The sequence below is a fragment of the Oncorhynchus gorbuscha genome, linkage group LG18 (assembly GCF_021184085.1).
Source record: "Oncorhynchus gorbuscha isolate QuinsamMale2020 ecotype Even-year linkage group LG18, OgorEven_v1.0, whole genome shotgun sequence".
Lineage (NCBI taxonomy): Eukaryota > Metazoa > Chordata > Actinopteri > Salmoniformes > Salmonidae > Oncorhynchus > Oncorhynchus gorbuscha.
In genome coordinates, this window is record NC_060190.1 from 50,410,612 (window position 1) to 50,482,700 (window position 72,089).

Here is a 72,089-nt window from a genome sequence, read left to right on the forward strand (position 1 = left end):
GATGTCTATAGGGAACACTACTGACACCTGTCTAGATGTCTATAGGGAACACTACTGACACCTGTCTAGATGTCTATAGGGAACACTACTGACACCTGTATATAGGGAACACTACTGACACCTGTCTAGATGTCTATAGGGAACACTACTGGAACACTACTGTCTACACCTACTGACACTAGATGTCTATAGGGAACACACTACTGACACCTGTCTAGATGTCTATAGGGAACACTACTGACACCTGTCTAGATGTCTATAGGGAACACTACTGACACCTGTCTAGATGTCTATAGGGAACACTACTGACACCTGTCTAGATGTCTATAGGGAACACTACTGACACTACTACTGACACCTGTCTAGATGTCTATAGGGAACACTACTGACACCTGTATATAGGGAACCTACTGACACCTGTCTAGATGTCTATAGGGAACACTACTGACACCTGTCTAGATGTCTATAGGGAACACTACTGACACCTGTCTAGATGTCTATAGGGAACACTACTGACACCTGTCTAGATGTCTATAGGGAACACTACTGACACCTGTCTAGATGTCTATAGGGAACACTACTGACACCTGTCTAGATGTCTATAGGGAACACTACTGACACCTGTATATAGGGAACACTACTGACACCTGTCTGTCTATAGGGAACACTACTGACACCTGTCTAGATGTCTATAGGGAACACTACTGACACCTGTCTAGATGTCTATAGGGAACACTACTGACACCTGTCTAGATGTCTATAGGGAACACTACTGACACCTGTCTAGATGTCTATAGGGAACACTACTGACACCTGTCTAGATGTCTATAGGGAACACTACTGACACCTGTCTAGATGTCTATAGGGAACACTACTGACACCTGTCTAGATGTCTATAGGGAACACTACTGACACCTGTCTAGATGTCTATAGGGAACACTACTGACACCTGTCTAGATGTCTATAGGGAACACTACTGACACCTGTCTAGATGTCTATAGGGAACACTACTGACACCTGTCTAGATGTCTATAGGGAACACTACTGACACCTGTCTAGATGTCTATAGGGAACACTACTGACACCTGTCTAGATGTCTATAGGGAACACTACTGACACCTGTCTATAGGGAACACTGCTGACACCTGTCTATAGGGAACACTACTGACACCTGTATAGATGTCTATAGGGAACACTACTGACACCTGTCTAGATGTCTATAGGGAACACTACTGACACCTGTCTAGATGTCTATAGGGAACACTACTGACACCTGTCTATATGACACCTGGTATAGGGAACACTACTGACACCTGTCTAGATGTCTATAGGGAACACTACTGACACCTGTCTAGATGTCTATAGGGAACACTACTGACACCTGTCTAGATGTCTATAGGGAACACTACTGACACCTGTCTAGATGTCTATAGGGAACACTACTGACTGTACACTACTGACACCTGTCTAGATGTCTATAGGGAACACTACTGACACCTATATATAGGGAACACTACTGACACCTGTCTAGATGTCTATAGGGAACACTACTGACACCTGTCTATAGGGAACACTACTGACACGTGTCTAGATGTGTATAGGGAACACTACTGACACCTGTCTAGATGTCTATAGGGAACACTACTGACACCTGTCTAGATGTCTATAGGGAACACTACTGACACCTGTCTAGATGTCTATAGGGAACACTACTGACACCTAGATGTCTATAGGGAACACTACTGACACCTGTCTATAGGGAACACTACTGACACCTGTCTATAGGGAACACTACTGACACCTGTCTATAGATGTCTATAGGGAACACTACTGACACCTGTCTATAGATGTCTATAGGGAACACTGCTGACACCTGTCTATAGGGAACACTACTGACACCTGTATAGATGTCTATAGGGAACACTACTGACACCTGTCTAGATGTCTATAGGGAACACTACTGACACCTGTCTAGATGTCTATAGGGAACACTACTGACACCTGTCTAGATGTCTATAGGGAACACTACTGACACCTGTCTAGATGTCTATAGGGAACACTACTGACACCTGTCTAGATGTCTATAGGGAACACTACTGACACCTGTCTAGATGTCTATAGGGAACACTACTGACACCTGTCTATAGGGAATATAGGGAACACTACTGACACCTGTATAGATGTCTATAGGGAACACTACTGACACCTGTCTAGATGTCTATAGGGAACACTACTGACACCTGTCTATAGGGAACACTACTGACACCTGTCTAGATGTCTATAGGGAACACTACTGACACCTGTCTAGATGTCTATAGGGAACACTACTGACGCCTGTATATAGGGAACACTACTGACACCTGTCTAGATGTCTATAGGGAACACTACTGACACCTGTATATAGGGAACACTACTGACACCTGTCTAGATGTCTATAGGGAACACTACTGACACCTGTCTAGATGTCTATAGGGAACACTACTGACACCTGTCTAGATGTCTATAGGGAACACTACTGACACCTGTCTAGATGTCTATAGGGAACACTACTGACACCTGTATATAGGGAACACTACTGACACCTGTCTAGATGTCTATAGGGAACACTACTGACACCTGTCTAGATGTCTATAGGGAACACTACTGACACCTGTCTAGATGTCTATAGGGAACACTACTGACACCTGTCTATAGGAACACTACTGACACCTGTCTAGATGTCTATAGGGAACACTACTGACACCTGTCTAGATGTCTATAGGGAACACTACTGACACCTGTCTAGATGTCTATAGGGAACACTACTGACACCTGTATAGATGTCTATAGGGAACACTACTGACACCTGTCTAGATGTCTATAGGGAACACTAATGACGCCTGTATATAGGGAACACTACTGACACCTGTCTAGATGTCTATAGGGAACACTACTGACACCTGTATATAGGGAACACTACTGACACCTGTCAAGATGTCTATAGGGAACACTACTGACACGTGTCTAGATGTCTATAGGGAACACTACTGACAGCTGTCAAGATGTATATAGGGAGCACTACTGACACCTGTCTAGATGTCTATAGGGAACACTACTGACACCTGTCTGTCTATAGGGAACACTACTGACACCTGTCTAGATGTCTATAGGGAACACTACTGACACCTGTCTAGATGTCTATAGGGAACACTACTGACACCTGTCTAGATGTCTATAGGGAACACTACTGACACCTGTCTAGATGTCTATAGGGAACACTACTGACACCTGTCTAGATGTCTATAGGGAACACTACTGACACCTGTCTAGATGTCTATAGGGAACACTACTGACACCTGTCTATAGGGAACACTGACACCTGTCTAGATGTCTAGGGAACACTAATGACACCTGTCTAGATGTCTATAGGGAACACTACTGACACCTGTCTAGATGTCTATAGGGAACACTACTGACACCTGTCTATAGGGAACACTACTGACACCTGTCTATAGGGAACACTACTGACACCTGTCTAGATGTCTAGGGAACACTACTGACACCTGTCTAGATGTCTATAGGGAACACTACTGACACCTGTCTAGATGTCTATAGGGAACACTACTGACACCTGTATATAGGGAACACTACTGACACCTGTCTAGATGTCTATAGGGAACACTACTGACACCTGTCTAGATGTCTATAGGGAACACTACTGACACCTGTCTAGATGTCTATAGGGAACACTACTGACACCTGTCTAGATGTCTATAGGGAACACTACTGACACCTGTCACTACTGACACGTGTCTAGATGTCTATAGGGAACACTACTGACACTGTCTAGATGTCTATAGGGAACACTACTGACACCTGTCTAGATGTCTATAGGGAACACTACTGACACCTGTCTAGATGTCTATAGGGAACACTACTGACACCTGTCTAGATGTCTATAGGGAACACTACTGACACCTGTCTATAGGGAACACTACTGACACCTGTCTAGATGTCTATAGGGAACACTACTGACACCTGTATATAGGGAACACTACTGACACCTGTCAAGATGTCTATAGGGAACACTACTGACACGTGTCTAGATGTCTATAGGGAACACTACTGACAACTGTCAAGATGTATATAGGGAACACTACTGACACCTGTCTAGATGTCTATAGGGAACACTACTGACACCTGTCTAGATGTCTATAGGGAACACTACTGACACCTGTCTAGATGTCTATAGGGAACACTACTGACACTAACACTGTACACTACTGACACCTGTCAAGATGTCTATAGGGAACACTACTGACACCTGTCTAGATGTCTATAGGGAACACTACTGACACTGTCAAGATGTATATAGGGAACACTACTGACACCTGTCTAGATGTCTATAGGGAACACTACTGACACCTGTCTAGATGTCTGTCTATAGGGAACACTACTGACACCTGTCTAGATGTCTATAGGGAACACTACTGACACCTGTCTAGATGTCTATAGGGAACACTACTGACACCTGTCTAGATGTCTATAGGGAACACTACTGACACCTGTCTAGATGTCTATAGGGAACACTACTGACACCTGTCTAGATGTCTATAGGGAACACTACTGACACCTGTCTAGATGTCTATAGGGAACACTACTGACACCTGTCTAGATGTCTATAGGGAACACTACTGACACCTGTCTAGATGTCTATAGGGAACACTACTGACACCTGATGTCTATAGGGAACACTACTGACACCTGTCTATAGGGAACACTACTGACACCTGTCTATAGGGAACACTACTGACACCTGTCTAGATGTCTACAGGGAACACTAATGACACCTGTCTAGATGTCTATAGGGAACACTACTGACACATGTCTAGATGTCTATAGGGAACACTACTGACACCTGTATATAGGGAACACTACTGACACCTGTCTAGATGTCTATAGGGAACACTACTGACACCTGTCTAGATGTCTATAGGGAACACTACTGACACCTGTATATAGGGAACACTACTGACACCTGTCTAGATGTCTATAGGGAACACTACTGACACCTGTATATAGTGAACACTACTGACACGTGTCTAGATGTCTATAGGGAACACTACTGACAGCTGTCTAGATGTCTATAGGGAACACTACTGACACCTGTCTAGATGTCTATAGGGAACACTACTGACACCTGTCTAGATGTCTATAGGGAACACTACTGACACCTGTCTAGATGTCTATAGGGAACACTACTGACTGTCTATAGGGAACACTACTGACACCTGTCTAGATGTCTATAGGGAACACTACTGACACCTGTCTATAGGGAACACTACTGACACCTGTCTGTCTATAGGGAACACTACTGACACCTGTCTAGATGTCTATAGGGAACACTACTGACACTGTCAAGATGTATATAGGGAACACTACTGACACCTGTCTAGATGTCTATAGGGAACACTACTGACACCTGTCTAGATGTCTATAGGGAACACTACTGACACCTGTCTAGATGTCTATAGGGAACACTACTGACACCTGTCTAGATGTCTATAGGGAACACTACTGACACCTGTCTAGATGTCTATAGGGAACACTACTGACACCTGTCTAGATGTCTATAGGGAACACTACTGACACCTGTCTATAGGGAACACTACTGACACCTGTCTAGATGTCTAGGGAACACTACTGACACCTGTCTAGATGTCTATAGGGAACACTACTGACACCTGTCTAGATGTCTATAGGGAACACTACTGACACCTGTCTATAGGGAACACTACTGACACCTGTCTATATAGGGAACACTACTGACACCTGTCTAGATGTCTATAGGGAACACTACTGACACCTGTCTAGATGTCTATAGGGAACACTACTGACACCTGTCTAGATGTCTATAGGGAACACTACTGACACCTGTATATAGGGAACACTACTGACACCTGTCTAGATGTCTATAGGGAACACTACTGACACCTGTCTAGATGTCTATAGGGAACACTACTGACACCTGTCTAGATGTCTATAGGGAACACTACTGACACCTGTCTAGATGTCTATAGGGAACACTACTGACACCTGTCTAGATGTCTATAGGGAACACTACTGACACCTGTCTAGATGTCTATAGGGAACACTACTGACACCTGTCTAGATGTCTATAGGGAACACTACTGACACCTGTCTAGATGTCTATAGGGAACACTACTGACACCTGTCTAGATGTCTATAGGGAACACTACTGACACCTGTCTAGATGTCTATAGGGAACACTACTGACACCTAGATGTCTATAGGGAACACTACTGACACCTGTCTAGATGTCTATAGGGAACACTACTGACACCTGTCACTACTGACACCTGTCTATAGGGAACACTACTGACACCTGTCTAGATGTATAGGGAACACTACTGACACCTGTCTATAGGGAACACTACTGACACCTGTCTAGATGTCTATAGGGAACACTACTGACACCTCTAGATGTCTATAGGGAACACTACTGACACCTGTCTAGATGTCTATAGGGAACACTACTGACACCTGTCTAGATGTCTATAGGGAACACTACTGACACCTGTCTAGATGTCTATAGGGAACACTACTGACACCTGTCTAGATGTCTATAGGGAACACTACTGACACCTGTCTATATAGGGAACACTACTGACACCTGTCTAGATGTCTATAGGGAACACTACTGACACCTGTCTAGATGTCTATAGGGAACACTACTGACACCTGTCTAGATGTCTATAGGGAACACTACTGACACCTGTCTAGATGTCTATAGGGAACACTACTGACACCTGTCTAGATGTCTATAGGGAACACTACTGACACCTGTCTAGATGTCTATAGGGAACACTACTGACACCTGTCAGATGTCTATAGGGAACACTACTGACACCTGTCTAGATGTCTATAGGGAACACTACTGACACCTGTCTAGATGTCTATAGGGAACACTACTGACACCTGTCTAGATGTCTATAGGGAACACTACTGACATATAGGGAACACTACTGACACCTGTCTAGATGTCTATAGGGAACACTACTGACACCTGTGGGAACACTACTGACACCTGTCTAGATGTCTATAGGGAACACTACTGACACCTGTCTAGATGTCTATAGGGAACACTACTGACACCTGTCTAGATGTCTATAGGGAACACTACTGACACCTGTCTAGATGTCTATAGGGAACACTACTGACACCTGTATATAGGGAACACTACTGACACCTGTCTAGATGTCTATAGGGAACACTACTGACACCTGTCTAGATGTCTATAGGGAACACTACTGACACCTGTCTAGATGTCTATAGGGAACACTACTGACACCTGTCTAGATGTCTATAGGGAACACTACTGACACCTGTCTAGATGTCTATAGGGAACACTACTGACACCTGTCTAGATGTCTATAGGGAACACTACTGACACCTGTCTAGATGTCTATAGGGAACACTGACACCTGTCTAGATATAGGGAACACTACTGACACCTGAGATGTCTACACTACTGTCTAGATGTCTATAGGGAACACTACTGACACCTGTCTATAGGGAACACTACTGACACCTGTCTAGATGTCTATAGGGAACACTACTGACACCTGTCTAGATGTCTATAGGGAACACTACTGACACCTGTCTAGATGTCTATAGGGAACACTACTGACACCTGTCTATAGATGTCTATAGGGAACACTACTGACACCTGTCTAGATGTCTATAGGGAACACTACTGACACCTGTCTAGATGTCTATAGGGAACACTACTGACACCTGTCTAGATGTCTATAGGGAACACTACTGACACCTGTATATAGGGAACACTACTGACACCTGTCTAGATGTCTATAGGGAACACTACTGACACGTGTCTGATGTATATAGGGAACACTACTGACACCTGTCTAGATGTCTATAGGGAACACTACTGACACCTGTCTAGATGTCTATAGGGAACACTACTGACACCTGTCTATATAGGGAACACTACTGACACCTGTCTAGATGTCTATAGGGAACACTACTGACACCTGTCTAGATGTCTATAGGGAACACTACTGACACCTGTATATAGGGAACACTACTGACACCTGTCTAGATGTCTATAGGGAACACTACTGACACCTGTACACTACTGACACGTGTCTAGATGTCTATAGGGAACACTACTGACACCTGTCTAGATGTCTATAGGGAACACTACTGACACCTGTCTAGATGTCTATAGGGAACACTACTGACACCTGTCTAGATGTCTATAGGGAACACTACTGACACCTGTCTAGATGTCTATAGGGAACACTACTGATGCCTGTATATAGGGAACACTACTGACACCTGTCTAGATGTCTATAGGGAACACTACTGACACCTGTATATAGGGAACACTACTGACACCTGTCAAGATGTCTATAGGGAACACTACTGACACCTGTCTAGATGTCTATAGGGAACACTACTGACAGCTGTCAAGATGTATATAGGGAGCACTACTGACACCTGTCTAGATGTCTATAGGGAACACTACTGACACCTGTCTAGATGTCTATAGGGAACACTACTGACACCTGTCTAGATGTCTATAGGGAACACCTGTCTAGATGTCTATAGGGAACACTACTGACACCTGTCTAGATGTCTATAGGGAACACTACTGACACCTGTCTAGATGTCTATAGGGAACACTACTGACACCTGTCTAGATGTCTATAGGGAACACTACTGACACCTGTCTATAGGGAACACTACTGACACCTGTCTAGATGTCTACAGGGAACACTAATGACACCTGTCTAGATGTCTATAGGGAACACTACTGACACGTGTCTAGATGTCTATAGGGAACACTACTGACACCTGTCTAGATGTCACTACTGACACCTGTCTATAGGGAACACTACTGACACCTGTCTAGATGTCTATAGGGAACACTACTGACACCTGTCTAGATGTCTATAGGGAACACTACTGACACCTAGATGTCTATAGGGAACACTGACACCTGTATATAGGGAACACTACTGACACCTGTCTAGATGTCTATAGGGAACACTACTGACACCTGTCTAGGTAACACTACTGACACGTGTCTATGTCTATAGGGAACACTACTGACACCTGTCTAGATGTCTATAGGGAACACTACTGACACCTGTCTAGATGTCTATAGGGAACACTACTGACACCTGTATAGATGTCTATAGGGAACACTACTGACACCTGTCTAGATGTCTATAGGGAACACTACTGACACCTAGATGTCTATAGGGAACACTACTGACACCTGTCTAGATGTCTATAGGGAACACTACTGACACCTGTCTAGATGTCTATAGGGAACACTACTGACACCTGTCTAGATGTCTATAGGGAACACTACTGACACCTGTCTAGATGTCTATAGGGAACACTACTGACACCTGTCTAGATGTCTATAGGAACACTACTGACACCTGTCTAGATGTTTATAGGGAACACTACTGACACCTGTAGATATAGGGAACACTACTGACACCTGTCTAGATGTCTATAGGGAACACTACTGACACCTGTCTAGATGTCTATAGGGAACACTACTGACACCTGTCTAGATGTCTATAGGGAACACTACTGACACCTGTCTATAGGGAACACTACTGACACCTGTATATAGGGAACACTACTGACACCTGTCTAGATGTCTATAGGGAACACTACTGACACCTGATGTCTATAGGGAACACTACTGACACCTGTCTAGATGTCTATAGGGAACACTACTGACACCTGTCTAGATGTCTATAGGGAACACTACTGACACCTGTCTATAGGGAACACTACTGACACCTGTCTATAGGGAACACTACTGACACCTGTCTAGATGTCTATAGGGAACACTACTGACACCTGTCTAGATGTCTATAGGGAACACTACTGACACCTGTCTAGATGTCTATAGGGAACACTACTGACACCTGTCACTACTGACATGTCTAGATGTCTATAGGGAACACTACTGACACCTGTGTCTATAGGGAACACTACTGACACGTGTCTAGATGTCTATAGGGAACACTACTGACACCTGTCTAGATGTCTATAGGGAACACTACTGACACCTGTCTAGATGTCTATAGGGAACACTACTGACACCTGTCTAGATGTCTATAGGGAACACTACTGACACCTGTCTAGATGTCTATAGGGAACACTACTGACACCTGTCTAGATGTCTATAGGGAACACTACTGACACCTGTCTAGATGTCTATAGGGAACACTACTGACACCTGTCTAGATGTCTATAGGGAACACTACTGACACCTGTCTAGATGTCTATAGGGAACACTACTGACACCTGATCACTAGATGTCTATAGGGAACACTACTGACACCTGTCTATAGATGTCTAGATGGGAACACTACTGACACCTGTCTAGATGTCTATAGGGAACACTACTGACACCTGTCTAGATGTCTATAGGGAACACTACTGACACCTGTCTAGATGTCTATAGGGAACACTACTGACACCTGTCTAGATGTCTATAGGGAACACTACTGACACCTGTCTAGATGTCTATAGGGAACACTACTGACACACTACTGACACCTGTCTAGATGTCTATAGGGAACACTACTGACACCTGTATATAGGGAACACTACTGACACCTGTCTAGATGTCTATAGGGAACACTACTGACACGTGTCTAGATGTCTATAGGGAACACTACTGACACCTGTCTAGATGTCTATAGGGAACACTACTGACACCTGTCTAGATGTCTATAGGGAACACTACTGACACCTGTCTAGATGTCTATAGGGAACACTACTGACACCTGTCTAGATGTCTATAGGGAACACTACTGACACCTGTCTAGATGTCTATAGGGAACACTACTGACACCTGTCTAGATGTCTATAGGGAACACTACTGACACCTGTCTAGATGTCTATAGGGAACACTACTGACACCTGTCTATAGGGAACACTACTGATGTCTATAGGGAACACTACTGACACCTGTCTAGATGTCTATAGGGAACACTACTGACACCTGTCTATATAGGGAACACTACTGACACCTGTCTAGATGTCTATAGGGAACACTACTGACACCTGTCTAGATGTCTATAGGGAACACTACTGACACCTGTCTAGATGTCTATAGGGAACACTACTGACACCTGTCTAGATGTCTATAGGGAACACTACTGACACCTGTATATAGGGAACACTACTGACACCTGTCTAGATGTCTATAGGGAACACTACTGACACCTGTCTAGATGTCTATAGGGAACACTACTGACACCTGTCTAGATGTCTATAGGGAACACTACTGACACCTGTCTAGATGTCTATAGGGAACACTACTGACACCTGTCTAGATGTCTATAGGGAACACTACTGACACCTGTCTAGATGTCTATAGGGAACACTACTGACACCTGTCTAGATGTCTATAGGGAACACTACTGACACCTGTCTAGATGTCTATAGGGAACACTACTGACACCTGTATATAGGGAACACTACTGACACCTGTCTAGATGTCTATAGGGAACACTACTGACACCTGTCACTACTGACACCTGTCTAGATGTCTATAGGAACACTACTGACACCTGTCTAGATGTCTATAGGGAACACTACTGACACCTGTGTATATAGGGAACACTACTGACACCTGTCAAGATGTCTATAGGGAACACTACTGACACCTGTCTAGATGTCTATAGGGAACACTACTGACACTGTCTGATGTATATAGGGAACACTACTGACACCTGTCTAGATGTCTATAGGGAACACTACTGACACCTGTCTAGATGTCTATAGGGAACACTACTGACACCTGTCTAGATGTCTATAGGGAACACTACTGACACCTGTCTAGATGTCTATAGGGAACACTACTGACACCTGTCTAGATGTCTATAGGGAACACTACTGACACCTGTCTAGATGTCTATAGGGAACACTACTGACACCTGTCTATAGGGAACACTACTGACACCTGTCTATAGGGAACACTACTGACACCTGTCTAGATGTCTATAGGGAACACTACTGACACCTGTCTAGATGTCTATAGGGAACACTACTGACACCTGTCTATAGGGAACACTACTGACACCTGTCTATAGGGAACACTACTGACACCTGTCTAGATGTCTATAGGGAACACTAATGACACTGTCTAGATGTCTATAGGGAACACTACTGACACCTGTCTAGATGTCTATAGGGAACACTACTGACACCTGTATATAGGGAACACTACTGACATGTGTCTAGATGTCTATAGGGAACACTACTGACACCTGTATATAGGGAACACTACTGACACCTGTCTAGATGTCTATAGGGAACACTACTGACACCTGTCTAGATGTCTATAGGGAACACTACTGACACCTGTCTAGATGTCTATAGGGAACACTACTGACACCTGTCTAGATGTCTATAGGGAACACTACTGACACCTGTCTAGATGTCTATAGGGAACACTTACTGACACCTGTCTAGATGTCTATAGGGAACACTACTGACACCTGTCTAGATGTCTATAGGGAACACTACTGACACCTGTCTAGATGTCTATAGGGAACACTACTGACACCTGTCTAGATGTCTATAGGGAACACTACTGACACCTGTCTAGATGTCTATAGGGAACACTACTGACACCTGTCTATAGGGAACACTACTGACACCTGTCTAGATGTCTATAGGGAACACTACTGACACCTATATATAGGGAACACTACTGACACCTGTCTAGATGTCTATAGGGAACACTACTGACACCTGTCTATAGGGAACACTACTGACATGTCTAGATGTGTATAGGGAACACTACTGACACCTGTCTAGATGTCTATAGGGAACACTACTGACACCTGTCTAGATGTCTATAGGGAACACTACTGACACCTGTCTATAGGGAACACTACTGACACCTGTCTAGATGTCTATAGGGAACACTACTGACACCTGTCTAGATGTCTATAGGGAACACTACTGACACCTGTCTAGATGTCTATAGGGAACACTACTGACACCTGTCTAGATGTCTATAGGGAACACTACTGACACCTGTCTATAGGGAACACTACTGACACCTGTCTAGATGTCTATAGGGAACACTACTGACACCTGTCTAGATGTCTATAGGGAACACTACTGACACCTGTATATAGGGAACACTACTGACACCTGTCTAGATGTCTATAGGGAACACTACTGACACCTGTATATAGGGAACACTACTGACACCTGATGTCTATAGGGAACACTACTGACACCTGTCTAGATGTCTATAGGGAACACTACTGACACCTGTCTAGATGTCTATAGGGAACACTACTGACACCTGTCTAGATGTCTATAGGGAACACTACTGACACCTGTCTATAGGGAACACTACTGACACCTGTCTAGATGTCTATAGGGAACACTACTGACACCTGTCTAGATGTCTATAGGGAACACTACTGACACCTGTCTATAGGGAACACTACTGACACCTGTCTAGATGTCTATAGGGAACACTACTGACACCTGTATATAGGGAACACTACTGACATGTGTCTAGATGTCTATAGGGAACACTACTGACACCTGTATATAGGTAACACTACTGACACGTGTCTAGATGTCTATAGGGAACACTACTGACACCTGTCTAGATGTCTATAGGGAACACTACTGACACCTGTATAGATGTCTATAGGGAACACTACTGACACCTGTCTAGATGTCTATAGGGAACACTACTGACACCTGTCTAGATGTCTATAGGGAACACTACTGACACCTGTCTAGATGTCTATAGGGAACACTACTGACACCTGTCTAGATGTCTATAGGGAACACTACTGACACCTGTCTAGATGTCTATAGGGAACACTACTGACACCTGTCTAGATGTCTATAGGGAACACTACTGACACCTGTCTAGATGTCTATAGGGAACACTACTGACACCTGTCTATAGGGAACACTACTGACACCTGTCTAGATGTCTATAGGGAACACTACTGACACCTGTCTAGATGTCTATAGGGAACACTACTGACACCTGTATATAGGGAACACTACTGACACCTGTCTAGATGTCTATAGGGAACACTACTGACACCTGTCTATAGGGAACACTACTGACACATGTCTAGATGTCTATAGGGAACACTACTGACACCTGTCTAGATGTCTATAGGGAACACTACTGACACCTGTCTAGATGTCTATAGGGAACACTACTGACACCTGTCTATAGGGAACACTACTGACACCTGTCTATAGGAACACTACTGACACCTGTCTAGATGTCTATAGGGAACACTACTGACACCTGTCTAGATGTCTATAGGGACTGACACCTATAGGGAACACTACTGACACCTGTCTAGATGTCTATAGGGAACACTACTGACACCTGTCTAGATGTCTATAGGGAACACTACTGACACCTGTCTAGATGTCTATAGGGAACACTACTGACACCTGTCTAGATGTCTATAGGGAACACTACTGACACCTGTCTAGATGTCTATAGGGAACACTACTGACACCTGTCTAGATGTCTATAGGGAACACTACTGACAGCTGTCTAGATGTCTATAGGGAACACTACTGACACCTGTCTATAGGGAACACTACTGACACCTGTCTATAGGGAACACTACTGACACCTGTCTAGATGTCTATAGGGAACACTACTGACACCTGTCTAGATGTCTATAGGGAACACTACTGACACCTGTCTATAGAACACTATTGACACCTGTCTAGATGTCTATAGGGAACACTACTGACACCTGTCTAGATGTCTATAGGGAACACTACTGACACCTGTCTATATAGGGAACACTACTGACACCTGTCTAGATGTCTATAGGGAACACTACTGACACCTGTCTAGATGTCTATAGGGAACACTACTGACACCTGTCTAGATGTCTATAGGGAACACTACTGACACCTGTCTAGATGTCTATAGGGAACACTACTGACACCTGTCTAGATGTCTATAGGGAACACTACTGACACCTGTCTAGATGTCTATAGGGAACACTACTGACACCTGTCTAGATGTCTATAGGGAACACTACTGACGCCTGTATATAGGGAACACTACTGACACCTGTCTAGATGTCTATAGGGAACACTACTGACTGTCGTGTCTAGATGTATATAGGAACACTACTGACACCTGTCTAGATGTCTATAGGGAACACTACTGACACCTGTCTAGATGTCTATAGGGAACACTACTGACACCTGTATATAGGGAACACTACTGACACCTGTCTAGATGTCTATAGGGAACACTACTGACACCTGTCTAGATGTCTATAGGGAACACTACTGACACCTGTCTAGATGTCTATAGGGAACACTACTGACACCTGTCTAGATGTCTATAGGGAACACTACTGACACCTGTCTAGATGTCTATAGGGAACACTACTGACACCTGTCTAGATGTCTATAGGGAACACTACTGACACCTGTCTATAGGGAATACTACTGACACCTTTCTAGATGTCTATTGGGAACACTACTGACACCTGTTTAGATGTCTATAGGGAACACTACTGACGCCTGTATAGATGTCTATAGGGAACACTACTGACACCTGTATATAGGGAACACTACTGACACCTGTCTAGATGTCTATTGGGAACACTACTGACACCTGTCTAGATGTCTATAGGGAACACTACTGACACCTGTATATAGGGAACACTACTGACACCTGTCTAGATGTCTATAGGGAACACTACTGATACCTGTCTATAGGGAACACTACTGACACCTGTCTAGCTATCTATAAGGAACATTACTGACACCTGTCTAGCTATCTATAGGGAACACTACTGACACCTGTATATAGGGAACACTACTGACACCTGTCTAGATGTCTATAGGGAACACTACTGACACCTGTCTAGATGTCTATAGGGAACACTACTGACAGCTGTCAAGATGTATATAGGGAACACTACTGACACCTGTCTAGATGTCTATAGGGAACACTACTGACACCTGTCTAGATGTCTATAGGGAACACTACTGACACCTGTCTAGATGTCTATAGGGAACACTACTGACACCTGTCTAGATGTCTATAGGGAACACTACTGACACCTGTCTAGATGTCTATAGGGAACACTACTGATACCTGTCTATAGGGAACACTACTGACACCTGTCTAGCTATCTATAAGGAACATTACTGACACCTGTCTATAGGGAACACTGCTGACACCTGTATATAGGGAACACTACTGACACCTGTCAAGATGTCTATAGGGAACACTACTGACACGTGTCTAGATGTCTATAGGGAACACTACTGACAGCTGTCAAGATGTATATAGGGAGCACTACTGACACCTGTCTAGATGTCTATAGGGAACACTACTGACACCTGTCTAGATGTCTATAGGGAACACTACTGACACCTGTCTAGATGTCTATAGGGAACACTACTGACACCTGTCTAGATGTCTATAGGGAACACTACTGACACCTGTCTAGATGTCTATAGGGAACACTACTGACACCTGTCTAGCTATCTATAAGGAACATTACTGACACCTGTCTATAGGGAACACTGCTGACACCTGTCTATAGGGAACACTACTGACACCTGTATAGATGTCTATAGGGAACACTACTGACACCTGTCTAGATGTCTATAGGGAACACTACTGACACCTGTCTACACTACTGACACCTCTATAGGGAACACTACTGACACCTGTCTAGATGTCTACAGGGAACACTAATGACACCTGTCTAGATGTCTATAGGGAACACTACTGACACGTGTCTAGATGTCTATAGGGAACACTACTGACACCTGTCTATATAGGGAACACTACTGACACATGTCTAGATGTCTATAGGGAACACTACTGACACCTGTATATAGGTAACACTACTGACACGTGTCTAGATGTCTATAGGGAACACTACTGACACCTGTCTAGATGTCTATAGGGAACACTACTGACACCTGTCTAGATGTCTATAGGGAACACTACTGACACCTGTCTAGATGTCTATAGGGAACACTACTGACACCTGTCTAGATGTCTATAGGGAACATTACTGACATGTGTCTAGATGTCTATAGGGAACACTACTGACACCTGTCTAGATGTCTATAGGGAACACTACTGACACCTGTCTAGATGTCTATAGGGAACACTACTGACACCTGTCTAGATGTCTATAGGGAACACTACTGACACCTGTCTAGATGTCTATAGGGAACACTACTGACACCTGTCTAGACACCTGTCTAGATGTCTATAGGGAACACTACTGACACCTAGATGTCTATAGGGAACACTACTGACACCTGTCTAGATGTCTATAGGGAACACTACTGACACCTGTCTAGAGGGAACACTACTGACACCTGTCTAGATGTCTATAGGGAACACTACTGACACCTGTCTAGATGTCTATAGGGAACACTACTGACACCTGTCTAGATGTCTATAGGGAACACTACTGACACCTGTCTATAGGGAACACTACTGACACCTGTCTAGATGTCTATAGGGAACACTACTTACACGTGTCTAGATGTCTATAGGGAACACTACTGACAGCTGTCTAGATGTCTATAGGGAACACTACTGACACCTGTCTAGATGTCTATAGGGAACACTACTGACACCTGTATAGATGTCTATAGGGAACACTACTGACACCTGTATATAGGGAACACTACTGACACCTTTCTAGATGTCTATAGGGAACACTACTGACAGCTGTCAAGATGTATATAGGGAGCACTACTGACACCTGTCTAGATGTCTATAGGGAACACTACTGACACCTGTATAGCTGTCTATAGGGAACACTACTGACACCTGTCTAGATGTCTATAGGGAGCACTACTGACACCTGTCTAGATGTCTATAGGGAACACTACTGACACCTGTCTAGATGTCTATAGGGAACACTACTGACACCTGTCTAGATATCTATAGGGAACACTACTGACACCTGTCTATAGGGAACACTACTGACACCTGTCTAGATGTCTATAGGGAACACTACTGACACCTGTATATAGGGAACACTACTGACATGTGTCTAGATGTCTATAGGGAACACTACTGACACCTGTATATAGGTAACACTACTGACACGTGTCTAGATGTCTATAGGGAACACTACTGACACCTGTCTAGATGTCTATAGGGAACACTACTGACACCTGTCTAGATGTCTATAGGGAACACTACTGACACCTGTCTAGATGTCTATAGGGAACATTACTGACATGTGTCTAGATGTCTATAGGGAACACTACTGACACCTGTCTAGATGTCTATAGGGAACACTACTGACACCTGTCTAGATGTATATAGGGAACACTACTGACACCTTTCTAGATGTCTATAGGGAACACTACTGACACCTGTCTAGATGTCTATAGGGAACACTACTGACACCTGTCTAGATGTCTATAGGGAACACTACTGACACCTGTCTATCACTACTGACACCTGTCTAGATGTCTATAGGGAACACTACTGACACCTGTCTAGATGTCTATAGGGAACACTACTGACACCTATATATAGGGAACACTACTGACACCTGTCTAGATGTCTATAGGGAACACTACTGACACCTGTCTATAGGGAACACTACTGACACATGTCTAGATGTGTATAGGGAACACTACTGACACCTGTCTAGATGTCTATAGGGAACACTACTGACACCTGTCTAGATGTCTATAGGGAACACTACTGACACCTGTCTATAGGGAACACTACTGACACCTGTCTATAGGGAACACTACTGACACCTGTATAGATGTCTATAGGGAACACTACTGACACCTGTCTAGATGTCTATAGGGAACACTACTGACACCTGTCTATAGGGAACACTACTGACACCTGTCTAGATGTCTATAGGGAACACTACTGACACCTGTCTAGATGTCTATAGGGAACACTACTGACACGTGTCTAGATGTCTATAGGGAACACTACTGACACCTGTCTAGATGTCTATAGGGAACACTACTGACACCTGTCTAGATGTCTATAGGGAACACTACTGACACCTGTCTAGATGTCTATAGGGAACACTACTGACAGCTGTCTAGATGTCTATAGGGAACACTACTGATACCTGTCTATAGGGAACACTACTGACACCTGTCTATAGGGAACACTACTGACACCTGTCTAGATGTCTATAGGGAACACTACTGACACCTGTCTAGATGTCTATAGGGAACACTACTGACACCTGTCTATAGGGAACACTACTGACACCTGTCTAGATGTCTATAGGGAACACTACTGACACCTGTCTAGATGTCTATAGGGAACACTACTGACACCTGTATATAGGGAACACTACTGACACCTGTCTAGATGTCTATAGGGAACACTACTGACACCTGTCTAGATGTCTATAGGGAACACTACTGACACCTGTCTAGATGTCTATAGGGAACACTACTGACACCTGTCTAGATGTCTATAGGGAACACTACTGACACCTGTCTAGATGTCTATAGGGAACACTACTGATGCCTGTATATAGGGAACACTACTGACACCTGTCTAGATGTCTATAGGGAACACTACTGACACCTGTATATAGGGAACACTACTGACACCTGTCTAGATGTCTATAGGGAACACTACTGACACGTGTCTAGATGTCTATAGGGAACACTACTGACACCTGTCTAGATGTCTATAGGGAACACTACTGACACCTGTCTAGATGTCTATAGGGAACACTACTGACACCTGTATATAGGGAACACTACTGACACCTGTCTAGATGTCTATAGGGAACACTACTGACACGTGTCTAGATGTCTATAGGGAACACTACTGACACCTGTCTAGATGTCTATAGGGAACACTACTGACACCTGTCTAGATGTCTATAGGGAACACTACTGACACCTGTCTAGATGTCTATAGGGAACACTACTGACACCTGTCTAGATGTCTATAGGGAACACTACTGACACCTGTCTAGATAGGGAACACTACTGACACCTTTCTAGATGTCTATAGGGAACACTACTGACACCTGTTTAGATGTCTATAGGGAACACTACTGACACCTGTCTAGATGTCTATAGGGAACACTACTGACACCTGTATATAGGGAACACTACTGACACCTGTCTAGATGTCTATAGGGAACACTACTGACACCTGTCTAGATGTCTATAGGGAACACTACTGACACCTGTATATAGGGAACACTACTGACACCTGTCTAGATGTCTATAGGGAACACTACTGATACCTGTCTATAGGGAACACTACTGACACCTGTCTAGCTATCTATAAGGAACATTACTGACACCTGTCTAGCTATCTATAGGGAACACTACTGACACCTGTATATAGGGAACACTACTGACACCTGTCAAGATGTCTATAGGGAACACTACTGACACGTGTCTAGATGTCTATAGGGAACACTACTGACACCTGTCAAGATGTCTATAGGGAACACTACTGACACCTGTCTAGATGTCTATAGGGAACACTACTGACACCTGTCTAGATGTCTATAGGGAACACTACTGACACCTGTCTAGATGTCTATAGGGAACACTACTGACACCTGTCTAGATGTCTATAGGGAACACTACTGACACCTGTCTAGATGTCTATAGGGAACACTACTGATACCTGTCTATAGGGAACACTACTGACACCTGTCTAGCTATCTATAAGGAACACTACTGACACCTGTCTAGATGTCTATAGGGAACACTACTGACACCTGTATATAGGGAACACTACTGACACCTGTCAAGATGTCTATAGGGAACACTACTGACACGTGTCTAGATGTCTATAGGGAACACTACTGACAGCTGTCAAGATGTATATAGGGAGCACTACTGACACCTGTCTAGATGTCTATAGGGAACACTACTGACACCTGTCTAGCTGTCTATAGGGAACACTACTGACACCTGTCTAGATGTCTATAGGGAGCACTACTGACACCTGTCTAGATGTCTATAGGGAACACTACTGACACCTGTCTAGATGTCTATAGGGAACACTACTGACACCTGTCTAGATGTCTATAGGGAACACTACTGACACCTGTCTATAGGGAACACTACTGACACCTGTCTATAGGGAACACTACTGACACCTGTCTAGATGTCTACAGGGAACACTAATGACACCTGTCTAGATGTCTATAGGGAACACTACTGACACCTGTCTAGGGATACTGACACCTGTCTATAGGGAACACTACTGACACCTGTCTAGATGTCTACAGGGAACACTAATGACACCTGTCTAGATGTCTATAGGGAACACTACTGACACCTGTCTAGATGTCTATAGGGAACACTACTGACACCTGTATATAGGGAACACTACTGACATGTGTCTAGATGTCTATAGGGAACACTACTGACACCTGTATATAGGTAACACTACTGACACGTGTCTAGATGTCTATAGGGAACACTACTGACACCTGTCTAGATGTCTATAGGGAACACTACTGACACCTGTCTAGATGTCTATAGGGAATACTACTGACACCTGTATAGATGTCTATAGGGAACACTACTGACACCTGTCTAGATGTCTATAGGGAACATTACTGACATGTGTCTAGATGTCTATAGGGAACACTACTGACACCTGTCTAGATGTCTATAGGGAACACTACTGACACCTGTCTAGATGTCTATAGGGAACACTACTGACACCTTTCTAGATGTCTATAGGGAACACTACTGACACCTGTCTAGATGTCTATAGGGAACACTACTGACACCTGTCTATAGGGAACACTACTGACACCTGTCTAGATGTCTATAGGGAACACTACTGACACCTGTATATAGGGAACACTACTGACACCTGTCTAGATGTCTATAGGGAACACTACTGACACCTGTCTATAGGGAACACTACTGACACGTGTCTAGATGTGTATAGGGAACACTACTGACACCTGTCTAGATGTCTATAGGGAACACTACTGACACCTGTCTAGATGTCTATAGGGAACACTACTGACACCTGTCTATAGGGAACACTACTGACACCTGTCTAGATGTCTATAGGGAACACTACTTACACGTGTCTAGATGTCTATAGGGAACACTACTGACAGCTGTCTAGATGTCTATAGGGAACACTACTGACACCTGTCTAGATGTCTATAGGGAACACTACTGACACCTGTATAGATGTCTATAGGGAACACTACTGACACCTGTCTATAGGGAACACTACTGACACCTGTCTAGATGTCTATAGGGAACACTACTGACACCTGTCTAGATGTCTATAGGGAACACTACTGACACCTGTCTAGATGTCTATAGGGAACACTACTGACACCTGTATAGCTGTCTATAGGGAACACTACTGACACCTGTCTAGATGTCTATAGGGAACACTACTGACACCTGTCTAGATGTCTATAGGGAACACTACTGACACCTGTCTAGATGTCTATAGGGAACACTACTGACACCTGTCTAGATGTCTATAGGGAACACTACTGACACCTGTCTATAGGGAACACTACTGACACCTGTCTAGATGTCTATAGGGAACACTACTGACACCTGTATATAGGGAACACTACTGACATGTGTCTAGATGTCTATAGGGAACACTACTGACACCTGTATATAGGTAACACTACTGACACGTGTCTAGATGTCTATAGGGAACACTACTGACACCTGTCTAGATGTCTATAGGGAACACTACTGACACCTGTATAGATGTCTATAGGGAACACTACTGACACCTGTCTAGATGTCTATAGGGAACACTACTGACACCTGTCTAGATGTCTATAGGGAACACTACTGACACCTGTCTAGATGTCTATAGGGAACACTACTGACACCTGTCTAGATGTATATAGGGAACACTACTGACACCTTTCTAGATGTCTATAGGGAACACTACTGACACCTGTCTAGATGTCTATAGGGAACACTACTGACACCTGTCTAGATGTCTATAGGGAACACTACTGACACCTGTCTATAGGGAACACTACTGACACCTGTCTAGATGTCTATAGGGAACACTACTGACACCTGTCTAGATGTCTATAGGGAACACTACTGACACCTATATATAGGGAACACTACTGACACCTGTCTAGATGTCTATAGGGAACACTACTGACACCTGTCTATAGGGAACACTACTGACACCTGTCTAGATGTCTATAGGGAACACTACTGACACCTGTCTAGATGTCTATAGGGAACACTACTGACACCTGTCTAGATGTCTATAGGGAACACTACTGACACCTGTCTATAGGGAACACTACTGACACCTGTCTATAGGGAACACTACTGACACCTGTCTAGATGTCTATAGGGAACACTACTGACACCTGTATAGATGTCTATAAGGAACACTACTGACACCTGTCTATAGGGAACACTACTGACACCTGTCTAGATGTCTATAGGGAACACTACTGACACCTGTCTAGATGTCTATAGGGAACACTACTGACACGTGTCTAGATGTCTATAGGGAACACTACTGACACCTGTCTAGATGTCTATAGGGAACACTACTGACACCTGTCTAGATGTCTATAGGGAACACTACTGACACCTGTCTAGATGTCTATAGGGAACACTACTGACAGCTGTCTAGATGTCTATAGGGAACACTACTGATACCTGTCTATAGGGAACACTACTGACACCTGTCTATAGGGAACACTACTGACACCTGTATAGATGTCTATAGGGAACACTACTGACACCTGTCTAGATGTCTATAGGGAACACTACTGACACCTGTCTATAGGGAACACTATTGACACCTGTCTAGATGTCTATAGGGAACACTACTGACACCTGTCTAGATGTCTATAGGGAACACTACTGACGCCTGTATATAGGGAACACTACTGACACCTGTCTAGATGTCTATAGGGAACACTACTGACACCTGTATATAGGGAACACTACTGACACCTGTCTAGATGTCTATAGGGAACACTACTGACACCTGTCTATAGGGAACACTACTGACACATGTCTAGATGTGTATAGGGAACACTACTGACACCTGTCTAGATGTCTATAGGGAACACTACTGACACCTGTCTAGATGTCTATAGGGAACACTACTGACACCTGTCTAGATGTCTATAGGGAACACTACTGACACCTGTCTAGATGTCTATAGGGAACACTACTGACACCTGTCTATAGGGAACACTACTGACACCTGTCTATAGGGAACACTACTGACACCTGTCTATAGGGAACACTACTGACACCTGTATAGATGTCTATAGGGAACACTACTGACACCTGTCTATAGGGAACACTACTGACACCTGTCTAGATGTCTATAGGGAACACTACTGACACCTGTCTAGATGTCTATAGGGAACACTACTGACACCTGTCTAGATGTCTATAGGGAACACTACTGACACCTGTCTAGATGTCTATAGGGAACACTACTGACACCTGTCTAGATGTCTATAGGGAACACTACTGACACCTGTCTAGATGTCTAGATGTCTAGGGAACACTAATGACACCTGTCTAGATGTCTATAGGGAACACTACTGACACGTGTCTAGATGTCTATAGGGAACACTACTGACACCTGTCTATAGGGAACACTACTGACACCTGTCTATAGGGAACACTACTGACACCTGTCTAGATGTCTATAGGGAACACTACTGACACCTGTCTAGATGTCTATAGGGAACACTACTGACACCTGTCTATAGGGAACACTACTGACACCTGTCTAGATGTCTACAGGGAACACTAATGACACCTGTCTAGATGTCTATAGGGAACACTACTGACACGTGTCTAGATGTCTATAGGGAACACTACTGACACCTGTCTACAGGGAACACTAATGACACCTGTCTAGATGTCTATAGGGAACACTACTGACACATGTCTAGATGTCTATAGGGAACACTACTGACACCTGTATATAGGGAACACTACTGACATGTGTCTAGATGTCTATAGGGAACACTACTGACACCTGTATATAGGTAACACTACTGACACGTGTCTGGATGTCTATAGGGAACACTACTGACACGTGTCTAGATGTCTATAGGGAACACTACTGACAGCTGTCAAGATGTATATAGGGAGCACTACTGACACCTGTCTAGATGTCTATAGGGAACACTACTGACACCTGTCTAGCTGTCTATAGGGAACACTACTGACACCTGTCTAGATGTCTATAGGGAACACTACTGACACCTGTCTAGATGTCTATAGGGAACACTACTGACACCTGTCTAGATGTCTATAGGGAACACTACTGACACCTGTCTAGATGTCTATAGGGAACACTACTGACACCTGTCTAGATGTCTATAGGGAACACTACTGACACCTGTCTATAGGGAACACTACTGACACCTGTCTAGATGTCTACAGGGAACACTAATGACACCTGTCTAGATGTCTATAGGGAACACTACTGACACGTGTCTAGATGTCTATAGGGAACACTACTGACACCTGTCTATAGGGAACACTACTGACACCTGTCTATAGGGAACACTACTGACACCTGTCTAGATGTCTACAGGGAACACTAATGACACCTGTCTAGATGTCTATAGGGAACACTACTGACACATGTCTAGATGTCTATAGGGAACACTACTGACACCTGTATATAGGGAACACTACTGACATGTGTCTAGATGTCTATAGGGAACACTACTGACACCTGTATATAGGTAACACTACTGACACGTGTCTAGATGTCTATAGGGAACACTACTGACACCTGTCTAGATGTCTATAGGGAACACTACTGACACCTGTCTAGATGTCTATAGGGAATACTACTGACACCTGTATAGATGTCTATAGGGAACACTACTGACACCTGTCTAGATGTCTATAGGGAACACTACTGACACCTGTCTAGATGTCTATAGGGAACACTACTGACACCTGTCTAGATGTCTATAGGGAACACTACTGACACCTGTCTGGATGTCTATAGGGAACATTACTGACATGTGTCTAGATGTCTATAGGGAACACTACTGACACGTGTCTAGATGTTTATAGGGAACACTACTGACACCTGTATATAGGGAACACTACTGACACCTGTCTATAGGGAACACTACTGACACGTGTCTAGATGTTTATAGGGAACACTACTGACACCTGTATATAGGGAACACTACTGACACCTGTCTAGATGTCTATAGGGAACACTACTGACACGTGTCTAGATGTCTATAGGGAACACTACTGACACCTGTCTAGATGTCTATAGGGAACACTACTGACACCTGTCTAGATGTCTATAGGGAACACTACTGACACCTGTCTAGATGTCTATAGGGAACACTACTGACAGCTGTCTAGATGTCTATAGGGAACACTACTGATACCTGTCTATAGGGAATACTACTGACACCTGTCTATAGGGAACACTACTGACACCTGTATAGATGTCTATAGGGAACACTACTGACACCTGTCTATAGGGAACACTATTGACACCTGTCTAGATGTCTATAGGGAACACTACTGACACCTGTCTAGATGTCTATAGGGAACACTACTGACGCCTGTATATAGGGAACACTACTGACACCTGTCTAGATGTCTATAGGGAACACTACTGACACCTGTATATAGGGAACACTACTGACACCTGTCTAGATGTCTATAGGGAACACTACTGACACGTGTCTAGATGTATATAGGGAACACTACTGACACCTGTCTAGATGTCTATAGGGAACACTACTGACACCTGTATAGATGTCTATAGGGAACACTACTGACACCTGTATATAGGGAACACTACTGACACCTGTCTAGATGTCTATAGGGAACACTACTGACACCTGTCTAGATGTCTATAGGGAACACTACTGACACCTGTATATAGGGAACACTACTGACACCTGTCTAGATGTCTATAGGGAACACTACTGATACCTGTCTATAGGGAACACTACTGACACCTGTCTAGCTATCTATAAGGAACATTACTGACACCTGTCTAGCTATCTATAGGGAACACTACTGACACCTGTATATAGGGAACACTACTGACACGTGTCTAGATGTCTATAGGGAACACTACTGACAGCTGTCTAGATGTCTATAGGGAACACTACTGACACCTGTCTAGATGTCTATAGGGAACACTACTGACACCTGTATAGATGTCTATAGGGAACACTACTGACACCTGTCTAGATGTCTATAGGGAACACTAATGACGCCTGTATATAGGGAACACTACTGACACCTGTATATAGGGAACACTACTGACACCTGTCAAGATGTCTATAGGGAACACTACTGACACGTGTCTAGATGTCTATAGGGAACACTACTGACAGCTGTCAAGATGTATATAGGGAGCACTACTGACACCTGTCTAGATGTCTATAGGGAACACTACTGACACCTGTCTAGCTGTCTATAGGGAACACTACTGACACCTGTCTAGATGACTATAGGGAGCACTACTGACACCTGTCTAGATGTCTATAGGGAACACTACTGACACCTGTCTAGATGTCTATAGGGAACACTACTGACACCTGTCTAGATGTCTATAGGGAACACTACTGACACCTGTCTAGATGTCTATAGGGAACACTACTGACACCTGTCTATAGGGAACACTACTGACACCTGTCTAGATGTCTACAGGGAACACTAATGACACCTGTCTAGATGTCTATAGGGAACACTACTGACACGTGTCTAGATGTCTATAGGAACACTACTGACACCTGTCTATAGGGAACACTACTGACACCTGTCTATAGGGAACACTACTGACACCTGTCTAGATGTCTACAGGGAACACTAATGACACCTGTCTAGATGTCTATAGGGAACACTACTGACACATGTCTAGATGTCTATAGGGAACACTACTGACACCTGTATATAGGGAACACTACTGACATGTGTCTAGATGTCTATAGGGAACACTACTGACACCTGTATATAGGTAACACTACTGACACGTGTCTAGATGTCTATAGGGAACACTACTGACACCTGTCTAGATGTCTATAGGGAACACTACTGACACCTGTCTAGATGTCTATAGGGAATACTACTGACACCTGTATAGATGTCTATAGGGAACACTACTGACACCTGTCTAGATGTCTATAGGGAACATTACTGACATGTGTCTAGATGTCTATAGGGAACACTACTGACACCTGTCTAGATGTCTATAGGGAACACTACTGACACCTGTCTGGATGTCTATAGGGAACATTACTGACATGTGTCTAGATGTCTATAGGGAACACTACTGACACGTGTCTAGATGTTTATAGGGAACACTACTGACACCTGTATATAGGGAACACTACTGACACCTGTCTATAGGGAACACTACTGACACGTGTCTAGATGTTTATAGGGAACACTACTGACACCTGTATATAGGGAACACTACTGACACCTGTCTAGATGTCTATAGGGAACACTACTGACACCCGTCTAGATGTCTATAGGGAACACTACTGACAGCTGTCAAGATGTCTATAGGGAACACTACTGATACCTGTCTATAGGGAACACTACTGATACCTGTCTATAGGGAGCACTACTGACACCTGTCTAGCTGTCTATAGGGAACACTACTGACACCTGTCTAGCTGTCTATAGGGAACACTACTGATACCTGTCTATAGGGAACACTACTGACACCTGTCTATAGGGAACACTACTGATACCTGTCTATAGGGAACACTACTGATACCTGTCTATAGGGAACACTACTGACACCTGTCTAGCTGTCTATAGGGAACACTTCTGACACCTGTCTATAGGGAACACTATTTTTGTTTTTCATGCCTTACCTGAACCATTCAGAGGTAATGACTTAAAAATATTTTGAAATATTTTGGCAACGTTTATAGGCAACTTTTGAAATATTTTGGCAACGTTTATAGGCAACTTCTGAAATATTTTGGCAACTTTTATAGGTAACTTCTGAAATATTTTGGCAACTTTTACAGGCAACTTCTGAAATATTTTGGCACCTTTTATAGGTAACTTCTGAAATATTTTGGCAACGTTTACAGGCAACTTCTGAAATATTTTGGCAACGTTTACAGGCATCTTCTGAAATATTTTGGCAACGTTTATAGGCAACTTCTGAAATATTTTGGCAACGTTACAGGCAACTTCTGAAATATTTTGGCAATGTTTACAGGCAACTTCTGAAATATTTTGGCAACGTTTACAGGCAACTTCTGAAATATTTTGGCAACGTTTACAGGCAACTTCTGAAATATTTTGGCAACGTTTACAGGCAACTTCTGAAATATTTTGGCAACGTTTACAAGCAACTTCTGAAATATTTTGGCAACGTTTACAGGCAACTTCTGAAATATTTTGGCAACGTTTATAGGCAACTTCTGAAATATTTTGTGGTGATGTTGCGTTTTTGGAAGCTGACGGCTGTTTTCCTGCTTGTCAGCCTCAACGTAACCATTCAGAGGTAATGCTTTACCTTAAACATTCAGAGGTAATGCCTTACCTTAACCATTCAGAGGTAATGCCTTACCTTAACCATTCAGAGGTAATGCCCCGATGTAACCACTCAGAGGTAATGCACAAACACAACCAGTCAGAGGTAATGCCCAAACGTAACCATTCAGAGGTAATGCCTTACCTTAACCATTCAGAGGTAATGCATCAACTTAACCATTCAGAGATAATGCCTTACCTTAACCATTCAGAGGTAATGCCCGATGTAACCACTCAGAGGTAATGCACAAACACAACCAGTCAGAGGTAATGCCCAAACGTAACCATTCAGAGGTAATGCCTTACCTTAACCATTCAAAGGTAATGTCTTACCCTTAACCATTCAGAGGTAATGCATCAACTTAACCATTCAGAGATAATGCCTTACCTTAACCATTCAGAGGTAATGCCCCGATGTAACCACTCAGAGGTAATGCACAAACACAACCATTCAGAGGTAATGCATCAACTTAACCATTCAGAGATAATGCACAAACACTGTCAATTCTGAAGAGCGCTCTGTAATATGCTATGAAATATCTGCCTGTCCATAGGAGACTCACTCATACATGAACACACACAAACACACACACAGAGTAAGGGTGAAGGAAACAGCTGGGGTGACTGAGGCAGCGAGGCTGAGCAGCAAACGTTAGCTGAGCTACACTAACGTAACGTAGCGTGTCGCTTAAAGCTGTGTATGTGTGTGTATGTTACTTAGCGTGAGGCAGAGCTATCTGTGGGCAGTGAACCCTGACGAGTAGGTAAACAGGCTTCAGATCAGTTACTTTGCTAATATGTACTTGTCAGAGCTCCTAATTACAGCTACACACACAAACACAGACACACACACCTGTCAGAGCCCCTAATTGCCCCTACAAATGAGCAGCTGTGTATGTGTCCAGGGGAACTTGCTATGCTAACTAGTGCCCAGAGCAAAGCACAGCTAAACAAGGCCTTGGGTCAGTTCAGCCACTGAGTTTATCCGTCTATCAGGGCTGTGCTTCTCTGTGACCCAGTTGTGTTTGTGGCTGGTGTGTGTGATGGAAGCCAGGCTGGCTCTAGTGCAGGTGTCTGGCTTCTCTCTGCCTCTCTCTAAACAGAGGGGAATAGGAGGCCAGTCTGTGCTCTGTCACAGACAGCAGTCAGGTACGTCACTGCTCCATGGGCATTTGGCCAATGAGGAGACTATTTAGGTGATGCTTCATTATTTAGCTGTGTGTTTGGCTAGTGCATCAATATATGGGAGTGTTTGGACTAATGCTTTGGTTACTTTTGTTGGTCTCTTAGACTATAGACTGTATCAGAGACCAGAGCGATATGATTTATGACCTGTGTTTTGAGGTAGCGTGTTGATAAAATGTAGCTACAGTGCAGTCAGGATTGCTGCATTGTTACCAAGTGTTTCCCAGCGGATAACAGGTGGTGGGTGGGTCCTGGGTGGGTCCTGGGTGGAGACTGGGTGGATCCTGGGTGGGTCCTGGGTGTGTCCTGGGTGTGTCCTGGGTGGAGACTGGGTGGAGACTAGGTGGGTCCTGGGTGGGTCCTGGGTGGAGACTGGGTGGAGACTGGGTGGGTCCTGGGTGGAGGCTGGGTAGGTCCTGGGTGGGACTGGGTGGGTCCTGGGTGGAGACTGGGTGGGTCCTGGGTAGAGACTGTGTAGAGAATGTGTAGAGACTGGGTGGGTCCTGGGTGGGTCCTGGGTGGAGACTGGGTGGGTCCTGGGTGGAGACTGGGTGGGTCCTGGGTGGAGACTGAGGGAGACTGGTTGGAGACTGGGTGGGTCCTGGGTGGAGGCTGGGTAGGTCCTGGGTGGGACTGGGTGGGTCCTGGGTGGAGACTGGGTGGGTCCTGGGAGGAAATTGGGTGAAGACTGGGTGGAGACTCGGTGGGTCCTGGGTGGAGACTGGGTGGGTCCTGGGTGGAGGCTGGGTAGGTCCTGGGTGGGACTGGGTGGGTCCTGGGTGGAGACTGGGTGTGTCCTGGGAGGAAACTGGGTGAAGACTGGGTGGAGACTCGGTTGGTCCTGGGTGGAGACTGGGTGGGTCCTGAGTGGAGGCTGGGTAGGTCCTGGGTGGGACTGGGTGGAGACTGGGTGGTGACTCGGTTGGTCCTGGGTGGAGACTGGGTGGATCCTGGGTGGAGACTGGATGGAGACTGGGTGGAGACTGGGTGGAGACTGGGTGGAGAAAGGATGGGTACGGGGTGGGTCCTGGGTGAAGACTGGATGGAGACTGGATGGGTCCTGGGTGGAGACAGGGTGGGTCCTGGGTGGAGACTGGGTGGGTCCTGGGTGGAGACTGAGGGAGACTGGGTGGAGACTGGGTAGAGACTGGGTGGAGACTGGGTGGTGACTCGGTGGGTCCTGGGTGGAGACTGGGTGAAGACTGGATGGGTCCTGGGTGGGTCCTGGGTGGAGACTGGGTGGAGACTGGGTAGAGAAAGGATTGGTACGGGGTGGGTCCTGGGTGGAGACTGGATGGAGACTGGATGGGTCCTGGGTGGAGACAGGGTGGGTCCTGTGTGGAGACTGGGTGGGTCCTGGGTGGAGACTCGGTGGAGACTGGGTGAACACTGGGTGGAGACTGGGTGGGTCTTGGGTGGAGACTGGGTGGAGACTGGGTTTGTCCTGGGTGTGTCCTGGGTGGGTCTTGGGTGGAGACTGGGTGGATACTGGGTGGGTCCTGGGTGGAGACTGGGTGGAGACTGGGTGGGTCCTGTGTGGAGACAGGGTGGGTCCTGGGTGGAGACTGGGTGTGTCCTGGGTGGAGACTGGGTGAACACTGGGTGGAGACTGGGTGGGTCTTGGGTGGAGACTGGGTGGAGACTGGGTTTGTCCTGGGTGTGTCCTGGGTGGGTCTTGGGTGGAGACTGGGTGGATGATGGGTGGGTCCTGGGTGGAGACTGGGTGGAGACTGGGTGGAGACTGGAGGGGTCCTGGGTGGATACTGGGTGGGTCCTGGGTGGAGCCTGGGTGGGTCCTGGGTGGGTCCTGGGTGGAGCCTGGGTGGTGACTGGGTGGAAACTGGGTGGAAACTGAGGGAGACTGGGAGGAGACTGGGTAGGTTCTGGGTAGAGTCATTGGTAGAGACCGAGTGGGTCCTGGGTGGAGGCTGGGTGGGTCCTGGGTGGAGACTGGATGGGTCCTGGGGGGGGTCCTGGGTGGAGACTGGGTGGAGACTGGATGGCTCCTGGGTTGGTCCTGGGTGGAGACTGGGTGGAGACTGGGTGGAGACTGGGTGGAGACTGGGTGGAGAAAGGATGGGTACCAGGTGGGTCCTGGGTGGAGACTGGATGGAGACTGGATGGGTCCTGGGTGGAGACAGAGTGGGTCCTGGGTGGAGACTGGGTGGGTCCTGGGTGGAGACTGAGGGAGACTGGGTGGGTCCTGGGTGGGTCCTGGGTGGAGGCTGGGTAGGTCCTGGGTGGGTCCTGGGTGGAGACTGGGTGGCTCCTGGGAGGAAACTGGGTGGAGACTGGGTGGGTCCTGGGTAGAGACTGTGTAGAGAATGTGTAGAGACTGGGTGGGTCCTGGGTGGGTCCTGGGTGGAGACTGGGTGGAGACTGGGTGGGTCCTGGGTGGAGACTGGGTGGGTCCTGGGTGGAGACTGCGGGAGACTGGGTGGAGACTGGGTGGGTCCTGGGTGGAGGCTGGGTAGGTCCTGGGTGGGACTGGGTGGGTCCTGGGTGGAGACTGGGTGGGTCCTGGGAGGAAACTGGGTGAAGACTGGGTGGAGACTAGGTGGGTCCTTGGTGGAGACTGGGTGGAGACTGGGTGGAAACTGAGGGAGACTGGGTGGAGACTGGGTGTGTCATGGGTAGAGTCATTGGTAGAGACTGAGTGGGTCCTGGGTGGAGGCTGGGTGGGTCCTGGGTGGAGACTGGGTGGAGACTGGGTGGTGACTCAGTTGGTCCTGGGTGGAGACTGGGTGGGTCCTGGGTGGAGACTGGATGGAGACTGGGTGGAGACTGGGTGGAGACTGGGTGGAGAAAGGATGGGTACGGGGTGGGTCCTGGGTGGAGACTGGATGGAGACTGGATGGGTCCTGGGTGGAGACAGGGTGGGTCCTGGGTGGAGACTGGGTGGGTCCTGGGTGGAGACTGAGGGAGACTGGGTGGAGACTGGGTGGGTCCTGGATGGAGGCTGGGTAGGTCCTGGGAGGAAACTGGGTGAAGACTGGGTGGAGACTCGCTGGGTCCTGGGTGGAAACTGGGTGGGTCCTGGATGGAGCCTGGGTAGGTCCTGGGTGGGAATGGGTGGGTCCTGGGTGGAGACTGGGTGGGTCCTGGGAGGAAACTGGGTGAAGACTGGGTAGAGACTCAGTGGGTCCTGGGTGGAGACTGGGTGGAGACTGGGTGGAGACTGGGTGGGTCCTGGGTAGAGTCATTGGTAGAGACTGAGTGGGTCCTGGGTGGAGGCTGGGTGGGTCCTGGGTGGAGACTTGGTGGAGACTGGATGGGTCCTGGGGGGGTCCTGGGTGGAGACTGGGTGGAGACTGGATCGCTCCTGGGTGGGTCCTGGGTGGAGACTGGGTAGAGACTGGGTGGAGACTGGGTGGTGAGTCGGTGGGTCCTGGGTGGAGACTGGGTGAAGACTGGATGGGTCCTGGGTGGAGACTGGGTGGAGACTGGGTGGAGACTGGGTGGAGAAAGGATGGGTACGGGGTGGGTCCTGGGTGGAGACTGGATGGAGACTGGATGGGTCCTGTGTGGAGACAGGGTGGGTCCTGGGTGGAGACTGGGTGTGTCCTGGGTGGAGACTGGGTGGAGACTGGGTGAACACTGGGTGGAGACTGGGTGGGTCTTGGGTGGAGACTGGGTGGAGACTGGGTTTGTCCTGGGTGTGTCCTGGGTGGGTCCTGGGTGGAGACTGTGTGGATACTGGGTGGGTCCTGGGTGGAGACTGGGTGGAGACGGTGTGGAGACTGGAGGGGTCCTGGGTGGATACTGGGTGGGTCCTGGGTGGGTCCTGGGTGGAGCCTGGGTGGTGACTGGGTGGGTCCTTGGTGGAGACTGGGTGGAGACTGGGTGGGTCCTGGGTGGAGACTGGGTGGGTCTTGGGTGGATACTGGGTGGAGACTGGGTGGAGACCGGGTGGGTCCTGGGTGGAGACTGGGTGGAGACTGGGTAGGTCTTGGGTGGAGACTGGGTGGGTCCTGGGTGGAGACTGGGTGGAGACTGGGTGGGTCCTGGGTGGAGACTGGGTGGAGACTGGGTGGGGCTTATAACTTCCATAGAACTCAGAGATAACCTACAGGCCAATGCAGAAGTAGGCCTTTAACTTCCATAGAACTCAAAGATAACCTATAGGCCAAAGCAGCAGTAGGTCTATAACTTCCATCATGAACTAAGTGAAATACATATGTCTAAAGCCAACAAATAAAAACAGTAGAAAATATCCTGACAAAAATAATGGTTCTTTTAACCACATGTATCTCTCTTCTCCGCCTGTCTTGACTTGAGCTATTGCTAGTGAGAAATGAAGGCTTTTCCATGTGGGAAATTGCCAAGAAACTGAAGATCTCGTGCAAGGCTGTGTACTACTCCATTCACAGAACAGCACAAAATGGCTCTAACCAGAATAGAAAGACGAGTGTGAGGCCCCGGTGCACAACTGAGCAAGAGGACAAGTACATTAGAGTGTCTAGTTTGAGAAACAGACGCCTCACAAGTCGTCAACGGGTAGCTTCATTAAATAGTACCCGCAAAACACCAGTCTCAGCGTCAACAGTGAAGAGGCAACTCCAGGATGCTGGCCTTCTAGGCAGTGTTGCAAAGAAAAGGCCACATCTCAGACTGGCCAATAAAAATTAAATATTAAGATGGGCCAAAGAACACAGACACTGGACAGAGGAACTCCGCCTAGAAGGCCAGCTTCCCAGAGTAGATATTCCATTAACAATCTGCAGTTACCAGCTACAATAGTCATTTACAACATTAATAAAGTCTACCCTGTATTTCCGATCATAATCTTATATTATTTTAAATGGACAAACAAAATTGATTGTCTTTCAAAACAAGGCCACAAAACAACTTTTGAATGGTAGTGTAGTGTAGTTTTGAATGGTAGTGTATTTTAGACGCTTTTCACTGATAGCCGCAACTCAATCAGCGAGACCTATTCCCACTACCCAAACTGCAGGCTTCCCAAACACACTTGTGATCTGAAACAATCCACAGCAAAAACATTTTTAATGAGCTAATGATCCTCTGTGGCTCAGTCATGCTCCCTGGTGAAGTATTTATAATGATTTGATTTAGACGGGTAATTATATAATTTTGGCGAAACATCAATTTACTTTAGGGCAACCCAGCATCCTAACAGTGCACTGTGCACCTGCCAACTTTCCTTTCTAATACGCAAGAGGCTGAAACAAGAGATCTGCACATAATGACGAGATGCTCATGTCTCCGCCCTAACAATGGGAGTCGTTGTCCCAAAGACAGGAAGGCAGGTGACAAGCTTAAGTCTGCATATTATTCCCATAGACATACATTGGGCTCATACTGGACCAGTGGCGATTTCAGCATGTAAATTCATCTTAGTGGGGCAAACGGGTATATATATATATATATATATTAATGCATGTAAATTAATCTTAGTGGGGCAAACGTATATATATATTAATGCATGTAAATTCATCTTAGTGGGGCGAATGTATATATATATATATTAATACATGTAAATTAATCTTAGTGGGACAAACGTATATATATATTAATGCATGTAAATTAATCTTAGTGGGGCAAACGTATATATATATATATATATATTAATGCATGTAAATTCATCTTAGTGGGGCAAATGTATATATATATATTAATACATGTAAATTCATCTTAGTGGGACAAACGTATATATATATTAATGCATGTAAATTCATCTTAGTGGGGCAAATGTATATATATATATTAATACATGTAAATTAATCTTAGTGGGACAAACGTATATATATATTAATGCATGTAAATTCATCTTAGTGGGGCAAATGTATATATTGTCACGTTCTGACCTTTATTTCCTTTGTTTTGTATTTATTTAGTATGGTCAGGGCGTGAGTTGGGTGGGCAGTCTATGTTTGATTTTCTATGATTTGGGATTTCTATGTTTCGGCCTAGTATGGTTCTCAATCAGAGGCAGGTGTCATTAGTTGTCTCTGATTGAGAATCATACGTAGGTAACCTGGGTTGCACTGTTTGTTTGTGGGTGATTGTCTTTGTTAGTGGCTTGTGTCAGCACCAGTCTCATTTGTAGCTTCACGGTCGTCATTGGTTTATTGTTTTTGTATAGTGTTGCAGTGTTCAGTGTTCTCTTTATTAAAATTCACTATGAACACATACCATGCCGCATTTTGGTCCTCTGATCCTTCTCGCCTCTCCTCTTCAGATGAAGAGGAGGAAGACCGTGGCATATATATATATATATTAATGCATGTAAATTCATCTTGGTGGGGCAAACGTATATATATATATATATTAATGCATGCCAGCAAGGTCACTACACAACCCAACACATCACTAAACAATACATTCATTTTACTATAATGGTGACAGGTGTGTGTCTGTGTTTGTGTGTGTAGCTGTAATTAGGAGCTCTGACGTGTGTGTGTGTGTGTGTGTGTGTGTGTGTGTGTGTGTGTGTGTGTGTGTGTGTGTGTGTGTGTGTGTGTGTGTGTGTGTTTGTGTGTGTAGCTGTAATTAGGAGCTCTGACAGGTGTTTGTGTGTGTCTGTGTTTGTAGCTTTAATTAGGAGCTCTGACAGGTGTTTGTGTTTGTGTGTGTAGCTGTAATTAGGAGCTCTGACAGGTGTGTGTGTGTAGCTGTAATTAGGTGCTCTGACAGGTGTGTGTGTGTCTGTGTTTGTGTGTGTAGCTGTAATTAGGAGCTCTGACAGGTGTTTGTGTGTGTCTGTGTTTGTGTGTGTAGCTGTAATTAGGAGCTCTGACAGGTTTGTGTCTGTGTTTGTAGCTGTAATTAGGAGCTCTGACAGGTGTGTGTCTGTGTTTGTAGCTGTAATTAGGAGCTCTGACAGGTGTGTGTCTGTGTTTGTAGCTGTAATTAGGAGCTCTGACAGGTGTGTGTCTGTGTTTGTAGCTGTAATTAGGAGCTCTGACAGGTGTGTGTCTGTGTTTGTAGCTGTAATTAGGAGCTCTGACAGGTGTGTGTCTGTGTTTGTAGCTGTAATTAGGAGCTCTGACAGGTGTGTGTCTGTGTTTGTAGCTGTAATTAGGAGCTCTGACAGGTGTGTGTCTGTGTGTAGCTGTAATTAGGAGCTCTGACAGGTGTGTGTCTGTGTTTGTAGCTGTAATTAGGAGCTCTGACAGGTGTGTGTCTGTGTTTGTAGCTGTAATTAGGAGCTCTGACAGGTGTGTGTCTGTGTTTGTAGCTGTAATTAGGAGCTCTGACAGGTGTGTGTCTGTGTTTGTAGCTGTAATTAGGAGCTCTGACAGGTGTGTGTGTCTGTGTGTGTAGCTGTAATTAGGAGCTCTGACAGGTGTGTGTGTCTGTGTTTGTGTGTGTAGCTGTAATTTGGAGCTCTGACAGGTGTTTGTGTGTGTCTGTGTTTGTGTGTGTAGCGTTAATTAGGAGCTCTGACAGGTGTTTGCATGTGTCTGTGCCTGTGTGTGTAGCTGTAATTAGGAGCTCTGACAGGTATTTGCATGTGTCTGTGCCTGTGTGTGTGTGTAGCTGTAATTAGGAGCTCTGACAGGTGTTTGCATGTGTCTGTGCCTGTGTGTGTGTGTAGCTGTAATTAGGAGCTCTGACAGGTGTTTGTGTGTGTCTGTGTTTGTGTGTGTGTGTAGCTTTAATTAGGAGCTCTGACAGGTGTTTGTGTGTGTCTGTGTTTGTGTGTGTGTGTGTAGCTGTAATTAGGAGCTCTGACAGGTGTTTGTGTGTGTCTGTGTTTGCGTGTGTCTGTGTTTGTGTGTTTAGCTGTAATTAGGAGCTCTGACAGGTGTGTGCGTGTGTCTGTGTTTGTGTGTGTAGCTGTAATTAGGAGCTCTGACAGGTGTCTGTGTTTGTGTGTGTATGTGTGTGTGTAGCTGTAATTAGGAGCTCTGACAGGTGTTTGTGTGTGTCTGTGTGTAGCTGTAATTAGGAGCTCTGACAGGTGTTTGTGTGTGTCTGTGTTTGTGTGTGTAGCTGTAATTAGGAGCTCTGACAGGTGTTTGTGTGTGTCTGTGTGTGTAGCTGTAATTAGGAGCTCTGACAGGTGTGTGTGTCTGTGTCTGTAGCTGTAATTAGGAGCTTTGACAGGTGTTTTTGTGTGTCTGTGCTTGTGTGTGTAGCTGTAATTAGGAGCTCTGACAGGTGTTTGTGTGTGTCTGTGCTTGTGTGTGTAGCTGTAATTAGGAGCTCTGACAGGTGTTTGTGAGTGTCTGTGTGTGTAGCTGTAATTAGGAGCTCTGACAGGTACATATTAGCCATGTAACTGATCTGAAGGCTGTTTTCCTGCTGGTCAGGGTTCACTGCCCAACTCAGAACAGTAGGCTGAAGGCTGTTTTCCTGCTGGTCAGGGTTCACTGCCCAACTCAGAACAGTAGGCTGAAGGTTGTTTTCCTGCTGGTCAGGGTTCACTGCCCAACTCAGAACAGTAGGCTGAAGGCTGTTTTCCTGCTGGTCAGGGTTCACTGCCCAACTCAGAACAGTAGGCTGAAGGCTGTTTTCCTGCTGGTCAGGGTTCACTGCCCAACTCAGAACAGTAGGCTGAAGCCTGTTTTCCTGCTTGTCAAGGTTCACTAATAAAATGCTATAAAATTCAAACTTTCATTAAATCACACATGTAAGACACTCAATTAAAGCTACACTCGTTGTGAATCCAGCCAACATGTCAGATTTAAAAAATGCTTTTTAGCGAAATCATAAGAAGCTAATATCTGATAACCTGGAACAGCTGCACTAGGAGTAAACAAAGGAGGTAGCATAGCAGGCGCTACACAAAACGCTGAAATAAAATATAAAACATGCATTACCTTTGACGAGCTTCTTTTGTTGGCACTCCAGTATGTCCAATAAACATCACAATTGGTCCTTTTGTCCGATTAATTCCATCCATATATATTGAACATGTCCATTTATAAAGCGTGTTTGATCCAGAAAAAAAACAGCTTTCAAAAACACAACGTCACCCCAAAATATTTCAAAAGTTACCTATAAACGTATATTTCAAACTACTTTGTAATACAACATTAGGTATTTTTAAACGTTAATAATCGATAAAATTGTAGACGGGGCAATCTGTATTCAATACAGGAACGAAAAGAAACCAGCACTGCTCTTCACGTCTTGCGCAACTCACAAAAGTGTCCCCAGTTCCGAGTTGACCTACTTCTTCATAGCACAAAGGAATAACCTCAACCATATTTCAAAGTCTGGCAACATCGTGTGAAAGCGGTAGGAACTGAAAATAGGTTCCTATTAAATATCCAATGGCAAAGACAATATAGTGAACAGAGAGAGGGGGGGGGGGAATAAAGATTCTGAACAGTTAGTCCTTGGGGTTTTGCCTACTACATAAGTTCTGTTATACTCACAGACATGATTCAAACAGTTTTAGAAACTTCAGAGTGTTTTCTATCCAAATCTATGAATAATATGCATATCTTATCTTCTTGGCATGAGTATCAGGAAGTTGAAATTGGGCACGATATTTATCCAAAAGTGAATATTCTGTCCCCTAGCTTTAAGAGGTGTATTAATGCCAAAATAATATGCAAAACAGGCATCAAAAAAAGTATATATATATATGTATAATTGTTTTTTAGCTAAACAGGTGGGGCTCAAAACCACCTGCCCTGAGTGACAGGTCGCCACTGTACTGGAAAGAGTTTGGCAAGAGTGAGCCCTCTCGCTTCGCCTCTTCCTCTCTGCTGAAACTACAGTATATCACCTGAGAAAGCATCTAAGCGAGCAAAACAGTGCCCTCTATATGTTGTCCATGTCTCTGATGATCTCTGGACAGAAATAGTATGACATGCCATATTATTTTGGTCCATTAAGCATCAGAGACATGGTCTGTCTGTCTGTCTGTCTGTCTGTCTGTCTGTCTGTCTGTCTGTCTGTCTGTCTGTCTGTCTGTCTGTCTGTCTGTCTGTCTGTCTGTCTGTCTGTCTGTCTGTCTGTCTGTCTGTCTGTCTGTCTGTCTGTCTGTCTGTCTGTCTGTCTGTCTGTCTGTCTGTCTGTCTGTCTGTCTGTCTGTCTGTCTGTCTGTCTGTCTGTCTGTCTGTCTGTCTGTCTGTCTGTACCTTATCCGTCTCCCCCTCCCCCTTTCACTCCCCTCCCTCTCTTGGTGAGATTGTGTCCCCTACATGTTTAAGCCTGTGCTCAGTGGTGTTTGATATCAGTTAATTTGCTGTGGTGCTGACAGGCGGGTGGCCACTCGGCGGAGAGTGTGTGTGTGTCAGTGAGAGAGAGAGATGGAGAGAGAGAGAGAGAGAGAGAGAGAGAGAGAGAGAGAGAGAGAAAAAGGAGAAGAAAAAAAAGAGAGAGAGAGGGTGTATTTGTGTTTGGGTGTTTGGCATACCTATGTGTGTGTGTGTCTGGGTTCCCATGCTGTTCTCTGGTGTAATTGCTGAGGCTGAATCCGCTGCCCTGGATTACAGGATCTCCCGCAATTTGCTCCCCTGGGAGCGTCGGAGCACTGTGGGAAAAACGTGTGTGTGTTTGTGTGTGTATGTATCCAACTCTGTATGTGTGTGTGTGTGCTTCTGCGCATTAGTCTCTGTGTGTGTGTGTGTGTGTGTGTGTGTGTGTGTGTGTGTGTGTGTGTGTGTGTGTGTGTGTGTGTGTGTGTGTGTGTGTGTGTGTGTGTGTGTGTGTGTGTGTGTGTGTGTGTGTGTGTGTGCTTCTGCGCATTGGTCTGTGTGAGCTCTGTGGGAAAAGTGTGCTCGCTCTGGAACAGAGGGAACAATACAGCCTTTTCTCTGGACAACACGTTCATGGATTCATATTTAAACCAACAGTGACAATGGACACACAGTCCCAGAAGCTCACTGGGGGAATGAGCTCATTTCGGCCAGTACTGACGTGAAACGTTAGGAAGTCACAAGCAGGATTTTCCAACCAAACTGTAAGTCTCGTGTGACAGGTGTGGTCTGGTCAGGTTAGGATGCAGCAGGATTTGTGAATGAGACTTACGGTCCAGCAGGCCATGAGAAAATTGGTCTGTCAGAGCCAGCTGTGGGTTAGCAGCTGTAAATCTCCTGAGGATATAAAGAGATGCTGCGTACCATTCTACCCCCCCAGAGGACAAGGTCATAAAGCGCACTGTGGACTGGACTGGCAGGGCATTAAATACCATTGAGAAATCCCTTAGCCTCACTAAACCTGCCACCCTTCACATACATAGTACCGAACGTGCACAAACGCACATATACACACACCCTCATACTTTCTCCTGAGATTCCCAGCGCTGTATCCAGGCAACATGGTCCTAATGTGGGTCTGGGTGATGTCGTCCCATGTGGGTGATTGTGTGTGTGTGTGTGTGCGTGCGTGTGTGTGTGTGGGAGTGTCCTCGTAGCCTCCTTATGGCCAGATGTGTTTTATGAGTGTATTGTAAAGCTGTCGCTGTCGATTTGGTTAGAACATGTTTATTTGTCACCCAAACAGCATAATGGCTATTAGAGGACTGGTGACCGTTAGTGATGGCTACATTCCCTGCCGGCTGCTGCCTGCTCTCTGTTCGCATTCTGGAGGGAGGGATGGGTGAGGAACGAGGTGAGGTAGGAGTTTGGGGTAAAGAGCTTCAGAGACTGACCCCTAAGATTCAAGGGTCACCGCTGGGTTTAGGTTGGAATTAGGTTACTGATCAGAGGAGAGCATAGAGAACAGAGCCATAAGACAAGGTTAGCGTAGACCTGTCGATCATTCCCCTGTCAGCTGAGCAGTAGAGATGGAGGGCATGGCCTGGACTGGGGACAGAACTCTACAGTAACTGTACCATGTTTCTTCTTTCCTCTGAACACTGAATGGAATGGTGTCTTGTACAACAATGTGCTCACCCCCATGGGAAAGTGTCCCATCGCTGTGTGTGTTGGTCTGTGTGAACAGTGTGATGCTGTCTGGACCAGTCACAGCCAGTGGCACCAGGCCCTAATGGATCAGTTAAAAAACTAACAGAGCAAACAGCACAACATAAAGGCTGCCTCTGCCTGCCAACACAGCTCTGCACGTTTCACAAACCTCCCTGGACTCCCAGCTTGGGTGTGTGTGTCTGCATGTTTGTGTGTATGCATGTGTCTGTGTGTGCGTGTTTGTTTGTGTGCATGCATGCATGTGTGTGTGTGTGTGGTTCCCAGGACTGCTGGCCAGATCTTTCCATCATGTTTTGTATTGTGTTGAGCCCCTGTGGCTCCCAGATAAACACCCACTCATTCACACCTTCATGTACACACACCACCCATGTCCTATTCACATGCTACTCTCAGCTGCTGCAGAGAGGAAATGATGATGATGATGATGATGTATGTGTATGAAAAAAATAAAATAATAATAATATATGCCATTTAGCAGACGCTTTTATCCAAAGCGACTTACAGTCATGTGTGCATACATTCTACGTATGGGTGGTCCCGGGGATCGAACCCACTACCCTGGCGTTACAAGCGCCATGCTCTACGGAAGAGGGAAGGGAGAGAAGAGGTGGAGAAGAGAGAAGAGGTGGAGAGGAGAGGAGAGAAGAGGTGGAGAGGAGAGGAGAGAAGAGGTGGAGAGGAGAGAAGAGGAAGAGAGGAGAGAAGAGGTGGAGAAGAGAGAAGAGGTGGAGAGGAGAGAAGAGGTGGAGAGGAGGGGAGAGAAGAGAAGAGAGAAGAGAGGAGAGAAGAGGTGGAGAGGAGAGAAGAGGAAGAGATGAGAGAAGAGGTGGAGAGGAGAGAAGAGGAAGAGAGGAGAGAAGAGGTGGAGAAGAGAGAAGAGGTGGAGAGGAGAGAAGAGGTGGAGAGGAGAGAAGAGGTGGAGAGGAGAGAAGAGGTGGAGAAGAGAGAAGAGGTGGAGAGGAGAGGAGAGAAGAGGTGGAGAGGAGAGGAGAGAAGAGGTGGAGAGGAGAGAAGAGAAAGAGAGGAGAGAAGTGGTGGAGAAGAGAGAAGAGGTGGAGAGGAGAGAAGAGGTGGAGAGGAGAGGAGAGGAGAGAAGAGAAGAGGAAGAGAGGAGAGAAGAGGTGGAGAGGAGAGAAGAGGAAGAGATGAGAGAAGAGGTGGAGAGGAGAGAGGGAAGAGAGGGAGAGAAAGAGGTGGAGAGGAGAGAGAAGAGGAAGAGAGGAGAGAGAAGAGGTGGAGAGGGAGAGAAGAGAGGTGGAGAGGAGAGAAAGAGGAAGAGAGGAGAGAATAGGTGGAGAGGAGAGAAGAGGTGGAGAGAAGAGGTGGAGAGGAGAGAAGAGGTGGAGAGGAGAGGTGGAGAGGAGAGAAGAGGTGGAGAGGAGAGAAGAGGTGGAGAGGAGAGAAGAGGAAGAGAGGAGAGAAGAGGTGGAGAGGAGAGAAGAGGTGGAGAGAAGAGGTGGAGAGGAGAGGTGGAGAGGAGAGAAGAGGTGGAGAGGAGAGAAGAGGTGGAGAGAAGAGGTGGAGAGGAGAGGTGGAGAGGAGAGAAGAGGTGGAGAGGAGAGAAGAGGTGGAGAGGAAGGAGAGAAAGAGGAAGAGAGGAGAGAGGTGGAGAGGAGAGAAGAAGAAGAGGTGGAGAGGAGAGAAGAAGTGGAGAGGAGAGAAGAGGTGGAGAGGAGAAGAGGTGGAGAGGAGAAGAGGTGGAGAAAGAGAAGAAGAGGTGGAGAGGAGAGGAGAGGAGAGGAGAGAAGAGGAAGAGGAGAAGAAGGGTGGAGAGGAGAGAGAAGAGGTGGAGAAGAGGTGGAGAGGAAAGAGGAGAGAAGAGGTGGACTGAGCTACATGTGTATGTGTAGGAAAATGCATTTAGAGGATAGTAGGATAGTAGGATAGAGGAGAGGTAAAGCAGGAAGGTGGAAAGGGGGAGAGACAAGAATAAGGGTGGAGTAAGGTGGAGAGGAGAGAAGAGATAGAGAGGAGAGAAGAGAAGAAGAATGGAGAGGAGAGAAGAGGTGGAGAGGAGATAAGAGAGGGAGAGAAGAGGAGGAGAGAAGAGGAGAGAAGAGAGAAGAGAGAGAAGAGGAAGAGGAAGAGAGAGAGAGAAGAGGTGGAGGAGAGAGAGAAGAGAGGAAGAGGAAGAGAGAGAGAGAAGAGGAAGAGAGAGGTGGAGAGAGAAGAGGAGAAGAGGTGGAGAAGAGAGAAGAGGTGGAGAGGAGGAGAGAGAGAAGAGGTGAGAGAGAAGAGAAGGAGAGAGGAGAGAAGAGGTGGAGAGGAGAGAAGAGGAAGAGATGAAGAGAGGTGGAGGGAGAGAGAGAAGAGAGAGAGAAGAAGAGGTGGAGAGGAGAGAAGAGGTGGAGAGAAGAGGTGGAGAGGAGAGAAGAGGTGGAGAGAGAGAGAGGTGGAGGAGAGAGGAGAAGAGAGGTGGAGAGGAGAGAAGAGGTGGAGAGGAGAGAAAGAGGTGGAGAGAGAAGAGAGAGGAAGAGAGAGGAGGAGAGGAGAGAAGAGGAGAGAGGTGGAGAGAGAGAGGTGGAGAGAGAGAGAGAAGAGGAAGAGGGAGAGAAGAGGTGGAGAGGAGAGAAGAGGTGGAGAGAGGAGAGAAGAGAGAAGAGAGGAGAGAAGAGAGAGAGAGAGGTGGAGAGGAGAGGAGAGAAGAGGTGGAGAGGAGAGAAGAGGAGAAGAGGAGAAGAGAGGTGGAGAAGAGAGAAGAGGTGGAGAGAGAGAGAAGAGGAGGAGAGGAGAAGAGAGAAGAGAGAGGAGAGGTGGAGAGGAGAGAAGAGAGAGAGAAGAGGTGGAGAGGAGAGAAGAGGTGGAGAGGAGAGAGAGGAGGAGAGGAGAGGTGGAGAGGAGAGAAGAGGAGGAGAGAGAGGAGAGAAGAGGTGGAGAGGAGAGAGAAGAGGTGGAGAGAAGAGGTGAGAGGAGAAGAGGTGGTGGAGAGGAGAGAAGAGGAGAGAGAGAAGAGGAGGAGAGAAGAGAGGAGAGAGGAGAGAAGAGGTGGAGAGAGAAGAGAGAAGAGAGAGGAGAGAAGAGGTGGAGAGGAGAGAAGAGGAAGAGAGGAGAGAAGAGGTGGAGGAGAGAAGAGGTGGAGAGAGAGAGAAGAGGAGAGGAGAGAAGAGAGAGAGAGAAGAGGAAGAGAGAGAGAAGAGAGAGAGAGAGTGGAGAGATGAGAGAAGAGGTGGAGAGAGAGAGGTGGAGAGGAGAGAAGAGGTGGAGAGAGAGAAGAGGTGGAGAGAGAAGAAGAGAGAAGAGGAAGAGAGAGAGAAAGAGGTGGAGAGGAGAGAAGAGGTGGAGAGAAGAGGTGGAGAGAGAGAGAGGTGGAGAGGAGAAGAGGTGGAGAGGAGAGAAGAGGTGGAGAGGAGAGAGAGAGGAGAGAAGAGGTGGAGAGGAGAGAGGAGAGAAGAGGTGGAGAGGAGAGAAGAGGTGGAGAGGAGAGAAGAGGTGGAGAGAGAGAAGAGGTGGAGAGGAGAGAAGAGGTGGAGAGGAGAGAGAGGAGAGAGAGAGAGAAGAGGTGGAGAGGAGAGAAGAGGTGGAGAGGAGAGAGAAGAGGTGGAGAGGAGAGAAGAGGTGGAGAGGAGAGAAGAGGTGGAGAGGAGAGAAGAGGTGGAGAGAGAGGAGAGAAGAGGTGGAGAGGAGAGAAGAGAGAAGAAGGTGAGAGAGAGAAGAGGTGGAGAGGAGAGAAGAGGTGGAGAGGAGAGAGAGGTGGAGAGAGAGAAGAGAGAGAGGAGAGAGAGGTGGAGAGGAGAGAAAGAGGTGGAGGAGAGAGAGGTGGAGAGAAGAGAGAGAAGAGGTGAGGAGAGAAGAGGAGGTGGAGAGAGAGAGAGGTGGAGAGGAGAGAAGAGGTGGAGAGGAGAGAAGAGGTGGAGAGGAGAGAAGAGGAGAGAGAGGTGGAGAGGAGAGAAGAGGTGGAGAGAGGAGAGAAGAGGTGGAGAGGAGAGAAGAGGTGAGAGAGAGAAGAGGTGGAGAGGAGAGAAGAGGTGGAGAGAAGAGAGGAGAGGTGGAGAGGAGAGAAGAGGAGGAGAGAGAGAAGAGGTGGAGAGAAGAGGTGGAGAGAGAGAGGTGGAGAGGAGAGAGAGAGAGGTGGAGAGGAGAAGAGGTGGAGAGGAGAGAAGAGAGAAGAGGAGAGAAGAGAAGAGGTGGAGAGGAGAGAAGAGGTGGAGAGAGAGGAGAGAAGAGAGAGGTGGAGAGAGAGAAGAGGTGAGAGAGAGAAGAGGTGGAGAGGAGAGAAGAGGTGGAGAGAAGAGGTGGAGAGAGAAGAGGTGGAGAGAGAGAAGAGGTGGAGAGGAGAGAAGAGGTGGAGAGGAGAGGAGAGAAGAGGTGGAGAGGAGAGAAGAGGTGGAGAGGAGAGAAGAGGTGGAGAGGAGAGAAGAGGAAGAGGAGAGAAGAGGTGGAGAGGAGAGAGAGGTGGAGAGAGAAGAGAGAAGAGGAGGTGGAGAGAGAGAAGAGGTGGAGAGGAGAGAAGAGGTGGGAGGAGAGAGAGAGAGAGAAGAGAAAGGAGAGAGAGAGAAGAGGTGGAGAGAGAGAGAGGTGGAGAGGAGAGAAGAGGTGGAGAGGAGAGAAGAGGTGGAGAGGTGGAGAGAGAGAGAGAGAGAGAAGAGAGGGGAGAGAAGAGGTGGAGAGGAGAGAAGAGGTGGAGAGAGAGGTGGAGAGAGAAGAGAGGAGAGAAGAGGGAGGAGAGAAGAGAGAAGAGGTGGAGAGGAGAGAAGAGGTGGAGAGGAGAGAAGAGGTGGAAGAGAGAGAGAAGAGGTGGAGAGAAGAGGTGGAGAGGAGAAGAGAAGAGAGAGAGAAGAGGTGGAGAGGAGAGAAGAGGTGGAGAGGAGAGAAGAGGTGGAGAGGAGAGAAGAGGTGGAGAGAGAGGAGGTGGAGAGGGAGAGGAGGTGGAGAGGAGAGAAGAGGTGGAGAGGAGAGAAGAGGTGGAGAGGAGAGAAGAGGAAGAGAGAGAAGAGGTGGAGAGGAGAGAAGAGGAAGGAGAGGAGAGAAGAGGTGAGAGGAGAGAAGAGAAGAGGAGAGGAGAGAAGAGGGGAGAGGAGAGAAGAGGAAGGAGAGGAGAGAAGAGGTGGAGAGGAGAGAAGAGGTGGAGAGGAGAGAAGAGGAGGAGGAGAGAGAGGTGGAGAGGAGAGAAGAGGTGGAGAGAGAAGAGGTGGAGAGGAGAGAAGAGGTGGAGAGGAGAGAAGAGGTGGAGAGGAGAGAAGAGAAAGAGAGGAGAGAAGAGGTGGAGAGGAGAGAAGAGGTGGAGAGAAGAGGTGGAGAGGAGAGAAGAGGTGGAGAGGAGAGAAGAGAAGAGGGGAGAGAGAGAGAAGAGGAGAGAGAGAAGAGGTGGAGAGGAGAGAAGAGGAGAGGAGAGAGGTGGAGAGGAGAAAGAGGTGGAGAGAGAGAGAGAGGAGGAGAGGAGAGAAGAGGTGGAGAAGAGGTGGAGAGGAGAGAAGAGGTGGAGAGGAGAGAAGAGGAAGAGAGGAGAGAAGAGGTGGAGAGGAGAGAAGAGGTGGAGAGGAGAGAAGAGGTGGAGAGGAGAGAAGAGGTGGAGAGGAGAGAAGAGGTGGAGAGAAGAGGTGGAGAGGAGAGAAGAGGTGGAGAGGAGAGGAGAGGTGGAGAGGAGAGAAGAGGTGGAGAGGAGAGAAGAGGTGGAGAGGAGAGAAGAGGTGGAGAGGAGAGAAGAGGTGGAGAGAAGAGAGAGAGGAGAGGAGGTGGAGAGGAGAGAAGAGGTGGAGAGGAGAGAAGAGGTGGAGAGGAGAGAAGAGGTGAGAAGAGAAGAGAAGAGAGGGAGAGAAGAGGTGGAGAGGAGAGAAGAGGTGAGAGAGGAGAGAAGAGGTGGAGAGGAGAGAAGAGAGAAGAGGTGGAGGAGAGAGAGGTGGAGGAGAGAAGAGGTGGAGAGGAGAGAAGAGGTGGAGAGGAGAGAGAGGTGGAGAGAGAGAGAAGAGGTGGAGAGGAGAGAGAGGTGGAGAGGAGAGAAGAGGTGGAGAGGAGAGAAGAGGTGGAGAGGAGAGAAGAGGTGGAGAGGAGAGAAGAGGTGGAGAGGAGAGAAGAGGAGAGGAGAGGAGAGGTGGAGAGAGAGAGAGAGAGAGAGAAGAGAGAGAGAGAGAAGAGGTGGAGAGGAGAGAAGAAGAGGAGGAGAGAAGAGAAGAGAGGAGAGAAGAGGTGGAGAGGAGAGGAGAGAGAGAGGTGGAGAGGAGGAGAAGAGAGAGGAGAGAGGAGGAGAGAAGAGAGGGAGAGAAGAGGTGGAGAGGAGAGAAGAGGTGGAGAGAGAGAGAAGAGGTGGAGAGAGAGAGAGAGGTGGAGAGGAGAGAAGAGGTGGAGAGGAGAGAAGAGGGGAGAGGAGAGAAGAGGTGGAGAGAGAGAGGTGGAGAGAGAAGAGGTGGAGAGGAGAGAAGAGGTGGAGAGAAGAGAAGAGGTGGAGAGAGAGAGAGGTGGAGAGGAGAGGAAGAGGAGAGAGAGAGAGGTGGAGAGGAGAGAGGTGGAGAGGTGAGAGAAGAGGTGGAGAGAGAGAGAGAGGTGGAGAGAGAGAAGAGGTGGAGAGGAGAGAAGAGGTGGAGAGGTGGAGAGGAGAGAAGAGGTGGAGAGAAGAGGTGGAGAGAAGAGGTGGAGAGGAGAGAAGAGGGGGAGAGGAGAGAAGAGGTGGAGAGGAGAGGTGGAGAGGAGAGAAGAGGTGGAGAGGAGAGAAGAGGTGGAGAGGAGAGAAGAGGTGGAGAGAAGAGAGAGAGGTGGAGAGAAGAGGTGGAGAGGAGAGAAGAGGTGGAGAGGAGAGAAGAGGTGGAGAGAGAGAAGAGGGTGGAGAGAAGAGGTGGAGAGGAGAGAAGAGGAAGAGAGAGAAGAGGTGGAGAGGAGAGAAGAGGTGGAGAGGAGAGAAGAGGTGGAGAGGAGAGAAGAGGGGAGAGAGAGAAGAGGTGGAGAGGAGAGAAGAGGTGGAGAGGAGAGAAGAGGAAGGAGAGGAGAGAAGAGGTGGAGAGGAGAGAAGAGGTGGAGAGAGAAGAGGTGGAGAGAGTGGAGAGGAGAGGAGAAGAGTGGAGAGAGAAGAGGTGGAGAGAGAGAAGGTGGAGAGGAGAGAAGAGGAGAGAGAGAGAGAAGAGGAGAGAAGAGGTGGAGAGGAGAGAAGAGGTGGAGAGAGAGGAGAGAAGAGGTGGAGAGGAGAGAAGAGGTGGAGAGGAGAGGTGGAAGAGGAGAGGAGAGAAGAGGTGGAGAGAGAGAAGAGTGGAGAGGAGAGAAGAGGTGGAGAGAGAGAGAAGAGGTGGAGAGGAGAGAAGAGGTGGAGAGAGAAGAGAGAGGAGAGAGAGAGGAGAGAGAGAGGAGGAGAGGAGAGAAGAGGTGGAGAGGAGAGAAAGAGGTGGAGAGGAGAGGAGAGGTGGAGAGAAGAGAAGAGAGGGAGAGAAGAGGTGGAGAGAGGAGAGAGAGGAGGAGAAGAGAGGAGAGAAGAGGAAGAGAGTGGAGAGAAGAGGTGAGAGAGGAGAGAAGAGGTGGAGAGGAGAGAGGTGGAGAGGTGGAGAGGAGAGAAGAGGTGGAGAGGAGAGAAGAGGTGGAGAGGAGAGAAGAGGTGGAGAGGAGAGAGGAGAGAGAGAGAGGGAGAGGAGAGAAGAGGTGGAGAGGAGAGAAGAGGTGGAGAGGAGAGAAGAGGTGGAGAGGAGAGAAGAGGTGGAGAGGAGAGAGAGAGGAGGAGAGAAGAGGTGGAGAGAGAGGAGAGAAGAGGTGGAGAGAGAGAAGAGGTGGAGAGAGAGAGAGGAGAGAGGAGAGAAGAGGTGGAGAGGAGAGAAGAGGTGGAGAGGAGAGAAGAGGAGAGAGAGAGAGGTGGAGAGGAGAGAAGAGGTGGAGAGGAGAGAAGAGGAGAGAGGAGAGAAGAGGTGGAGAAGAGAGAAGAGGTGGAGAGAGAGAAGAGAGAAGAGGTGGAGAGGAGAGAAGAGGTGGAGAGGAGAGAAGAGGTGGAGAGGAGAGAGAGGAGAGAGAGAGAGAGAGAGAAGAAGAGGTGGAAGAGAGAGAGAGAAGAGGTGGAGAGAGAGAAGAGGTGGAGAAGAGAGAGAGAAGAGGAGAGGAGAGAAGAGGTGGAGAGGAGAGAAGAGGTGGAGAGAGAAGAGGTGGAGAGGAGAGAAGAGGTGGAGAGGAGAGAGAGGAGAGAAGAGGTGGAGAGGAGAGAAGAGAGGTGGAGAGGAGAGAAGAGGAAGAGGAGAGAAGAGGTGGAGAGAAGAGGTGGAGAAGAGAGAAGAGGTGGAGAGGAGAGAAGAGGTGGAGAGAGAGAGAGGAGAGAAGAGAAGAGGAAGGAGAGGAGAGAAGAGGAAGAGGAAGAGGAGAGAAGAGGTGGAGAGGAGAGAAGAGGAAGAGGAGAGGAGAGAAGAGAAGAGAGAGAGAGAGGTGGAGAGGAGAAGAAGAGGTGGAGAGGAGAGAAGAGGTGGAGAGGAGAGAAGAGGTGGAGAGGAGAGAAGAGAGGTGGAGAGGAGAAGAGGTGGAGAGGAGAGAAGGAGGTGGAGAGAAGAGGTGGAGAGGAGGAGAGAGGAGAGAAGAGGTGGAGAGAAGAGGAGGAGAGAGGAGAGAGAGAGAGGGAGAGGAGAGAGGTGGAGAGGTGGAGAGGAGGAGAGGAGAGAAGAGGTGGAGAGGAGAGAAGAGGTGGAGAGGAGAGAAGAGGTGGAGAGGAGAGAAGAGGTGGAGAGGAGAGAGAGAGAGAGAGAAGAGGTGGAGAGAGAGAAGAGGTGGAGAGAGAGAGGTGGAGAGGAGAAGAGAGGAGAGAGGAAGAGAAGAGGAGAGGAGAGAGAAGAGGTGGAGAGGAGAGAAGAGGTGGAGAGAGAAAGAGGTGGAGAGAGAGAGGTGGAGAGAAGAGGTGGAAGGAGAGAGAGGAGAGAAGAGGTGGAGAGGAGAGAAGAGGTGGAGGAGAGAGGTGGAGAGGAGAGAGGAGAAGAGGAGAGAAGAGAGGTGGAGAGGAGAGGTGGAGAGGAGAGAGAGAAGAGGAGAGAAGAGGTGGAGAGGAGAGAAGAGGTGGAGAGGAGAGAGGAGAGGAGAGAGAGGTGGAGAGGAGAGAAGAGGTGGAGAGGAGAGGTGGAGAGGAGAGGTGGAGAGGAGAGAAGAGGTGGAGAGAAGAGAGGAAGGAGAGGAGAGAAGAGGTGGAGAGGAGAGAAGAGGTGGAGAGGAGAGAAGAGGTGGAGAGGAGAGAAGAGGGAGAGAGAGGAGAGGTGGAGAGGAGAGAAGAGGTGGAGAGGAGAGAAGAGGTGGAGAGAGAGAGGAGAGAGGGAGAGGAGAGGAGAGGTGGAGAGGAGAGAAGAGGTGGAGTGGAGAGGAGAGAAGAGGTGGAGAGGAGAGAAGAGGTGGAGAGGAGAGAAGAGGTGGAGAGAGAGAGAGAAGAGGTGGAGAGAGAGGGAGAGAAGAGGTGGAGAGGAGAGAGAGGTGGAGAGGAGAGGAGAGGTGGAGAGAGAAGAGGAGAGGAGAGAAGAGGTGGAGAAGGAGAGAAGAGGTGGAGAGGAGAGAAGAGGTGGAGAGGAGAGAGAGGAGAGGTGAGAGAGAGAGAAGAGGAGAGAAGAGGTGGAGAGGAGAGAAGAGGAAGAGAGGAGAGGAGAGAAGGAGGAGAGAGAGGAGAGGAGGGAGAGGAGAGAGGTGGAGAGAGAGAAGAGGTGGAGAGAGAGAGGGAGAGGAGGAAGAGGAGAGGAGAGAGAGTGGAGAGAGAGAGAAGAGGTGGAGAGAAGAGAGAGAGAGGTGGAGAGGAGAGAGTGGAGAGAGAGAGAAGGTGGGAGGAGAGAAGAGGTGGAGAGGAGAGAAGAGAGGAGAGAAGAGGAGAGAAGAGGTGGAGAGGAGAGAAGAGGTGGAGAGGAGAGAAGAGGTGGAGAGGAGAGAAGAGGTGGAGAGGAGAGAAGAGGTGGAGAGGAGAGAAGAGGTGGAGAGGAGAGAAGAGGTGGAGAGGAGAGAGAGGTGGAGAGAGAAGAGGTGGAGAGGAGAGAAGAGGTGGAGAGAGAGGAGAGAGAGAAGAGGAGGAGAGGAGAGAGAAGGTGGAGAGGGAGAGAAGAGGTGGAGAGAGGAGAGAAGAGGTGGAGAGGAGAGAGAGGAGAGGTGGAGAGGAGAGAAGAGGTGGAGAGGAGAGAAGAGGTGGAGAGGAGAGAAGAGGTGGAGAGGAGAGAAGAGGTGGAGAGGAGAGAAGAGGAGAGAGAGGAGAAGAGGTGGAGAGGAGAGAGAGAGGAAGGAGAGAGAAGAGGTGGAGAGGAGAGAAGAGGTGGAGAGGAGAGAAGAGGGAGGAGAGAGAGAAGAGGTGGAGAGGAGAGAGGAGGTGGAGAGAGAAGAGAAGAGAGGAGAGAAGAGGTGGAGAGGAGAGAAGAGGTGGAGAGGAGAGAAGAGGAAGAGAGGAGAGAAGAGGTGGAGAGGAGAGAAGAGGAGGAGAGGAGAGAAGAGGTGGAGAGGAGAGAAGAGGTGGAGAGGAGAGAAGAGGTGGAGAGGAGAGAAGAGGAGAGAGAGGAGAGGAGAGGTGGAGAGAGAGAGAGAAGAGGTGGAGAGGAGAGAAGAGGTGGAGAGGAGAGAAGAGGTGGAGAGGAGAGAGAGAGAGAGAGAAGAGGTGGAGAGGAGAGAAGAGGTGGAGAGGAGAGAGAGAGGAGAGGGTGGAGAGGAGAGAAGAGGTGGAGAGGAGAGAGAGGTGGAGAGGAGAGAAGAGGGGAGAGGAGAGAAGAGGTGGAGAGGAGAGAAGAGGTGGAGAGAGAGAGGTGGAGAGGAAGAGGAGAGGAGAGGAGAGGAGGAGAGAGAGAGAAGAGGTGGAGAGGAGAGAGAAGAGGTGGAGAGAGAAGAGGTGGAGAGAGGTGGAGAGGAGAGAGAGGTGGAGAGAGAGAAGAGGTGGAGAGGAGAGAAGAGGTGGAGAGGAGAGGAGAGGTGGAGAGGAGAGAAGAGGTGGAGAGGAGAGAAGAGGTGGAGAGGAGAGGTGGAGAGAGAGGTGGAGAGGAGAGAAGAGGTGGAGAGGAGAGAGAGGTGGAGGAGAGAGAGAGAGAGAGGTGGAGAGAGAGGTGGAGAGGAGAGAAGAGGTGGAGAGGAGAGAAGAGGTGGAGAGGAGAGAAGAGGTGGAGAGAGAGAGAGGAGAGGAGAGGAAGAGGTGGAGAGGAGAGAGAGGGAGAGGAGAAGAGGTGGAGAGGAGAGAAGAGGAGAGAAGAGGTGGAGAGGAGAGAAGAGGTGGAGAGGAGAGAAGAGGTGGAGAGGAGAGAAGAGGTGGAGAGGAGAGAGAGTGGAGAGGAGAAGAGGTGGAGAGAAGAGGTGGAGAGGAGAGAAGAGGTGGAGAGGAGAGAGAGAAGAGGTGGAGAGGAGAGAAGAGGTGGAGAGGAGAGAAGAGGTGGGAGGAGAGGAGAGAGAGGAGAGAAGAGGTGGAGAGGAGAGAAGAGAGAGGAGAGAGGAGAGAGGAGAGGAGAGGAGGAGAGAAGAGAGGAGGAGAGGAGAGAAGAGGTGGAGAGAGAGAGGAGAGGAGAGGTGGAGAGGAGAGGAGAGGAGAGAAGAGAGGAGAGAGGAGAGGTGGAGAGGAGAGAAGAGGTGGAGAGGAGAGAAGAGGTGGAGAGAGAGAGGTGGAGAGGAGAGGTGGAGAGAGGAAGAGGTGGAGAGGAGAGAAGAGGTGGAGAGGAGAGAAGAGGTGGAGAGGAGAGAAGAGGTGGAGAGGAGAGAAGAGGTGGAGAGGAGAGAGGAGAGGAGAGAAGAGGTGGAGAGGAGAGAGAAGAGGAGAGGTGGAGAGAGAGAGAGAGGGTGGAGAGAAGAGGTGGAGAGGAGAGAAGAGGTGGAGAGGAGGAGGAGAGAGAGGTGGAGAGGAGAGAGGTGGAGAGGAGAGAAGAGGTGGAGAGAGAGAGGAGAGGTGGAGAGGAGAGGAGAGGTGGAGAGAGAGAAGAGGTGGAGAGGAGAGAGAAGAGGTGGAGAGAGAGAAGAGGTGGAGAGAAGAGGTGGAGAGAAGAGGTGGAGAAGAGGTGGAGAGGAGAGAAGAGGAGAGAAGAGGTGGAGAGGAGAGAAGAGGTGGAGAGAGAGAAGAGGTGGAGAGAAGAGAGAGGAGAGAAGAGGTGGAGAGGAGAGGTGGAAGAGGAAGAGGTGGAGAGAGGAGAGAGAAGAGGAGGAGAGGAGAGAAGAGGTGGAGAGGAGAGAGGAGAGGTGGAGGAGGAGAGAGAGAGAGGTGGAGAGGAGAGAAGAGGTGGAGAGAGAAGAGGTGGAGAGGAGAGAAGAGGTGGAGAGAGGAGAGGTGGAGAGGTGAGAGAGGAGAGAAGAGGTGGAGAGGAGAGAAGAGGTGGAGAGGAGAGAAGAGGTGGAGAGGAGAGGTGGAGAGGAGAGAGGAGGTGGAGAGGAGAGAAGAGGTGGAGAGAGAGAGGGAGAAGAGGTGGAGAGAAGAGAGAGGAGGAGAGGAGAGAGAAGAGGTGGAGAGGAGAGAAGAGGTGGAGAGGAGAGAGAAGAGGTGGAGAGGAGAGAGAAGAGGTGGAGAGGAGAGAAGAGGTGGAGAGGAGAGAAGAGGTGGAGAGGAGAGAAGAGGTGGAGAGAAGAGGTGGAGAGGAGAGAAGAGGTGGAGAGGAGAGAGGAGAGAGGGTGGAGAGGAGAGAAGAGGTGGAGAGGAGAGAGGAGAGGAGAGGTGGAGAGGAAGAGGAGAGAGGAGAGGAGAGAAAGAGGTGGAGAGGAGAGAAGAGGAGAGAAGAGGTGGAGAGGAGAGAAGAGGTGGAGAGGAGAGAAGGAGAGGAGAGGAGAGAAGAGGTGGAGAGGAGAGAAGAGGTGGAGAGAGAGAGAGGTGGAGAGGAGAGAAGAGGTGGAGAGGAGATAAGAGGTGGAGAGGAGAGAAGAGGTGGAGAGAGAGAGAGGTGGAGAGGAGAGAAGAGGTGGAGAGGAGGTGGAGAGGAGAAGGGTGGAGAGGAGAGAAGAGGTGGAGAGGAGAGAAGAGGTGGAGAGGGAGAGGAGAGGTGAGAGAGGAGAGAAGAGGTGGAGAGAAGAGGTGGAAGAGGAGGAGAGGAGAGAAGAGTGGAGAGGAGAGAAGAGGTGGAGAGAGAGAAGAGGTGGAGAGGAGAGAAGAGGTGGAGAGGAGAGAGGTGGAGAGGAGAAGAGGTGGAGAGGAGAGAAGAGGTGGAGAGGAGAGAAGAGGTGGAGAGAAGAGGGAGAGGAGAGAAGAGGTGGAGAGGAGAGAAGAGGTGGAGAGGAGAGAAGAGGTGGAGAGGAGGAGAGAGAGGTGGAGAGGAGAGAAGAGGTGGAGAGAGAGAAGTGGAGAGGAGAGAAGAGGTGGAGAGGAGAGAGAGAGAGTGGAGAGGAGAGAAGAGGGGAGAGAGAGAGGAGGAGGAGAGAAGAGGGGAGAGGAGAGAAGAGGTGGAGAGGAGAGAAGAGGTGGAGAGGAGAGAAGAGGTGGAGAGGAGAGAAGAGGTGGAGAGGAGAGAAGAGGTGGAGAGAAGAGAGAGAGAGAGGTGGAGAGGAGAGAAGAGGTGGAGAGGAGAGAAGGTGGAGAGGAGAGAGAGAGGTGGAGAGGAGAGGAGAGGTGGAGAGGAGAGAAGAGGTGGAGAGGAGAGAAGAGAGGGAGGAGAGGAGAGGAGAGGAGGTGGAGAGGAGAGAAGAGGTGGAGAGGAGAGAAGAGGTGGAGAGGAGAGGTGGAGAGGAGAGAAGAGGTGGAGAGGAGAGAAGAGAGAAGAGGTGGAGAGGAGAGAAGAGGTGGAGAGGAGAAGAGAGGTGGAGAGGTGGAGAGGAGAGAAGAGGTGGAGAGAGAGAGAGGTGGAGAGGAGGAGAGGTGGAGAGAAGAGAAGAGGTGGAGAGGAGAGAAGAGAGGTGGAGAGGAGAGAAGAGGTGGAGAGGAGAGAGAGGTGGAGAGGAGAGAGAGGTGGAGAGGTGGAGAGGAGAGAAGAGGTGGAGAGGAGAGAAGAGGAGGGAGAGGAGAGGAGAGAAGAGGTGGAGAGGAGAGAAGAGGAGAGAGAGGTGGAGAGAGAGAAGAGGTGGAGAGGAGAGAAGAGGGAGAGAGAGGAGAGAGAAGAGGTGGAGAGGAGAGGAGAGGTGGAGAGGAGAGAAGAGGAGGTGGAGAGGAGAGAGGAGAGGTGGAGAGAAGAGAGAGGAGAGAAGAGGTGGAGAGGAGAGAAGAGGTGGAGAGAGAGAGAGGAGAGAGAGGTGGAGAGGAGAGAGAGGAGAGGAGAGAGAGGTGGAGAGAGAGAAGAGGTGGAGAGGAGAGAAGAGGTGGAGAGGAGAGAAGAGGTGGAGAGGAGAGAAGAGGTGGAGAGAGAGAAGAGGAGAGAGAGGTGGAGAGGAGAGAAGAGGTGGAGGTGGAAGAGAGGAGAGAAGAGGGAGAGAAGAGGTGGAGAGGAGAGGTGGAAGAGAAGAGGTGGAGAGAAGAGGAGAGAGGAGAGAAGAGGTGGAGAGGAGAGAAGAGGAGGAGAGAGAGAAGAGGTGGAGAGGAGAGAAAGAGGTGGAGAGGAGAGAGAGGTGGAGAGAGGAGAAGAGGAGAGGAGAGAAGAGGTGGAGAGAGAGAAGAGGTGGAGAGGAGAGGAAGAGGAGGAGAGAAGAGGTGGAGAGGAGAGAGGTGGAGAGAAGAGGTGGAGAGGAGAGAGAGGTGGAGAGGAGAGAAGAGGTGGAGAGAGAGGAGAGAAGAGGTGGAGGGAGAGAGAGAAGAGGTGGAGAGGAGAGAAGAGGAGGAAGAGGTGAAGAGGTGAGAGGAGAGAAGAGGTGGAGAGGAGAGAAGAGGAGAGGAGAGGAGAGAGAGAGGAGAGGTGGAGAGGAGAGAAGAGGTGGAGAGGAGAGAAGAGGTGGAGAGGAGAGAGAGGAGAGAAGAGGTGGAGAGGAGAGAAGAGGTGGAGAGAGAAGAGGTGGAGAGAAGAGGTGGAGAGGAGAGAAGAGGTGGAGAGGAGAGAAGAGGTGGAGAGAGAGAAGAGGAGAGGAGAGAAGAGGTGGAGAGAGAGGAGAGAGAGAAGAGGTGGAGAGGAGAGGAGGTGGAGAGGAGAGAAGAGGTGGAGAGAGAGAAGAGGTGGGAGAGGAGAGAGAGGAGAGAGAGGTGGAGAGGAGAGAAGAGGTGGAGAGGAGGAGAGGTGAGAGAGAGAGGGAGAGGAGAGAAGAGGTGGAGAGGAGAGAGGAGAGGAGAGAGAGGTGGAGAGGAGAGAAGAGGTGGAGAGGAGAGAAGGTGGAGAGAGGAGAGAAGAGGAGAGAGAGAGAGGAGAGAGGTGGAGTGGAGAGGAGAGAGAGAGGTGGAGAGGAGAGAAGAGGTGAGGAGAGGAGAGGAGGGGAGAGGTGGAGAGGAGAGGAGAGGTGGAGAGGAGAGAAGAGGTGGAGAGGAGAGAAGAGGTGGAGAGGAGAGAAGAGGTGGAGAGGAGAGGAGAGGTGGAGAGGAGAGAAGAGGTGGAGAGGAGAGAAGAGGTGGAGAGGAGAGAAGAGGTGGAGAGGAGAGAAGAGGTGGAGAGGAGAGAAGAGGTGGAGAGAAGAGGTGGAGAGGAGAGAAGAGGTGGAGAGGAGAGGAGAGGTGGAGAGGAGAGAAGAGGTGGAGGAGAGGAGAGGAGAGAAGAGGTGGAGAGGAGAGAAGAGGTGGAGAGGAGAGAAGAGAGGTGGAGAGGAGAGAAGAGGTGGAGAGGGAGAGGTGGAGAAGAGGTGAGGAGAGAGGTGGAGGAGAGAGAGAGGAGAGGTGGAGAGGAGAGAAGAGGTGGAGAGGAGAAGAGAGAGAAGAGGTGAGAGAGAGAGAGGAGAGGAGAGAAGAGGTGGAGAGGAGGAGAGGTGGAGAGAGAGAAGAGGTGGAGAGGAGAGAAGAGGTGGAGAGGAGAGAGAGAGAGTGGAGAGGAGAGAGAAGAGGAGAGAAGAGGTGGAGAGAGAGAGGAGAGGTGGAGAGGAGAGAAGAGGAGGAGAGGTGGAGAGGAGGAGAAGAGGTGGAGAGGAGAGAAGAGGTGGAGAGGGAGAGAAGAGGTGGAGAGAGAGGTGGAGAGGAGAGGAGAGGAGGAGAGAGGTGGAAGAGGAGAGAGAGGAGAGGAGAGAGTGGAGAGGAGGAGAGAGAGGTGGAGAGGAGAGAGAAGAGGTGGAGAGGAGAGGAGAGAGGAGAGAAGAGGTGGAGAGGAGAGAAGAGGTGGAGAGGAGAGAAGAGGTGGAGAGGGAGAGGAAGAGGTGGAGGAGAGAAGAGGTGGAGAGGGAGAGAAGGGTGGAGAGAAGAGGTGGAGAGGAGGAGGAGAGGTGGAGAGGAGAGAAGAGGTGGAGAGAAGAGGAAGAGGAGAGAGAGAAGAGGAAGAGAGGAGAGAGAGAGAGGTGGAGGAGAGAAGAGGGAGGAGAGAAGAGGTGGAGAGGAGAGAAGAGGTGGAGAGGAGAGAGAGGTGGAGAGAGAGGAGAGGTGGAGAGGAGAGAAGAGGTGGAGAGAGGAAGAGAGGAAGAGAGAGGAGAGAAGAGGTGGAGAGAAGAGGAAGAGGGAGAGAAGAGGTGGAGAGGAGAGAAGAGGTGGAGAGAAGAGGTGGAGAGGAGAGAAGAGGTGAGAGGAGAAAGGTGGAGAGGAGAGAAGAGGTGGAGAGGAGAGAAGAGAGGTGGAGAGGAGAGAAGAGAGTGGGAGAGGTGGAGGAGGAGAGAGAGAGGAGAGAAGAGGTGGAGAGGAGAGAAGAGGTGGAGAGAGAGAGAGGAGAGAAAGAGGTGGAGAGGAGAGAGGGAGAGGTGGAGAGGAGAGAAAGAGGTGGAGAGAGAGGAGAGAGAGAGGTGGAGAGAAGAGGTGGAGTGGAGAGGAGAGAGAAGAGGTGGAGAGGAGAGAAGAGGTGGAGGAGAGGAGAGGAAGAGAGGAGAGAAGAGGTGGAGAGAGGAGAGAAGAGAGGTGGAGAGGAGAGAAGAGGTGGAGAGGAGAGAAGAGGTGGAGAGGAGAGAAGAGGTGGAGAGGAGAGAAGAGGTGGAGAGAAGAGGTGGAGAGGAGAAGAGGTGGAGAGAGAAAGAGGTGGAGAGGAGAGAAGAGAGAGGAGAGAGAATGGAGAGGAGAGAAGAGGAAGAGGAGAGAGAGGTGGAGAGGAGAGAAGAGGTGGAGAGAAGAGGAGAGAGAGGAGAGAGAGGGAGAGAAGAGGAGAGAGGAGAGAAGAGGTGGAGAGGAGAGAAGAGGAGAGGAGAGAAGAGGTGGAGAGGAGAGAAGAGGTGGAGAGGAGAGAAGAGAGGAGAGAAGAGAGGAGAGGAAGAGGTGGAGAGAGAGAAGAGGTGGAGAGGAGAGAGAGGAAGAGGGAGAGAGAGGTGGAGAGGAGAGAGAGGTGGAGAGGAGAGAAGAGGTGGAGAGGAGAGAAGAGGTGGAGAGGAGAGGAGGTGGAGAGGAGAGAGGAGAGGAGAGAGAGGTGGAGAGAGAGAGAAGAGGTGGAGAGGAGAGAAGAGGTGGAGAGGAGAGAAGAGGTGGAGAGGAGAGAAGAGGTGGAGAGGAGAGAAGAGGTGGAGAGGAGAGAGAAGAGGTGGAGAGGAGAGAAGAGAGGGAGAGGAGAGGTGGAGAGGAGAGAAGAGGTGGAGGAGAAGAGAGGAGAGGAGAGAGAGAGGAAGAGGTGGAGAGGAGAGAAGAGGTGGAGAGGAGAGAAGAGAGGAGAGGAGAGAAGAGGTGGAGAGGAGAGAAGAGGTGGAGAGGAGAGGAAGAGGTGGAGAGAAGAGGTGGAGAGAGAAGAGAGAAGAGAAGAGTGGAGAGGAGAGAAGAGGTGGAGAGGAGAGAAGAGGTGGAGAGGAGAGAGGTGGAGAGGAGAGGAGAGGAAGAGAGGAGAGGAGAGGAGAGAAGAGGTGGAGAGGAGAGAAGAGGTGAGAGAGGAGAGAGAGGTGGAGAGGAGAGAAGAGGTGGAGAGAGAGAGAGAAGAGGTGGAGAGGAGAGAAGAGGAGAGGAGAGGAGAGGTGGAGAGGAGAGAGAGAGGTGGAGAGAGAAGAGGTGGAGAGAAGAGGTGGAGAGGAGAGAAGAGGTGGAGAGGAGAGAAGAGGTGAGGAGAGAGAGGTGGAGAGAGAAGAGTGGAGAGGAGAGAGAGGTGGAGAGGAGAGAAGAGGTGGAGAGAAGAGAGAGAGAGAGAATAGGTGGAGAGAAAGAGGAGGAGAGGAGAGAGGTGGAGAGGAGAGAGAGAGGTGGAGAGGAGAGGAGAGGTGGAGAGGAGAGGAGAGGTGGAGAGGAGAGAAGAGGTGGAGAGGAGAGAAGAGGAGGAGAGGTGGAGAGGAGAGAAGAGGTGGAGAGGAGAGAAGAGGTGGAGAGGAGAGAGAGGTGGAGAGGAGAGAAGAGGTGGAGAGGAAGAGGTGGAGAGAGAGGAGGAGAGAGAGAAGAGGTGGAGAGGTGAGAAGAGGAGAGAGAGAAGAGGAGAGAGAGAGAGAGGAGAGGTGGAGAGAGAGAAGAGGTGGAGAGGAGAGAAGAGGTGGAGAGGAGAGAAGAGGTGAGAGGAGAGGTGGAGAGGAGAGAGAGGTGGAGAGGAGAGAAGAGGTGGAGAGGAGAGAAGAGGAGAGAGAGAGGGTGGAGAGGAGAGAAGAGGTGGAGAGGAGAGAAGAGGTGGAGAGGAGAGAAGAGGTGGAGAGGAGAGAAGAGGTGGAGAGGAGAGAAGAGGTGGAGAGGAGAGAAGAGGTGGAGAGGAGAGAAGAGGTGGAGAGGAGAGGAGAGAGAGGTGGAGAGGTGGAGAGAGAAGAGGTGGAGAGGAGAGGAGAGAAGAGGAGAGGAGAGAAGAGGTGGAGAGGAGAGAGAGGTGGAGAGGAGAGAGAGGTGGAGAGGAGAGGAAGAGGTGGAGAGGAGAGAAGAGGTGGAGAGGAGAGAAGAGGTGGAGAGGAGGTGGAGAGGAGAGAAGAGGTGGAGAGGAGAGAGAGGTGGAGAGGTGGAGAGAAGAGAGAGAGAGAGGTGAGAGAAGAGAGAGAGAGGTGGAGAGGAGAGGAGAGGTGGAGAGGAAGAGAGGAGAGGTGAGAGAGGAGAGAAGAGGTGGAGAGGAGAGAAGAGGTGGAGAGGAGAGAGAGGAGGAGAGAGAGAGGGAGAGGTGGAGAGGAGAGAAGAGGTGGAGAGAGAGAGGTGGAGAGAGAGGTGGAGAGGAGAGAAGAGGTGGAGAGGAGAGAAGAGGTGGAGAGGGAGAGAAGAGGAGAGAGAGGTGGAGAGGAGAGAAGAGGTGGAGAGGAGAGAGGTGGAGAGAGGTGAGAGAGAGAGAGAGGAAGAGAGAGAGAGAAGAGGTGGAGAGGAGAGAAGAGGAAGAGAGGAGAGAATAGGTGGAGAGGAGAGAAGAGGTGGAGAGAAGAGGAAGAGAGGAGAGAAGAGGTGGAGAGAAGAGGAAGAGAGGAGAGAAGAGGAAGAGAGGAGAGAAGAGGTGGAGAGAAGAGGAAGAGAGGAGAGAGAGAATAGGTGGAGAGAATAGGTGGAGAGAAGAGGAAGAGAGGAGAGAAGAGGTGGAGAGAAGAGGAAGAGAGGAGAGAATAGGTGGAGAGAAGAGGAAGAGAGGAGAGAAGAGGTGGAGAGGAGAGAAGAGGTGGAGAGAAGAGGTGGAGAGGAGAGAAGAGGTGGAGAGGAGAGAAGAGGATAAGAGAGGAGAGGTGGAGAGGAGAGGAGAGGAGAGGTGGAGAGGAGAGAAGAGGTGGAGAGGAGAGAAGAGGAGAGGAGAGGTGGAGAGGAGAGGAGAGGTGAGAGAGAGAAGAGGTGAGAGGAGAGAAGAGGTGGAGAGAAGAGGTGGAGAGGAGAGAAGAGGGAGAGGAGAGGAGAGGTGGAGAGAGAGAAGAGGTGGAGAGGAGAGAAGAGGTGGAGAGAGAGGAGAGGTGGAGAGAGAGAAGAGGTGGAGAGGAGATAAGAGTGTGGAGAGAGAGAAGAGGTGGAGAGAAGAGGTGGAGAGGAGAGAAGAGGTGGAGAGGAGAGAAGAGGTGGAGAGGAGAGAAGAGGTGGAGAGGAGAGGAGAGGAGAGGAGAGGAGAGGTGGAGAGGAGAGGAGAGGTGGAGAGGAGAGAAGAGGTGGAGAGGAGAGAAGAGGAGAGGAGAGGAGAGGTGGAGAGGAGAGGAGAGGTGGAGAGGAGAGAAGAGGTGGAGAGGAGAGAAGAGGTGGAGAGAAGAGGTGGAGAGGAGAGAAGAGGTGGAGAGGAGAGGGAGAGGTGGAGAGGAGAGAAGGCAGAGAGAGGAAGAGAGGAGAGAAGAGGTGGAGAGAAGAAGAGGTGGAGAGTAGGTGGAGAGAAGAGAGTGGAGAGAGAATAGGTGGAGAGAATAGGTGGAGAGAAGAGGAAGAGAGGAGAGAAGAGGTGGAGAGAAGAGGAAGAGAGGAGAGAATAGGTGGAGAGAAGAGGAAGAGAGGAGAGAAGAGGTGGAGAGAATAGGTGGAGAGAATAGGTGGAGAGAAGAGGAAGAGAGGAGAGAATAGGTGGAGAGAAGAGGAAGAGAGGAGAGAAGAGGTGGAGAGAATAGGTGGAGAGAAGAGGTGGAGAGAATAGGTGGAGAGAATAGGTGGAGAGAAGAGGTGGAGAGGAGAGAAGAGGTGGAGAGGAGAGGTGGAGAGAAGTTCTAGCCGCCTTTCCTCCTCTCCCTCTCTCCCTCCGTCCTCTATAACCCCTCAGCTTATTGGTGTTATTTATCACTACAGGATCCTGCTGTAAGTCTCTCAGCAGGCTCCCACTCGCCAAGACTATAACTACACTACTGACATGTCAGGGCCTGTCAGAGAGAGAGAGAGAGAGAGAGAGAGAGAGAGAGAGAGAGAGAGAGAGAGAGAGAGAGAGAGAGAGAGAGAGAGAGAGAGAGAGAGCAGTCAGACTGTGAGCGACACAGGCTGATAAAGCAGGATAACTCCTCCATTCCCAGAAAACAGTAATGTGCTCCAGATGATCTCTGTCTGGGTGATTGTGGGTAGATGTTTGTGTGTTCATCTTTTTTCAAGACCTTTCTATATGGTTTTTCTTCTCTTTTTATTTTTCTATACACGTTAACTGTTTCGTGTGTTAGCATGTGTTGTCTCTCTCTCTTGACGTTTTTGTTACTGTGTCCCCAAAATCACAGAGGAGCTAGTAGGAAACAAATAAGTCATTTTAATGCCAGCAGAAATATTCCATTCATCTGAAACATTCCCCTGTCATACATCCCCCTGTAGTTACTGTACATGTTTGTGTGGGAAGAAAGACCCATGTTTATTGTTTGGGGGTGAGAATGTCTAAAGATGTGATGACTGAACTGACTGACATGAACATAGAGCACATGACTCATCTGTAAAGGACGCCAGGGATCGACAACTTCAGTCCTCGGGAGGGGACCACAATGGCGGATGGGTTTTGTTTTCTTCAAATCAGTGACTCATTTAGGCCTGGTAAACATGCAGAGGGCACTGGTGGTGCAATGCAAATCAGTTGCATTTATGGATCAATTAAGTCCCAGGGAGAAGAGCGAAGTAGATACTGTGGCTCCAGGGCCCCAGAGTTAGGTTCCAACAAAATAAAAAGTAAATTGAAAAAGTTAAATGACTGTGACAGGTTAAATGACCTGTGACAGGTTAAATGACAGGTTAAATGACAGGTTAAATGACTGTGACAGGTTAAATGACCTGTGACAGGTTAAATGACAGGTTAAATGACTGTGAGAGGTTAAATGACCTGTGGCAGGTTAAATGACTGTAACAGGTTAAATGACTGTGACAGGTTAAATTACCTGTGACAGGTTAAATCCATATGAAATCTCGCGTCTTGTGACGGCCGGCCTCCCAACAACCTGCCCGCTTGACCCTATCCCCTCCTCTCTTCTCCAGACCATTTCCGGAGACCTTCTCCCTTACCTCACCTCTCTCATCAACTCATCCCTGACCGCTGGCTACGTCCCTTCCGTCTTCAAGAGAGCGAGAGTTGCACCCCCTCTGAAAAAACCTACACTCGATCCCTCCGATGTCAACAACTACAGACCAGTATCCCTTCTTTCTTTTCTCTCCAAAACTCTTGAACGTGCCGTCCTTGGACGGCTCTCCCGCTATCTCTCTCAGAATGACCTTCTTGATCCAAATCAGTCAGGTTTCAAGACTAGTCATTCAACTGAGACTGCTCTTCTCTGTATCACGGAGGCGCTCCGCACCGCTAAAGCTAACTCTCTCTCCTCTGCTCTCATCCTTCTAGACCTATCGGCTGCCTTCGATACTGTGAACCATCAGATCCTCCTCTCCACCCTCTCCGAGTTGGGCATCTCCGGCGCGGCCCACGCTTGGATTGCGTCCTACCTGACAGGTCGCTCCTACCAGGTGGCGTGGCGAGAATCTGTCTCCTCACCACGCGCTCTCACCACTGGTGTCCCCCAGGGCTCTGTTCTAGGCCCTCTCCTATTCTCGCTATACACCAAGTCACTTGGCTCTGTCATAACCTCACATGGTCTCTCCTATCATTGCTATGCAGACGACACACAATTAATCTTCTCCTTTACCCCTTCTGACGACCAGGTGGCGAATCGCATCTCTGCATGTCTGGCAGACATATCAGTGTGGATGACGGATCACCACCTCAAGCTGAACCTCGGCAAGACGGAGCTGCTCTTCCTCCCGGGGAAGGACTGCCCGTTCCATGATCTCGCCATCACGGTTGACAACTCCATTGTGTCCTCCTCCCAGAGCGCTAAGAACCTTGGCGTGATCCTGGACAACACCCTGTCGTTCTCAACTAACATCAAGGCGGTGGCCCGTTCCTGTAGGTTCATGCTCTACAACATCCGCAGAGTACGACCCTGCCTCACACAGGAAGCGGCGCAGGTCCTAATCCAGGCACTTGTCATCTCCCGTCTGGATTACTGCAACTCGCTGTTGGCTGGGCTCCCTGCCTGTGCCATTAAACCCCTACAACTCATCCAGAATGCCGCAGCCCGTCTGGTGTTCAATCTTCCCAAGTTCTCTCACGTCACCCCGCTCCTCCGCTCTCTCCACTGGCTTCCAGTTGAAGCTCACATCCGCTACAAGACCATGGTGCTTGCCTACGGAGCTGTGAGGGGAACGGCACCTCAGTACCTCCAGGCTCTGATCAGGCCCTACACCCAAACAAGGGCACTGCGTTCATCCACCTCTGGCCTGCTCGCCTCCCTACCACTGAGGAAGTACAGTTCCCGCTCAGCCCAGTCAAAACTGTTCGCTGCTCTGGCCCCCCAATGGTGGAACAAACTCCCTCACGACGCCAGGACAGCGGAGTCAATCACCACCTTCCGGAGACACCTGAAACCCCACCTCTTTAAGGAACACCTAGGATAGGATAAGTAATCCTTCTCACCCCCCCCTTTAAGATTTAGATGCACTATTAAAGTGCATCTAGTAAAGTGACTGTTCCACTGGATGTCATAAGGTGAATGCACCAATTTGTAAGTCGCTCTGGATAAGAGCGTCTGCTAAATGACTTAAATGTAAATGTAAATGTAAATGACTGTGACAGGTTAAATGACAGGTTAAATGACTGGGACAGGTTAAATGACTTGTGACAGGTTAAATGACTGTGACAGGTTAAATGACAGGTTAAATGACTGTGACAGGTTAAATTACTGGTTAAATGACTGTGACAGGTTAAATGACTGTGACAGGTTAAATGACTGTGACAGGTTAAATGACCTGTGACAGGTCAAATGACTGACAGGTTAAATGACTGTGACAGGTTAAATGACTGTGATAGGTTAAATGACTGTGACAGGTTAAATGACTGACAGGTTAAATGACAGGTTAAATGTCCTGTGACAGGTTAAATGACAGGTTAAATGACTGGGACAGGTTAAATGACCTGTGACAGGTTAAATGACTGTGACAGGTTAAATGACAGGTTAAATGACCTGTGACAGGTTAAATGACAGGTTAAATGACTGTGACAGGTTAAATGACTGTGACAGATTAAATGACCTGTGACAGGTTAAATGACTGTGACATGTTAAATGACTGTGACAGGTTAAATTACCTGTGACAGGTGAAATGACTGACAGGTTAAATGACTGTGACAGGTTAAATGACAGGTTAAATGACTGTGACTGGTTAAATGACTGTGACAGGTTAAATGACTGTGACAGGTTAAATGACCTGTGACAGGTTAAATGACTGTGACAGGTTAAATGACAGTGTTGTGTACAGTAAGCCGTTAGCTACAGTCAGGGGCACAACTCTGGTTGTAGAAGTGGGGGGGCATAACTTGGCGGAGTTAATTTCTTGCATTTCTACACAATCTATTATAACCCATGGCCCTTCTAGCCATCTCTATTCAGAACAGCATGAAGGAAGCAGAAATGCCCAGAGTCATGAAAATAGGTAAGAGTATATTAAATATGTTGAAGTGATTGATAAGATATAAACTAGATCAATAACAATTGAATAATCTATATTGTGTTGCAGCTTTAACCAATAACCTAACAAATGAATAACTCTTACAAATAAAGTAGTCAAACTTACCATACTGACTTTATTAAGACCTCCTATATTACATTTCAGCCAGTCCGCCCAGCCAACCCGAACCGCCTACACGCCCGACCCCCACCAGTCTAGTCAATAACTTAACTCTCTCCCCAACACAACTTCCTTCCCATCATTTGTTTTATGTCTCAAGGGAAAGGTTTGGAAAACAAAAGTTGATGAGCATAGTGTTGTGTACAACGACAGTGAAGCCTGTAGAGCTTTTTATATATAACGTGTCAGTGTGATAAATAGGGAAATAGCTAAGGAAACTGATCAATTTATTCATTTATTTTGTATTTATTTCACCTTTATTTAACCAGGTAGGCAAGTTGAGAACAAGTTCTCATTTACAATTGCGACCTGGCCAAGATAAAGCAAAGCAGTTCGACACATACAACGACACAGTTACACATGGAGTAAAAAAAACATACAGTCAATATTACAGTATAAACAAGTCTATATACGATGTGAGCAAATGAGGTGAGTTAAAAGGGAGGTAAAGGCCATGGTGGCAAAGTAAATACAATATAGCAAGTAAAACACTGGAATGGTAGATTTGCAGTGGAAGAATGTGCAAAGTAGAAATAAAAATAATGGGGTGCAAAGGAGCAAAATAAATAAATAAATAAAATAAATACAGTAGGGAAAGAGGTAGTTGTTTGAGCTAAATTATAGGTGGGCTATGTACAGGTGCAGTAATCTGTGAACTGCTCTGACAGTTGGTGCTTAAAGCTAGTGAGGGAGATAAGTTTCCAGTTTCAGAGATTTTTGTAGATCGTTCCAGTCATTGGCAGCAGAGAACTGGAAGGAGAAAGAATTGGTTTTGGAGGTGACTAGAGAGATATACCTGCTGGAGCGTGTGCTACAGGTGGGTGATGCTATGGTGACCAGCGAGCTGAGATAAGGGGGGACTTTACCTAGCAGGGTCTTGTAGATGACATGGAGCCAGTGGGTTTTGCGATGAGTATGAAGCGAGGGCCAGCCAACGAGAGCGTACAGGTCGCAATGGTGGGTAGTATATGGGGCTTTGGTGACAAAACAGATTGCACTGTGATAGATTGCATCTAATTTGTTAAGTAGGGTATTGGAGGCTATTTTGTAAATGACATCGCCGAAGTCGAGGATTGGTAGGATGGTCAGTTTTACAAGGGTATGTTTGGCAGCATGAGTGAAGGGTGCTTGGTTGCGAAATAGGACGCCAATTCTAGATTTAACTTTGGATTGGAGATGTTTGATGTGGGTCTGGAAGGAGAGTTTACAGTCTAACAAGACACCTAGGTGTTTGTAGTTGTCCACGTATTCTAAGTCAGATCAATGAATACGGCTGCACAGTAATGTTTCTTATCGATGGCGGTTAAGATATCTTTTAGGACCTTGAGCGTGGCTGTGGTGCACCCATGACCAGCTCTGAAACCAGATTGCATAGCAGAGAAGGTATGGTGAGATTCGAAATGGTCGGTAATCTGTTTGTTGACTTGGCTTTCGAAGACCTTAGAAAGGCAGGGTAGAATAGATATAGGTCTGTAGCAGTTTGGGTCAAGAGTGTCCCCCCCTTTGAAGAGGGGGATGACCGCAGCTGCTTTCCAATCTTTGGGAATCTCAGACGACACGAAAGAGAGGTTGAACAGGCTAGTAATAGGGGCTGATAGCCCGGCTGATTTGTAGGGTCCAGATTTTGCAGCTCTGTCATAACATCAGCTGACTGGATTTGGGAGAAGGAGAATTGGGGAAGGCTTGGGCGAGTTGCTGTGGAGGGTGCAGTGCTGTTGACCGGGGTAGGGGTAGCCAGGTGGAAAGCATGGCCAGTCGCAGAAAAATGCTTTTTGAAATTCTCAATTATAGTGGATTTATCAGTGTGACAGTGTTTCCTATCTTCAGTGCAGTGGGCAGCAGGGAGGAGGTGTTCTTATTCTCCATGGACTTCACAGTGTCCCAGAACTTTTCTGAGTTAGTGTTGCAGGAAGCACATTTCTGCTTGAAAAAGCTAGCCTTAGCTTTTCTAACTGCCTGTGTATAATGGTTTCTAGCTTCCCTGAACAGCTGCATATCACGGGGGCTGTTCAATGCTAATGCAGAACGCCATAGGATGTTTATGTGTTGGTTAAGGGCAGTCAGGTCTGGGGAGAACCAAGGGCTATATCTGTTCCTGGTTCTACATTTATTGAATTGGGCATGCTTATTTAAGATGGTGTGGAAGACATTTTTAAAGAATAACCAGGCAATAACGTTACATTGCTATACTGACTAATAAAAACTCACATTATGCTGAAAAAGATGTCAGAATATCGGTCTTCAATCACTTGGCCGTTGGTTTCATCGTTTGATTCAGGTCTAGTGTGATTGAGGCAAAAATAATAGCTTAAGTTAGTGAGCTGGCTAGCTAGCTAACGTTAACCAACTATTGGCTATGATTGTTTCTTCCAAAACGAGGAAGAATAATACGTTTTACTACAGAGATACAGACTTGGAAATGTGTGTATGCGCGCGTGAGGAAGAGGACAGCACCTGCTAATATTGTTTTCCTATTGAACATACTTCTTTCTGTATGAACTATTATAGTTTAATTACATTTTAGGGTATCTGAGGATTAAATAGAAATGTATTTTGACTTGTTGGAACAAAGTTTAGGGGAAGATTTTCTGATTCCTATCTTGACATGTTGAACAAGTGGATAACTCAAATCGATGGCACCAACTAAACTGACTTTTTGGGATATAAACAAGGATTTTATCTAACAAAACAATACTTCATGTTATAGCTGGGACCCGTTGGATGACAAATCAGAAGAAGATTATCACAAAGTAAGTGAATATTTAATCGCTATATGTGAATTTATGAAACCTGTGCCGGTGGAAAAATATTTTGTTGTGGGGGGCCATCCTCAAGCAATCGCATGGTATCCTTTCGCTGTAAAGCCTACTGTAAATTGAACAGTGCAGTTAGATTAACACGAATTTAAGCTTCTAACCAATATAAGATACTTGTATGTTCCTAAATGTTTAATATCCATAACTTTTATGATTATTTATTTGCGCGTCCTCTAGTTCCACCAGAAGTTATTCCGCTAGCAGGACGCCTAGCCTTAAGTTAACAAAGGCTACAGTCAGTCAGCCGTACAAGGAAATAAGCAAACAGTAAACCGCTCACCCAGAGGCGGTGCTCCTAGTGGCCGGGGACTTTAATGCAGGAAAGATTAAATTAGTTTTACCTAATTTCTATCAACAAGTTAAATGTTCAACCAGAGGGGAAAAAATTATAGGTCACCGGTACTCCACACACAGAGACTCGTACAAAGCTCTCCCTCACCCTCCATTTGGTAAATCTGACCACAATTATCTTGTTAGGGAGTTATATTCCTCTGCTGGTAGCGTGACTACAGCTCAAGCTCATTACCATAACGCACAATGCGCAAAAATATTCCTAAAAATATTTAACCTCCACACATTAACAAGTAAAATAGCTCAAATGAAAGATAAACAAGTTGTTTATCTAGCCAGCAAGTCAGATTTCTAAAATATTTTACGGCGAAAACATAGCACATATTTATGTCAAACCACCACCGCAGACATAGCTCATTAGCATAGCCAAGTAGGAAAAAATATGCAATCAACAAACGCAGGATTAAAAGAAAAATCATTTCACTAACCTTTTGAAATCTTCATCAGATGACAGTAATATAACATGTTACACAGTACATTCATTTTTTTTTCAATAATATGCTATATATATCCATAAATCTCTGTTTACAATGATGCATCGTTCAAAAAATGCTACTAAAATGTCCAGAGAAATTAAATAGCTCCGGCAGATAACGTCAGCTAACAAGGAATACACATCATAGACTTTGACTAAATATGCATGTTTTACATATGTATAGGAAGATACACTTCTTCTAAATGCAAATGCTGTGTTACTTTTATTTATAACATTACATTTTGCATTCACTAGACTATAATAGGGAGTCGGCGCTCCCACATTAGCATAATGACTCCTCTATCTTGGAGTCGACAGAAACCCAAAATTAATACATAAATATTCCCTTACCTTTGCTGTTCTTCCATCAGAAGACCTGTAAGGGATTATACTCACCAAATTAGCATTCAGTTTTCAAGTCTGCGTCTTTTGGTTCTCAAAATAGCCTGATTTTGGTAAAAATGTACAAAAATGTACAAAATTTAAACGGTTTTAGAATTGTTAGAGTGTTTTCTATTCGATAATATTTTTTATATGCAAATATTAGCAACTTTTGATTTTTTTTTATCCTGTTTTATATGGGTACCCAAATCCTCCAGAAGGGGCAGTAAACCGTGATATCCTGAACAGGATATTCTCTTGATTCCTGCTTACAAGCAAAAACTAAAGCAGGAAGCACCAGTGACTCGGTCTATAAAAAAGTGGTCAGAGGAAGCAGATGCTAAACTACAGGACTGTTTCGCTATCACAGACTGGAACATGTTCCGGGATTCTTCTGATGACATTGAGGAATACACCATATCAGTCACTGGCTTTATCAATAAGTGCATCGAGGACGTCATCCCCACAGTGACTGTACGTACATACCCCAAGCAGAAGCCATGGATTACAGGCGACTTTCGCACTGATCTAAAGGTTAGAGCTGCTGCTTTCAAGGTGCGGGACTCTAACCCGGAAGCTTATAAGAAATCCTGCTATGCCCTCCAACGAACCATCAAATACAGGACTAAGATTGAATCGTACTACACCGGCTCCAACGCTCGACTTATGTGGCAGGGCTTGCAAACTATTATAGACTACAAATGGAAGCACAGCCGCAAGCTTCCCAGTGACACGAGCCTACCAGATGAGCTAAATAACTTCTATGTTTGCTTCGAGGCAAGCAACACTGAGGTATGCATGAGAGCATCAGCTATTCCGGACGACTGTGTGATCACGCTCTCCGCAGCTGAAGTGAGTAAGACCTTTAAACAGGTCAACATTCACAAGGCCGCAGGGCCAGACGGATAACCAGGACGTGTTCTCCGGGCATGTGCTGACCAACTGACAGGTGTCTTCACTGAAATTTTCAAAATTTCCCTGATTGAGTCTGTAATACCAACATGTTTCAAGCAGACCACCATAGTCCCTGTGCTCAAGAACACTAAGGCAACCTGCCTAAATGACTACAGAGCCGTAGCACTCATGTCCTTAGCCATGAAGTGCTTTGAAAGTCTGGTAATGGCTCACATTAACACCATTATCCCAGAAACCCTAGGCCCACTCCAATTTGTATAACGTCCAAACAGATT

At 47.7% G+C, this 72,089-nt stretch overlaps 1 protein-coding gene across 1 annotated transcript; it reads right to left on the reverse strand.

Moving 5' to 3' along the window:
- Nucleotides 1-33,991: 33,991 nt before the first annotated feature.
- LOC124004175 (36.4 kDa proline-rich protein-like) lies at nt 33,992-36,138 on the reverse strand. Its single transcript, XM_046312947.1, has 2 exons — nt 36,103-36,138; nt 33,992-34,858 (listed from the first exon to the last, which is right to left on the reverse strand). The coding sequence occupies exons 1-2, from the start codon at nt 36,136-36,138 to the stop codon at nt 33,992-33,994; spliced, it is 903 nt and encodes a 300-aa protein (XP_046168903.1).
- Nucleotides 36,139-72,089: the final 35,951 nt, after the last annotated feature.

Coding starts and splice junctions, on each gene's coding strand:
- LOC124004175 (XM_046312947.1), bottom strand. CDS start 36,138: ATGCTGAAATCGCCACTGGTCCAGTATGAGCCCAAT. Junction 34,859..36,102: donor TGGTCCAGTATGAGCCCAAT/GTATGTCTATGG, acceptor ATTGGCCTGTAG/GTTATCTCTGAGTTCTATGG.